This window comes from Sus scrofa, chromosome 3 (assembly GCF_054392235.1).
Source record: "Sus scrofa isolate SSC_HxYL_T2T_F1_AM1 chromosome 3, Sscrofa_HxYL_maternal_Yorkshire_Landrace_v2.0, whole genome shotgun sequence".
NCBI classification, from domain to species: Eukaryota; Metazoa; Chordata; class Mammalia; order Artiodactyla; family Suidae; genus Sus; species Sus scrofa.
This window is the reverse complement of record NC_139385.1, coordinates 71,076,517-71,146,678: the sequence shown is the minus strand read 5'-3', so window position 1 is coordinate 71,146,678 and position 70,162 is coordinate 71,076,517. Positions and strand designations below refer to the sequence as shown.

The following is a 70,162-nucleotide window of genomic DNA, read 5'->3' as shown; positions in this document are numbered from 1 at the left end:
TCCTGCTATCGTCTTCTGGAGGACACTGAACCTATTGGCACGAGTGACTTCCTGCTCCAGCAGCCCTGGACTGCTGCGACTAAGCACTTAAACAGCCTCTGCAAAGCTCACCAGGCCCCTCACCCTGGGACCTCATCACTACCGCTGGGTCCCTTTAAGACTCCAGGCCCTTCCCTGTGTGGGCAAGCTGGCACCATGGAGAAGGGACCTGGCCCCTTGGGTCGCAGCATGAGCTGCCTGCCTTTTCTCCCTCTCACAGCTTCCCTAACTGTCCCCACATGCCTAGCTTCTCCTGTGACAGCCCGCTCACTTGTCGAGGATGCTTGACAACCCTTCTTGGGCTCTGCTGGGCTTGGGACCCTACATCCCAGCCCTGGCCCTGAGGTGCCCTGGGTCCTGGATCCCTCTTTCCTCCCAGGTGCCCTCACGGGATCCTCATCCCGATCGGGAGGTTCTCTGCAGCCCCGCTGATCAGCTCGATAGCTCTGCCAGCTTTGTGGTCGGTCGGCCCGCAGTTTGGGGCCCGCTAAGCATCCTCGCTGTCCCCTTTCCCACCCTCTCACTCCACCTGCCTTTCCCTCTGGCCTCACCCATCCCTCCCTTCCTGCTTCACGGTCCTCTCCTGCTGAGATGAGCATCCATATTCCAGGACCGAGTCCATCCTTCCTAGTAACGACCCTCAGTCTCCCCTCTTACCCGGGGACTGACCGCCCAGTTTGGGGTTGACTTTCCAAGTCTGGTCCCCACATGCCCGGCCCTGACTAATGGGTCCTGGCTGAGCGTCCCTGTCCTGACACCTGGCCTTTGCCTGACCCCACGGGTAGGCTTGGGCGCCAGCCTGGGTCCTCCCCCGGCTGGCCTGTCCCCCACTGCCCGAACCTGGGTTATGACATCTTTCCACTGAGCGGCTCTTATTTTAAGAAGGCGAACACGCCGGCACTTGCGCACACACAGCCCTCCTCGCCCTGACGCCTCACGCGCTGGCGTGAAAATCCGGCTGGCCGTGTTTATTTTTTCTTCCTTTAATTTCCCCTTTAGAACAAACACCAGTCCTGTAACACCGACCACCCTCTCCTCTCAGATCCACAGTCTCGCCCCCTCCCCCCGCCACCCCCCTCCCTGCCCTCCCCTCCCAGCTGTGAATGAGAACAGGGTAAGTCTTTTAGCAGGAGGCAGAGGCCTGAATGAATTGATCCTGGCCTCCAAGCCAGCAGGGAAGGAGGGCTTGTGAGCATGTGTGTTTGCTTCTGAGAAACCCTTTGCACACCCGAAGCTCCTCTTTCTCCCCCCGCCGCCGCCCCCACCCCGTGCCTTGGAGCAAACGCCTCCCCCCACCACCCCGGCTCCTTTCACATTTGATTTGAATTCATTTTTGGTCCCATGCATTTTGTTTTCTGTTTTCTACCAGGGAGCCCGAATTGGGGCCTCAGAAAAACAAGGCCGAGCTGCCAACTGGAAATGTTTGCTCTGGGGGCGAGTTCGGAGGCTGGCGTCAGGCGGGGCAAGATCCGTGCCAGTGGAATGTGATTTGGGGGGAAGCTGCAGGTCACTCAATTGCTGGCAGCCTGCCTGGGAGCAACTGAATGCTTTCTGGGCTCTGAGTATGTGTGTGTGTGTGTGCGCGCGCGTGCGTGTGTGGAGACTTTTTCCCCTCATGCAAACAGAGCCCTGGAGACATGGAGACAGAAGCATTAGGAAGAAACTAGACAGGGGTTTGAAAATTAGGGGAACTGGGGGGATTAGGCAGGTGGGGGTGGGAACAGAGTGCTGGGGTCTGTGCGGCCCCTTTATCCAGCAACCGCTGTGTTCTCTGCCTAGAGTCAGGGGGCCCCACAGGAGCACGGGGAGATGAAGGCCAGCCCGGCCCCTGGTAACTCATGGGCTCTTTGGAGAAGCAAGGCTGCCAGGACAGAACACAGTTGGGCCAGGCTGGAAGTTTCCCAGAGTCCGTTGCAGGAATGGCCAAGGGTGTTCAGGGAAGGGTAGTGTCTGAGCCCCGAAGCAGCAAGTTTCCCTGCTTATGATGAGGTTACTTCCTAATAAGTCCATCATAAGTTGAAAATACTGTTAAGTCGAAAATGCATTTAAGGAGTTCCCATTGTGGCCCAGTGGGTTAAGAAACTGACTAGTATTCATGAGGATGCAGCAGGTTCAATCCCTGGCCTCACTCAGTGGGTTAAGGATCCAGCGTTGCCATGAGCTGTGGTGTAGGTTGCAGACACGTCTCAGATCTGGCATTGCTGTAGCTGTGGCATAGGCCGGTAGCTGCAGCTCTGATTTGACCCCTAGCCTGGGAACTTCCATATACTGCAGGTGCGGCCCTAAAAAGGTAAATAAATAAATAAATAAATGCATTTAAAACAGCTCACCTCCTGGCTATCATAGACTAGCCTAGCTGACCTTGAATGTGCTCAGGACACTTAGGTTAGCCTCTAGTTCTGTGATCATCTAAGATACAGTTTATAATAAGATGTGACGCTCTCATGTAATTGATGGAATACTGGATGGAAAGTGAAAAAGAGAAGTTGTCAGAATACAGAATGGTTGTGAGGTGGTGTGGCTGCCTCAGCCACTGCCGCCCACCCTCTCCAGAGCGTACCTGCCGTGTGTATAGGAAAAGAACGAAATTCGAAACTCCAGGTACAGTTGCTGCTCAGTGTGTATCACTTTTGCACCATCATCAAGTCGAAAAATCTTAAGTTGAACCATTGACAGTCAGGAACCCTCTGTGCCGCACTGAAAGGAAAGAAGAGGTATTCAGGACACTGTTAGTAGCTACCACGTGTCAAGCCTGTGCTGGGCCCTTTACGTGGACGATCCCTTAATCCTCTCAACAACCCACAAGAGCCAGGCATCTTTCCATCCGACACTGCAAACCAGGAAACTGAGGCCCAGAGCAATTAGGGAAGTTGGCTAAGCTCTCAGCTTGTGTGTGGTAAGCTGGGTTCAGCTCAGAGCTGTCCCACGTTCAAGCCTGACTTCTTCCCACCACTGAGGGTCCTTTTCTGCTTTACCAAGTTCCCTGGATAAGGGGCTTTTTTTTTTTTATTAATATAACTTTTTTTATGGACACACCCATAGTATATGGAAGTTCCCAGGCTAGGTATTATATCCAAGCCACAGCGTGGTTTAAGCAGCCTCAGCAATGCCAGATCCTTTAATCCACTGCCCTGGGCTAGGAATCAAATCCACACCTCCGCAGGGACAAGAGCCGCTGCAGTTGGATTCTTAGTCCTCTATGCCACAGTGGGAACTCCCTGTTTGTTTGTTTGTTTTATTTTTTTGTCCCTGGAAAGAGAACTGTTACATTCAAGTTGGAGATCTAAGATGCTAAGATGCCCAGAGGGCAGGATGACAAGTGCTTGGAGATCAGAGAGGAACATGCCTTGTCCTACCTTTGCCAGGAGATGGTAGCTGGGCCCCTTGACAGTCCTGCCAGGGTTCCAACCAAGTCAGGACTCTCAGACAGCCTGGCTCACCTGTGTCCCCTCCCACTCTCCTCAGCCTTCCTCCTTCACACGCCAAGTTCTTTCCCACGCCCAACATCCACTGTGGGCCTGCTCGCTTCAGAGGTCCTCAGAAGCTATCTGCTTCTCTGCGTAGGGCAGGAAACCCAGCAGAATCAGCAAGCAGGGCAATCAGCATGACCTGAAAGGTGGATTTGGGGGGACCCAGAGGTGCCAGGATTTTCCAGTGATGTCAAGCGAGTACCTTCCCTTGAGGAGTGGTCTGGATGGCGTCTCGGCTGTCGCAGATGGAAGGAGAGAATCTGGGATGGCAGAGTAGATCGATGAGCAGGTGTTGGGTGTGGGGTGGCCCATCCACTGCAGAAGGATTCTGGGTCAGAGGAAGCAGAACCTAATGCAGGGTTTCTCCCAACTTAGGACAAGAGGAGGAAATAAGCCAGGTTTGGCAGGGAGGTGAGGACAGGGGCAAGGGAGTGGGGTCATGGTCAGTATGGTTAGACTCAAGCTTGTTGGATGGAGATCAGATGGACAGGCCATCTAATGATTGGCCCCTTGGGATTTGTACTGTCCTGAAGCCAAGCAGTTGGTTCGTCTTACTCATAGATTCAATTTGACCATCTAGCCACTACTGTTAGGTAAACTCTGGCGTAGGGGTCACCTGGGTCTGCCTGATTGCCTGCATTGGTTGAAGAGATCTGTCAGTTCCATCAGACAACTGATTTTGCCAATCATTTCCAGGAATCAGGCAACTGGCTGAATTAACCAAACCCAATAACTTGTTTTTGGATCTGAGATAATTTTTGGTCCTCAGAGACATTTAGGCCTTCTGCTACTTACCAACAACAACCAGACCCCCCAAGAAGGCTGGGAGAGACCCTACAAACAATAGGCTTTGGGACTCAGTCTCCCCATCAATAAAATGGGAAGGCTGGACTAGAGCAGGCATGGCCAGCACATGCCATGAATACTGCCCTCTTCCTCCTCATCCACGGCAGACATTGCTAATCAATTAGAGCACTCGTTCCCATGGGAGCCAAACGCAGTCTCAGAATCCTTTTCAACACAGGACAGGCCCTACCAATCAATTAGATTTGGCATCCATGATAAAAAGCATTTGTCCTCCAGGCACTAGATGATCTCCGAGCCCCCACCTCCAGCTGTGCTGATCTCAGATTGCAGCTAATTAGGCATCTGAGGCCTCAGCCTGGAGACCACCAGATTGACAGCTGTCCCTGGGGCTTCCCAAGTCTGTGGAGCCGCCCTCGCGCCGGGCCATGGCAGGGCCGGTACCTTTTTCATTTTCCTCACTGCTAATAAATGTGCATTGCGTCAGCTCCTTTCTGCCCCCTCATGTTCTCCGGCTGCCGCCATCAGCGGGGACTTTTTCAGAGAGCTGTAAAAATAGTTGTTTAAGGAGCCTGTACAGAAGAAGCAGCCAAGCCTTTTTTGCTTCCTTTCCTTTCTGAGGGACTGGGGGAGATGGGTAGGGAATACTTCACAGTGAAAGAATGTGCTCCTTGGGGAATTTAAAGTTGTTTTCCTTAAAAAAAAAGAAGTTATCACACACTGGTTTCACAGCTAGCCACAGAGCACGCCTGTGGGGATTGGTAACAGCTCCCAAGAGATCGTGGGCTTAAGCCAGGTCTTGTTAGGCTGTTGACAACTAGGTCCTGGTGAGCAAAGCACTAATGGGCCCCCTGGCTCGCGCCCTGCCCGCCCCCTGGCTGAGCCATCTTCGGTGTTCCAGGGGGCTTGATGGCGCCGTGACAGAGCTTTTCTTGCCTGCAGCAGGGGTTAAGCCTGCAGGAGATCTTTCTTTCCAGCCAGTGAATGCTTCGCTTTCCCCCACTGTGTTCTGAGTGTTGAAGAGGCTTAAGACAAATGCTGAGAACACAGGGTTGGGAGAATCTCAGGGTAGGTAGATGTCAGTTCCTTCCCATTCCTCCCATTTTATAGTTGAAGAAATGGAGGCTTGGAAGGGGTGGGGGACACGGGAGGCAGGTGCTGAAGCACAAGGTACTTCGCTTGTCCTGGGAAGAGAATGCATCTTCGGACTCACAGACCAGGGAGTCAAAGCTGCTGGACAACTTCAACGGTGTCTAAACTTGGATCATGTGGGCTCCTGTCTCGAAAGGCACAGGGACCCTAGGACATGATTATACTCTGATGCTTTATGCATTTAATTATTATATAACCATAAATGGAAACATGTTAATTTTTTTTTTTTTTTTTTTTGGGTCGCACATGCAGCATGTGGAAGTTCCCAGGTTAGAGGTTGAATTGGAGCTGCAACTGCAGGCCTACACCACAGACATAGCAACTCAGGATCTGAGCCATGTCTTTGACCTACACCACAGCTCACAGCAATGCTTGATCCTTAACCCACTGAGCAAGGCCAGGAATTGAACCCGCTTCCTCATGGATACTAGTCAGGTTCGTTTTCCACTGAGCCACAATGGGAACTCCCAGAAACATGCTAATAAATTAATAAAACCATGAAGGTGATAAAAATTCACTTTAACAGTGTGAAATTAACATGATGGATAACGTTTTGCTGAAACGGTGCCCATAGAGCAGAGGAGAAGACATGGAAGATTCTGGGCCTTCCTCATCAGAGGCCACTGGAATGAAGGCATCTGGGGGACAGTGTGATGCTGGGGAGCTGGGGGGAGAGAAGAGGACCAAAGAGGGCAGGGACAAGTCAGATACTGGTCAGAGGAGGCACAGATCCTGGAGATTCTGCTCCTTCAAGCAGTCCTCCCTCGTGTCCTCTTGTGGGTGTGCTTACCTGGCACAGCGTAGCTTATAGCATTGCTTCCTTGGGTGAGTGTCGTTGAGGCTTAGAGGTCCTGTCTCTTCTTTTTTGTCTTTTGTCTTTTTAGGGCTGCACCTGTGGTATATGGAAGTTCACAGGCTAAGGGTCCCATCAGAGCTACTGTTGCCAGCCACAGTCACAGCCACAGCCATAGCCACGCCAGATCTGAGCCCTGTCTGTGACCTACACCACAGCTCATGGCAACACCAGATCCTAAACCCACTGAGCGAGGCCAGGGATTGATCCTGAGTTCTCATGAATATGAGTTGGGTTCATTAACCACTGAGCAATGATAGGAACTCCCATCACCTCTCTTCTTAGGGCGGTGCCATGCGACCATCCCCTCTCTCCTCTGCTCCCTCACCTGCCGCTGGGAAGAACCCATGCTAGGCTTCCTAAGGGAGCAGGTGCCATTCCTCCCTGCCATTTCCTGTTTCCTTCGGGTGAGAATATAGACCGTAACAATGATTCATAACTGGATCACATCGTGTGTGACAAGGAGAAAAGGGCTGGCGGTCCTAGCTGTAAGTGGGGTGGTGAGAGGATGCCTTAGAGAGGAGGGGACATCCCAGGAGGCTTGGAGGAGGCAAAGGAGAAAGCCACGGGCATTTGTCAGGGAGGTGGTCTGCCTGGCCTGATCCCACTGTCCTTCCAGCCTGGTCCAAAGGCCTCTTCTTCCAGGAAGCCTCCCAGAGCCGTTCTGCCACCCTCAGAATGCCCACAGCTTCTCCTGCAGTGAGCATCACTTTGTACTGTGACTTACAGCTCTTAGCTGATGTGTATCACCTTCCTACTGGAGCTCCTTGAGGTTGACACCACTGGAATTCATGTTCTCGCCAGAATGTCAGCTTCCCAAGGCAGGGTTTTTGCTCTGCTATTGCTGTATTCCCAGCCTCACTGGGTGTCTGCAAATGCATATTGGACTGTCACAGGTGGACCAAGTTGGAGATGGGAATCTTGTGAGCTCCTACGCAGACAGCTCATTGCTCTGTCCCAGTGCCATTATGAGGCCTGGCTCAGCCCAAGGTTTGTCAAATGAATGAATGACTGTTAATTTGCACCCATCATCCCCCCACTTTGCTTATTGGGCCAGCAAAGCCAGGGAAAAGACAGTGAAACTGACACAACCGCTGGCTCTGGGTGGTCAGAACACTGTTCCAGGGAGATGAGCAACTCTGGATCCACCAGTTTCTTCTGTTAAAGCAGCAGATTGCATAGCAGAGTCAGACCTGGTCCAAATTGAGCACTGGGATTTTGTTCACTCAGTAAATATTTACTGAGTGCCTACTGTGTACCAGGATTGTTCTAGACAGTGGGACACAACAGTTAACAAAGCAGGCAAAAATCCTGGTCCTCGAGGAGCTGACATTCTAGTAAGGGAGATAAAGAAACAAAAAACCCATTTTGTTCTATATATATATAATGTTGGATGATGGTAAGTGCTTGAAAGATTAAAGCAGGGGAGAGGTAGAAGATACTGGAGGAGTACAAACTTTTTTTTTTTGTCTTTTTGCCTTTTCTAGGGCTGCTCCCATGGCATATGGAGGTTCCCAGGCTAGGGGTCTAATCGGAGGTGTAGCCGCCAGCCTACGCCAGAGCCACAGCAACACCAGATCCGAGCCGCATCTGCAACCTACAGCACAGTTCACGGCAACGCCAGATCCTTAACCCACTGAGCAAGGCCAGGGATCGAACCCTCAACCTCATGGTTCCTAGTTGGATTCATTAACCCCTGCGCCACAATGGGAACTCCTGGAGGAGTAAAAACTTTAAAGGGGTATCCCAGGGACAGCCTCACTGAGAAGGTGACAGAAGGGGGTTAGGGAGTGAGTCCTGAGGCTACTTCAGGGGAGAGCATTCCAGGCAAGGGAACAGCCCGTGCAAAGGCCCTGAGGTGGGAAGGAGCTGCCTGGTAAGTTCAAGGAGTAACAAGAAGCCCTGAGTGGTGGGAGCAGAGGGATGGGGTGGGTGGTGGGGGAGGATGGAGGGGATGCATTTGGAAAGGACATTGGGGACCAAATATTACCCTTGCTTCATGCTTTCCCATTCCCATTCTAGTTCGCTATTGCTGCATAACAAACCACCCCCAAATGGAGTGGCTTAACACAACAATTCAGGATTTGTTCCCATGGTGCTGGAAGTTGACTGGGCTCAGCAAGGCGGTTCTTCATGGGTTTTTCCACGTGGTTGCATCTAGAGAGAGGCTGGAGCTGGAGGCGTGTGAAGGCTCCCCTGGGCCAGATGCTCAGCTGTCTTCCTTACTCACAGGTCTGGCACCACGATGCTCCCCGCGAGGTCTCTCACCCCAGCAGAGTAAGCTGGGCCCTTCACACAGTGACTCAGGGCCCCCACTGGCAGGGCACTGAAACTGCCGTCCCCTTAAAGCAGTGTCACTCCCACTCCTGTAGGCCTCCCTTAGCCGAGGCAGCCACAGGCCAGCCCAGGTTTATGGCAGAGAGAGGAACAAATCCCCCGTCTCCATGCTTGCAGTCCTAACATAGCTGAGAAAAGTAGGAAGTCATTGGGAGGTTTTGAGTAGAGGAATGACATGATGTGTCGTGTGTTTCACAGGGACATCTGCACGGAGTTCCCATTGTGGCTCAATGGTAATGAACCCAATGAGTATCCATGAGGACGTGGGATTGATCCCTGGCCCTCTCAGTGGATTAAGAATCCAGTGTTGCCGTGAGCTGTGGCGTAGATTGCAGATGTGGCTCAGATCTTGTGTTGTTGTGACTGTGGTTGTGGCTGTGGCTGGCAGCTGCAGCTCTGATTTGACCCCTGGACTAGGAACTTCCATATGTAATGGCTGCAGCCACAAAAAAAAAAAAAAAAAAAAAAAAAGAAAGAAAGAAAGAAAAGGGACATCTGGTCAACCATGTGAAACGCTGGCTCCCACCTGCCTCTTACACCATGCTCCTCCTGGTATTTTCTGAACACCTTCTCTCATGACCCAATCCTCCCACTTCTTCTCTGAACACAGGAGTCAGGGCTAAGGGCGCCCCATGGGCTTTGGCCTCTGCAGGGGAATCTGTGTTATTAACCACAGAGCATGTGCCCAGCTCCTGTCCCAGTTCCAAAGACACCCTCAATTTCCTGAAGTTGGGATGGTCACGTGGCTAGAGGGAGCTTGGAGGAAGACTGGAGCATGGGTCCAGAAGAGCTTCTTGCCCCATGTCACGTTGCAGTCCTCTGGATCCAGTGTCCTGCTGGTTACTGGTGGCAGTGCTGACATTGTGACTGAAAGAGAGGGAGGGGCTCTGGGGGCCACCAGGCTGACTGTGTTCACTCTCTTGGGTGGCCCACCCCAGGGTGGCTACAAGCACAACTCCGGAAGGAACCAATCACACACATTCTGTTTCCTTCTGGCAGCCTAATTTCGGTTCTTCCTCCCTTTCTCCAATGGATGCCACACCCGCTTTGGAACAGTCTAGACAGCCAGAAAGAGGGACTCCAGATTCAGGAATATAGACTTTCATGTGGCCAAGTAGCCAAGGTTCCATTCCATTTGGCCAAGACGATGCCAATCACTGGACGTCACCCTGCAGAGCCACCCTGACCTCACCCATGGGTGGTGCATATACACCAAAGAATTTCTGGGCAGGTTCCACTCAGAAATGCCAGGAGGGCACCCATGCCTGGATAAGGTCTGGGGTCCCCATGCCTGAAACCATCCAATGTCCAGAGGCAGTGCCCCTGCCATCTGACCCTGACCTGGAAGGAGCTGAAGGGGCTGGTCCATGGGAATCCTGTGGTTTAAGTTGAGAAGAAGACAGTAGGAAGCTCCCCCAGAGCAACAACACATGCAGGGACAGCCAGGCTGCCAGGGAGGACAGCCCTATAGGTGGCCCAGCTGCTCACCTCCCCAGATGCTAGTCACCAAGTTCTTGGGAGGCAGCAAAACACAATGCTTCAATCAAAGCTTGTGTTTTTGGGTCAGTTGTCCTGGGATCAAGTCCCACTTCCGTTATTTCCTTTCTGTTGTCAAAGTTCTTTTTTTGTCTAGGAGCCTCAGTTTCCTTATCTGTGGAATGGGTTTACTTCCTTGGGTCATTATAAGGATTCAGTGGAACGGTCTGTATTTGCTCCCTGTGTGGTGGTGATGGTTGCTGCCTGGCATCCAATCATTTGTTCCCACTAGCTTAAGCCCTAAGCTCTTACCTTCACTTCCTTTCTAGTTTCATTCCTGTTCCCTGGACTGGCCATTCAGGGCATGTGGAATCTCCCAGTGGCACCACCACGCTAACCCAGAATAACTTCAAACACTTGATTTAGTGGAGGATGTTATAAGGCAGAGCGTAGGTTTCCTTGGGGGAGTCTCTGAGTCCCATATCAAGCAGGGGGTGGGACCACCTGCAGTCTCCAGAGCCGTTTTATCTCAGCAATTCTACGAATTCACAAAATCATAGTAATGACATTACTGTCATTGCAGGGCCACCACTTCTGGCTCTAAGTTCTTGCTGGAGTCGGCTGTGTTGTGTGTAGCCCAGGCAGTATTATGCCACCAGGGGGCACTGGCAGGCTGGCCCCTCTCTCCACTTCTCCAGCAGGCTGAGGGAAGGGAGCCCTGAGTGGCAGGTTTGCCCTCAAGCTGGGGGACCTTGGACAGTTAGCCTGGACTTTGAAGGTCTGCCACCTGGTGGGCTGAGAATCCCAATAACAGGGACCCTCACATCACTTGGGCATTCCATCTTATGTTTAAGGAGATAATGTCCCGACAACAAACTGCAGCTCAGAGAGGTAAAGGGGCTGCTCAAGGCCACACAGCTGGTAAATGGCAAAGCAGATCCCTCCTAGGCTAGCCTGATGCCAACCCCTGGGAGGCAGCAAGGGGAGGGGGAAGGAGGGTGTCCTGGGAGACTGGTTGGGTCTGAGTCCTGCTCTTCGGCCACCTAGCGAAGCTGACCACTCCTGTCCCCTTCCTTCTCTTCCTCCTCCCACCCCATGGGATCTCAGTGACCTTCTCTTCTGTTTTAGGAGAGTTAGTGACAGGCTCAGGATTAGTGGAGCCTTCGATACTCAACCAAGACACGTGATTTTCCTGGAGCACAGCCTGGTCTCTTTAGGGACAATGTTCAGTCCTGCCAAGAGATTTCCACATGCCCCGACTAGCCATGGACACCCCAGCCTGCAAGTGCATCTTGAGCCTGGGGGAAGATGCTGGGATGCAAGGAGCCTGGGCAGCTGCGCTAATCCAGGGTGCATAGGGCCACCGTGGCTCCACTTTATGTACCAAGCTCAATGCTTTACCTGCAGCATCACTTAACCCTCAGGCCAGCCCTGTGGGGCACATTCTTCCATTCTACAGAAGAGGAAACAGGCTCAGAGAGAAACCTAGTGGCTCTGGAAAGGGGGGCTTGGCTTTCCCCGCGTCTCTGCCACTGACTGGCTAGGTGCATGAGGAGTGGACGAGCTGGGGTCTTAGCCTCTGCTTGGGATCTGGAGAATGCAAAGGGTGTGAGGGCTTCAGCAAAGGTTTCCTGGAGACAGGAAGGAAGGAAAGGGCGGCTTTTCAGGAGCTCAGAAACCCAGGGGTTCAGACAGGACCGCAGTGGAGAACAAGGTGCAGTAACTCTTGTTAGCAAGCATGTGCAGAGACCAGCAAGAGCGACAGGGGCTGTGGTGATCAGGCAAGTCTCAGTGAAGGAGGGGATGGGAGCCAGTCACCAAAGTGTGAGAAGAATGTTCTCTATAGAGGGTCCCGGGCAGATGGGGGAAAGAGCAGGAGAGTGAGGGCTCCTCTCCAGGGGCACACGCTCGGTCTTCAGGTGACAGATAAGGTATGGGAAGAAGCCGGGTGCCCAGGGAAAGGGGTGCCTCAGGAGCATACACTGCATAATGCTAGGACCCATGTCAGTGGGAAAAAACGAGGTTTTGCATTTACTAGACTCAGAAAACTGCATGCCTCTGTGTGTGCGTTTCCCTGTGGGAGTGAGAACGTGTGAAGATGTCTGAAGTCGTATGTCAAAGTCCTTCTATGCCTGTGATCTTGTTTTACTTCCCCAACCACCTTGAGAGGTTGGCTAGACAGAAATATCACCTTCAAGGACAGATTCAGAACCCTGGTGGGATGAATTGTCTTGTCCATGGTCCTGGGGCTTGAAAGTTGAAAAGTCAAGCACATTCTATGCTCTTGCCCCTGAACCTTCTGCCAGGAGCCCCATCCTACCTCCCAGGACCCTGTGTGGTACAGGCCATGGTGCCATCTGCCTCCTCCCACCCCCGGGACATTCTTCCCTGGAGGAGAGAGGGCATTTGGACCAGTTCAGGAGTGAGCCCTGCATTTTCTTTCTTTCTTTTTTCTTTCTTTTTCTTCTTCTTTTTTTAGGGCCACACGCACCGCATACGGAAGCTCCCAGGCTAGGGGTCAAATCAGAACTATAGCTGCTGGCCTACGCTACAGCAAACACAGCATCTGAGTCGCGTCTATGAACTACACTGCAGCTCATGGCAATGCAGGATCCTTAACCCGCTGAGCAGGGGCAGGGATGGAACCCACATCCTCATGGATACTAGTCAGATTCGTTTCCACTGTGCCACAATGGTAACTCCTGGGCACTGCATTTTCACAGGAAAACCACCACTGGATCTGATGGGTTTAGGGGCAGGAGTGAGGACTAAAACCAGAAAGATGAAGATCCCAGTGGCTGCAGGGGCCAGAGCCCAAGGCCAGGCTCAAGAGTCCACCTTCTCCCAAACTGCTTTTAATCACCCACCACCACCCTAAAGAGGAACAGCCACAGAGAAGGGATTAGAGAGGAGTGAAGCCCCGTGCCAATCCTCAGGGCAGCCCCTGGGAGGTAGGCTCGGATGAGGGCCGAATGCTTTGACCTTTTTTTTCCGGAATCTCCAGTGGAATGGCACTGGGGAATTAAGGGCTCTGTCCCCTGCCAATGACAGCAGGCACTTGCAAAGCTTTCGCTTTGTGCTAGGCTGCTCCAAACGTTTTGCACATCAATGCTCAATTAATCTTCACAACATCTCAGGAGGAAGGTACACTTATTACGCCCCTTTTACAAACGAGGAGAGGGAGGCACAGAGAGGTTCACTGATTTGCCTAACGTCACTCAGTTTGTAATGTGGCAGAGCTGGTATTTGAACCCAGGAAATCTGCCTCTAGGAGCTATTCTGCCTCTGTTATTAATAGTAATAATAACCAGAGCTACCCTTTAATGGGTACTTCCTACATGCCCAGGGCTTACTTCCTCACAACAGCTCTGTGATTTAGGGGTTGATGTTCTCCAAATTTCTCATTTCATAGATGAGTAAATCCGGGCTTAGAGGGCAGCCTAGGGTGAGGCGACTTCAGATTTTCACAGATGCTCTGTCTAAATCTGAAGCTGCCACCCGGCTCACCTCTTTAACTCGCTCTGTGACAGTGGGAACACACATTTCTTTTCAGAGCTTCAGTGTCCCAGTCGCTTGCCTTCTGCTCCTGCCTCCCTGCTCCAGCAAGTGACAGAGTGGATGGGGCTCTAGCAAGTGACAGAGCAGGGGGAGTGAGAGTATCGGGCAATTCCATGGCCCTTCCCTTATTCCACCGACCCCGGCCCCAGGAGAAGACGCCCTACGGTTTCTTTCTGGATTGGCAAGCTGGGGTGGAAGGGTGGACCGGAGGTGCTGGGTGCGGAAGGTCAACGCTGCGTCACCTAGAGGTCAGCAAGGCTGGGGAGCGAAGGCCCAGCTCTGGTTTGGGGAAGAGCTGAAGGGCCCAGAAGCCACGTGCTCGGGAGCAGACTGTCCTCTGGGCAAAGAGACGCCCCCGGACTTGAGGAGGGGGCAGGGAGGGGGAGCCAGAGGAGGCAGGTTCTGGGCAGAAGGGATGGGGGTGGGGGGAGGTAGAGAGGACGCGGACAAAGGAGGCGGCCGGCAGCCCAGCTGTTTTGAAAAATGCTTCCTGTTTCTTTAAAGGCGCTCGCTGCTCGGGCGGCCCGGGCTGGGGAGGCGGCGGCGGCGGGAGCTGCCTCCTCTCCGGGCGGCGGCGCTGACTGATCTCGCGAACTGGGCTTCTGTGTAAACTGAGGCTAAACAAACACAGATGGAGCGCAGCGGGCGTTCTCCAGAAATGCTGGCAAGGCGGCAGCGACTTCAGATGACACTCTGAGCGCTCCGGGAACGGACAGCCCGGCGGCTTCGCGGAGCCGGCGGCGCAGCTGCCCCGGGCGAGGGGGAGAAAGGGAGGGAGGGAGGAGGGAGGGAGCGTGCAGGGGGAGAGCTGGAGACTCGGAGGCGCTGAGCGCTGCGGCCGCCCGGGCAGAGCCGGCGCGCGGCGTGCAGAGCGAGCGCGGCAGGCGCGCGTCCAGGGCAGCCCCACGCCCCTGCCTCGCGCGCTGCCCGCGCCATGAAGCACATCCCGGTTCTCGAGGACGGGCCGTGGAAGACCGTGTGCGTGAAGGAGCTGAACGGCCTCAAAAAGCTCAAGCGGAAAGGCAAGGAGCCGGCGCGGCGCGCGAACGGCTATAAAACTTTCCGATTGGACTTGGAAGCGCCCGAGCACGGCGCCACCGCCACCAACGGGCTGCGGGACAGGACCCAGCGGCTGCAGCCGGTCCCGACCCCGGTGCCAGTCCGAGTGGCGCCGGCCGTTCCCTCAGGTGGGGGCGCGGACACGGCTGTGGAGCGCGGGGGCGCCCGGGCGCCAGAGGTCTTGGACGCGCGGAAACGCGGCTTCCCTCTGGGCGCAGTGGGGCCGGGACTCCCCACGCCGCCGCCGCCGCCTCCTACGCCCCAGGGCCAGGTACCTGGGGGTCCCGAAGCACAGCCTTTTCGGGAGCCGGGCCTGCGTCCCCGCATCTTGCTGTGCGCACCGCCAGCACGCCCCACACCGTCGGCGCCCCCTGCGCCCCCAGAGTCCTCTGTGCGCCCCGCGCCCCCTACACGCCCTGGGGAAAGTTCTTACTCGTCAATTTCACACGTAATTTACAATAACCACCCGGATTCCTCCGCGTCGCCTAGGAAACGGCCAGGAGAAGCTACCGCCGCCACTTCGGAGATCAAAGCCCTGCAGCAGACCCGGAGGCTCCTGGCGAACGCCAGGGAGCGGACGCGGGTACACACCATCAGCGCAGCCTTTGAGGCGCTCAGGAAGCAGGTACCAGCTCCCAGTCTCACACCCTCATTGAGCCTGGGAATGATTGCTGGAGGATGGATGAGTGAATGAGTGACGGGGGAAATTTAGGAAGGATGAGGCTGTGGGTAAGGGGCAAGTTGCCCCCTCCTGCTCGGCTCCAGGGCCCAGACAGGTGTGGGTCCTCCTGGGGCACTGACCTCTGCCACAGTGTTGGTACAGATCTTAGTTTGCAAAGCGGGGGTTAAGATTCGAGATTTCTGGTCCAGGCACGCCCTGCTTATAGCCACCCCATCCCCCCTGGGGTGACCCTGTCTGCGCGCGCGTCTGACTTCAGCCCTCATAGTTCACTTTTATGGCAGCGAATATTTGTCTCCCGGAGTCCCTAGGGCGCAGTGGGGAGTGGAGAGGGGGAATGTGGGAATCTTTCTCCAGCGAGGAAGGGGGTGGGAGAGACCCTTCACTTTTCAGCGATTTGGCGTGGTCTTGGAGGCCCGGAATGCAGCGGAGGGGCGGTCCTGGTTTTGCCAAAATATAAGGGTTCGGCATTCTGGGGGAGCCTGTCAGCCCCACTTCTGGCCCCACCTCCCAGCAAGGATGCCCCTACACATAGGTTGCTTCTACGCTCGCTCGCTCCTCACCCCTGGTCCCTGGTGTCCGGAAGGACCGGGGCCTCAAGCCTGTCCTCCCTCGGGGGGGGGGGGGGCAGTCTCAGGGCTTGGCTGGAGAGAGCCTTCCCAGGAGATCCCCTGCACTGCTGCCCTTTGCCGCCCGGTGCTGAAGAAAGGCAGGTCTGCTGAGCGGACTGGTGGTTGGGGGAACTTCAGAAGTTAGTTCTAGGGTGGACTAGGGGCTTCTTAGTTCTCTCAGAGTAAAGAGAAATCTAGGAAGAGAGCAGAGAGTTCCCGTTGTGGCTCAGTGGGTTAAGAACCTGACTAGTATCCATGAGGATGCAGGTTCAATCCCTGGCCTCGCTCAGTGGATTGAGGATCCAGTGGCTTTTTCCATGAGCTGTGGTCTAGGTTGTAGATATGGCTCGGATCCTGCGTTGCTGTGGCTGTGGTTAGGCTGGCAGCTGCAGCTCTGATTTGACCCCTAGCCTGGGAACTTTCATATGCTCTGGGTGCTGCCCCCAAAAGTCAAATAAATTTAAAAAAAAATGAGAGCGCGAGAGAGTAGTAAGTGCACCCTACTTCCACCCCACACAGGGCATAGGGAAGGGCTAGGGTGTGACTGGCTTGAATGGTGAGGATCTTTGCCTGCCCTGCAGCTGACTTCCTGTGTGACTTCAGGAAAGTTATTCAACTTCTCTGGGCTTTAGCCAGCAACATAGGAGTTCAGAAAATGTGATCTTCTTTTTGGACCCCATTCTTTCCTCTTCTTCCTAGGGTGGGGTGGGCAAGGTGCCTGCATCCATCCATGGGAAGAGAATCGAACTCTATGACTTTTGAGCCAGAGTGTCTCACTGGGTTTGGGTGAGACAGTTGGTTGTTGCGGTAGAATGGACTGAAGTTGTCAGATAGCTGTCGCAGACAGTTGCGACTCTGGGCAGTGGGCCCAGAGGAGAATTCAGGCTCACCCTCAAGCAGCAGGTTCAGAACGCCTGGGGTGGCAGCCTGCAGGGCTTCTTGCTACTCGCCCCCTCAGGATGGAAGGATGAAATGGCAGAGAGATGCCTGCCCACCTGCTCACCTTTGCAGCGAGGGAAACCCCTCTCAGATTGGGGAGTGCCCAGAGCACCACAGTTGGTGTGCAGCAGGGCAGGGCTGGCGCCTAGGTTCTTTGACTGCCAGTTCAAGGTCCTTTTACTTCTTCGGCTGCCTCTTTCAATTCTGAGAAACTATTCGTGGTCTCTGTGTGCTCAGCGACATCTCATTTGTTCAGTGGCTTCAAATTCTATCAGTAAGAAATTCCATCTTATTTGACCTTATCATCCCTGTTGGTTGAATTAGTGCATTTAGTGGAATGGAAAACTGGAGAAAGAAGGAAGGAGACTTCCAAGATCACCTAGTAGGTTAGGAAAGATGACAGAGGTTTTTGGAACACCTGCCTGCCAAATGCTATTCACAGTATCACCCATATGAGTGTTATGGGCCCACCCTGACCTGCGGTGTTATTAACAGTCAGAAGGGGCTGACTCTGAGATGAGATTGTCAGTCTTGGGTTCCTTTCACTTCTGGCCTTCTTGGGGGGGCAGTTCTGCATAAAAGGCACAGATTCAGGGAGAGAGTGTGCACACACACCCAGGTACACACAGCTATGCTTACACACACGGACAGTACATTACACGTGCCTAAGAGCACATACACATGTACGGACAGAAGCACCTGCTCCTGTTTGTTCCCTGCCCCTCCCACCCAAACCATCTGTCCTTTCCCCAGGAAGGCTACTGGTGGGCACCTGTCTGTTGTCTGGGAAGGAAAGAAATAGAGCCAGGGCACTTCTGATCCCAGAGCCCGGGGGCCGAGGCCACTCTCACCATATTCCCATCCCACAGCCCCTGTCCCATGGGGAAGGTCTTGTGTCTCAGAGGCCCTCCGACCTCCTCTGGAACTCAGTCTCTCACGTCTAGAAGATGCAGGCGTGTACACACACACACACACACACACACACACAAAATTCTTCCCTATCAGACTGTGACTCTGGATCTAGGCTCAGGCTCGACTGTCTGAAATGGGCCCTGAGAAAAGAGGGAAAAAAAGGAGCATGGTTCATCCCAAAATGAGACCTTGGTTATTGCCACAGTGAGGTCACTTCTGGGACTGTAGGTCTGGTCTAGGGCTTCGTTGCCCCAAGCAGCTTAATGCTACGGTGAAAAGAGCACTGGGCAGGGAGTCCTGAGGCTGGAGGTTGCGTTGTGCCTCTGCTGTATGTTTTCTGTGTGACCATGGACAAGTCACTCTCCCTCTCTGAGCTTCAGTTGCTAAAGCTGGAAAATGGTGATAACGCTGCTCATACACAGCTTCTTTGCAGAGACCGAATGAAGAAAGGAATGGGGCCTAGGAGGAATGAATGTTTCTTGTGCATCTACACTAGCCTCAGTGATGGGTAAAGGCCTTGATAGATATAGAAATAAGAATTCTGTAATCATTTTATCTTTTTTCCTTTTGGCCACACCCAAGGCACGTGGAAGTTCTTGGGCCAAGGGTTGAACCTGAGCCGCAGCAGTGACAATGCCAAATCCTTAACTGCTAGGTCACCAGGGAACTCCTACAATCATTTTAATAACAATCAGAGAACCCACCATTTATCAGATGCTTCCTCTGTACTGGGTCCTGTGCTAAGTGTGTTAAGCGTAATTGTTCATTTAATGAAATAGGTATTAATCCCACCCCTGTTCCCATCTCATAGATGGTGAGACTGAGGTCCAGAGAGCTTCTGTAAGTTGGTGGAGATCTCGCAGTCTTTTGCCACCTCAGTGGCCTCCCTGGTGGGCCATTCACCAGGTCCCAGGGTGCTCGTGCCTCCCAGGTGCGGAGCAGTCACAGCCCACGTGGCTGTGCGCCACTGTCATCGCAGAGCCTGGATTCAAATCGGTGTCAGTGAGTCGCTCCCGGGCGCAGGCTCCTAACAGCCCCGCCCCTATTCAGCCAGCTGGATGCCCTGGAGTTGTCCGCCTCTGGGAAGGTGACAGCCTCCTGTGCTGTCTAACCCATCATGCTCTCAACGTGGAAGGAAATGGGGGTGGGGCTGCTTGGCCTTGGGAGTGCAGGTGGGGGAGGGAGAGGCCCTGTGGGCTAGGGTGCATGGCAGTGGGGCCAGGGGGTGGTGTGTGGGGCAGATGGTCAGGCCATGGCACATGCCACCGGCCCAGCTGCAAGGGGCCTGCCTCGCCGCCTCATGTGAAGGCCATGTGTGCACAGCTGGGCCCGGCCCAGGTGCAGGGCTGCTCTGGGCCAGGTGGGAGGGGGTCCAAGGGAAAGCCTGGCTTTGCTGGGGGGTGAGGGGCGAGGCCAGAGCCTTCTGGCTCCCAGGCTGTATGGACTTGGGACATCCGGTGTGTGTGCAGATTTCCTTTCACCCTTTGGAGCGTGACTCCCCTCAGCGTTGATGGAGGAATGGCAGCCTAGCAGGGCAGAGGCCGGGGGTGGCAGGGAGGATCCCTCAGGATCCGCTGAGGTGCCTTTTCCTAAAGAAGGTGCCAAGCCAGTGGGTCCTCCTCTGCTGCTCCCCTGCAGTGGCCCCTGAAATTCTGAACTCAGGGTGGCCCAGGAGGATGGCACCCCCTAGCCCAGCAGCTTGGCCAATCTCAGACCCTATAGGATGCCAGGGGGCCGTGGCTCTGCTGCAGCCTGGGTACCCCTCCTCAGGGAAGGGGGGGAACAGTCCTGCTTTCATCCAGATGAGGGGTGACAGAGGTCTCTCTCCTGCCCCCTTACATCCACAGTCACCAGGGCAGCCGCTTGTTCATTGCCCGGGATGAGGTGCCTTCCCTGGCCCTGTTGTCGCCTCTCTGTAGTGTTGCCTTCTCCTGTTGCTGGTGAGGACGCTTATAGAGAGGTGGAATGAGTGACCAGGATTTGTCCTGTCTGACCCTGCAACTCGGCTCTTAACTACTCAGACCCAGGTTCTCAGGGTCCAGCCTCGTTGCTGCGCAGCCGTTGGGATTCTGTTGAAACGGAACTTGGCAGGGACCTTGACCAGCTCTGGTAGAGCAGAGCAGCTTTGCCCCCAAGGAGTCAGCACGCACTGGCACAAGATGATTGGAGAATAATTTCAGGAGGAATCGCGGGTTGGGCTGTGTGCCGAGGATGCAGTGATGGTGGAGCTCGGTGGGTCCAGGAGTCTCGGTGGGCTGGCAGAGGGCATCTTGGGCTGGGTCTGAAGTGTGGATAGGGGTTGGCACAGAGGCAAGATGGCATAGGGCTTTCAGGCCACCCCTGCATTGGCTGGTCCGGTCTTGGCTTGGCTTCCCTACATCTGTCCACAGTGACTCCATGCTGAGGTAGCAGGTATCCTGACACCCCTTTTATTGGTGAGGAAACTGAGGTCCCCTGAGGTTGTGGCCCTGCCTAAGGTCATGAGCATGGCCCAGAGTGGAGCTTGGTCCTCAGCATCTCAGGCCAGTACCCTTCTTGCTTTTTCCTGCTTGCTGGAGCTGGAGAGGGTCTGGCGGGGTAGGTGGGATGGAATCTTTTAGGGGTGTATGGGACCTTGGGAAAATCTCCATACCTGCTCCTCTGAGGCTTAACCGTTCATGTGGGGTGAACACGAGGCAGGTCCTTTTGCTTTCCTGGAAACTGGGCTGCCTGTCAGGAGTTGGAGCCAAGTGGTCCTGCTGCTTTCTTTGGCCTCTGACCTTTGACCAGGCTGAGCTGATGATTGCTGTGGGGTCTTCTGCAGGCAGTGGGGTGGCTGGGCCCTGGGCCTCGCTGTGGATGCCCAGAGAGGTAATGCACAAAGGCTGGCGCCCCATGGGGTCTAGAATTCCCCACCCCTAGTTCAGAAGGGTGGGTTGCCCACCTCCCCACCATCGGCTATAGACACTCATCCACTTCCTCAAGCACTTGCTTTGGTTGATTGGAAAGAGCCCAGCTAAGGTGTGAATTCAAAACCCAGCTCATCACTCATCGGCTGCAAGACATAGGAAGGGAGTTCCCACTGTGGCACAGTGGGTTAAGTATCTGGTATTGCCGAAGCTGTGGCATAGGTCACAGCTACAGCTCAGATTCGGCCCCTAGCCTGGAAATTTCCATGTGTCGTATGGGAGGCCAAACAAAAAAGAGGAGGGGGGGGAAGGCAGGAATACCCCTTCTGGGCATCAAATGGTTCTCTGTAAAGTGGCAGTTATCATTTTCGCCTCCTGGGGCTTTTAGTTTTTTGTCTTTTTAGGGCCGCACCCTCGGCATATGGAGGCTCCCAGGCTAAGGGTCTAATCAGAGCTGTAGCCACCAGCCTATACCAGAGCCACAGCAATGCCAGATCCGAGCCGTGTCTGGGACCTACACCACAGGTCACAGCAACGCCGGATCTTTAACCCACTGAGCGAGGCCAGGGATCAAACCTGCAACCTCATGGTTCCTAGTTGGATTTGTTTCGCTGCGCCATGGTGGGAACTCCCTGGGACTGTTTACGGATGAATTATTCTTACAATGCCCAGCCCTCTGCCTGGCCTTCATAGATCATAGGAAACAGCAAGGGGTGACCTGGTTCCAAAAGTCATGGAAGGTACAAGGTGTCACCCCCACTCTCTAGGTGAGAAAACGGAGACTCAGAGAGTTGAAGGTACTTGTCCAAAGTCATTCCACTGGGACATGCTTGGGATTCAGACAAGCTCTTTCTGCCTGACCTTGGCCTCCCAGAATCAGACCCTCATTGGGCCAGGGCACTTCCGAGGGGGCCAGACTGCTGTATCCTGGGGTGTTGCAGAGCAGAGAATCTAGAATTAGAGAATCTCCCTTTCTTGGGGAGCAGGAAGAGGAGGAGTTTGTTGCCAAAAAGTGTCCCTGGTGTGCCATACACGGCCACCTCTAGTGGTGGGAGCTGGGAGAGCACAGTGGCCATGTGCCTTCCTCTGGTGATAGACGAGCTTCTGGCTCCAACCAGACCTTAACTGTGTGATCTGGGGCCCAATATGTCACCTCTCTGCTTCCTTGTGTGCAGATGGAGTAACACTCTTTATTTTAGGGGAGATTTCAATGGGTTAAAACTACCTGAAAATAGTGACCACACTGCCAGGTAGACAGCCAGAGCTTAGTAGATGGTTTTCTTATTAGACTGAACTTTGACAGAAGCAGTGGGACCAAGTGACAAATCTGGGACTGAATTGGTTCAGCGCCTGGCACGGGGGCCCCTGTCTTGGCCTTGACCTCATCTGTTGCTCTGTAGTCCTGCAATGACCCTGGATCCCCATGTGCAGATCCCTGCCCTGCTCCCTGCCCAGCTGCTCCGGCTCAGAGAGCTGGGTCACTCCCAGCACGGCCTCTGGGTGACAGTGCAGCAGGGCCTGTGTCACAGAGCTGTGCCCAGTAGGCACTCCCTCCCCAGGCGCGGAGGAGGCAGAGGTGCTGGGCTGACCCCAGAGAACCTGTCCCCTGCCCCAGGCCTCCAGGGCACCTTGCTGTGCACAGACCTTTGTTATTTGTTTAGGCTGATAAAGCAATTCTCTGGGCTCCAGTTGGGAACCGGCAAAGTACATTGTTCATCAGGCTTTTCTTGGTTGGAGCTGTGACCAGGGCTGGGAGCTTCAGGGGAAATGCACTGTATTTGGCAGTCCCTCTGTCACCTCCCTGCCCTTTTCTGTGTTTCCTGGCCTGGTGAGGGGCGACTCCTTGACTGCTGAAGAATTTTGAAAGGTGACAGCCAACCTTGCTTGGGGCCTGGGCTGTGGTCCCAGGACCCTCACCCGAGTCAGGGGGTGGCGGGGAGCAGACGCTATGTCCTGGCTCCAGATCTCCTGCTTCTCATCCTCTCTGGAGCCCATCTTTGGAGCTTCTCGGTGACACCCACCTTAATGATGTCACTGACTTGTATCAGGTCTCAGTCCGTGCAACGCAGTAGCCGTCTCCTTTAGTCCTCACCACACTTGCGGTCAGTCCTGTTAGCTAGATGACAGGGACACCAAGGCTCAGAAAGGCTGTATCTCTTGCCCAGGGCTGTAGCCCTAGGAAGAGCGGGAGCCAGGAGTTAGCCCAGGCGGCCGGAAGGTATGCAAGCTTCCCCTCTAGGCCCCATTAACTAAATCTTCGTCTTCAGGGAGAAAATGGTTTTTGAACTGAGTTCGAGACATTCTGGAATCACCTGATAAATGCGGAAGGAGGTCATTTATTTGTTCATTCATTCCCTCATTCAACAAGCCCTTCTGAGGCCTGTTGTGGGCAGGACCTGCCCGAGGCTCTGCTTACAGAGGCCTTTCCCTGGCAGCTCACTAGCCATGGTATCAAGAGTTAAGGACAGAGGGGGGCTAGGAGAGCACCATCCAGGGCAGGCCCTCCCAGGGTTGGGTGGGGAGCTCAGGGAAAGCTCCTGGACAAAGTGAGCTTTGAGGTGAGATTCAAGTGTTGATGATTTTAAGGTCCTCGTCTGCCCGCCCTGCCCCCCCATCAACCTTTTTTCCTTTTTAGGGCTGCACCTGGGTCATATAGAGATTCCCAGGCTAGGGGTTGAATCAGAGCTGCAGCTACTGGCCTACACCACAGCCACTGCAGTGCAGGATCTGAGCCACATCTGCGACCTACCCCGCAGCTTGTGGCAACGCTGGATCCTTGACCCACTCGCTGATCGAGGCCAGGGATCGAACTCGCATCCTTGCAGATACTAGTTGGGTTCATTCCTGCTGAGCTACAACAGGAACTCCCTGCAGCAGGCCTCTTGCTGATGCTTTCTTGCCCCCGGCACTGCTGACATTTGGGACCAGGTCCTTCTTGATTGTGGGGGCATCAGTCGCTCCTGCCCAGTGTAGGATGTTTAGCAGCATCCCTGGCCCCCATCCAAGGCCAGTGGCACCTCCCTCACCTCTCCCTCCCCCCATAGTGATGATCAAGAATATATGCAGACTTTGCCACCTGCCCCTGATGGACCACATTGTGCCCAGTTGAGAACTACTGGTCTAGAACCATGCCTGGCATACTTTTTGCTTGGCATACTTGTTGAGTGATGTCGCCACGGGGCCCCACTCTCTGTGGTATGAGGGTTAATCAGCACAGGGTCTCAAGTGGTGGGGATGGATGCTGCATACAGACCCCAGAGGGTGGTTAAGAGGAGAGTGCTCCATTTATTTTTTATTTTATTTTATCTTATTTTTTTCCTTTTTAGGGCCGCTCCTGCGGCATATGGAAGTTCCCAGGCTAGGGGTCTAATCGGAGCCATAGCTGCCAGCCTACACCACAGCCACAGCAACGCCAGATCCAAGCCACATCTGCAACCTACACCACAGCTCACAGCAACTGCAGAGCTTTAACCCACTGAGTGAGGCCAGAGATCGAACTTGCAGCCTCATGGTTCCTAGTCAGACTCATTTCCACTGTGCCACCATGGGAACTCCGTATTTGGGCCATTTAGGTGAACGATGCGTCAGAGCAGCGCTGGGCTCTGTGGGTTAGTACCTGTCAGGTGGTCTTGGTGGTGGCATCTCCGCATTCTGACACAGAACCCTGCTGCCAGCTCCATAGCTTTTTTGGCTCATGCACAGGAACACTGGTGTCAACTCCATCTCTTCACCCCAAACAGATCCCTGTGCCCTGCGTGTCTAATTGGTGATGAGTGTTAAGTGTGTCGAGCCTGGTTGGGTCTGTACTTATTAGGCACCTGTTGCATGCCCAGCAGCACTCCAGATCCAGAGGGCAGAAAGGAAAAGAGAAAAGTAAAAGAAAGCCCACCACGTGGCTTTGGGTCAGCCACAGTTGTGGGTCCCCCAGCTGAGCGCTGGCACTTTCCTTCTGGTCGCTTCCTGCTGTCTCGGGTGCCTAAGGCTGGTATGATGTTACAACATCACTCTCGAGTGTAAGTCCTCTGTTGGCCAAACCGGGTTATTATTCTTTGTCGGATCCCAGATGCTTGGCAAGACAAGGATCACTGAATGAGTGAGTAGACTCTCAGAGCTACAGAACATCTTTCTCTCCCAGGGACCCCTGCTCAGGCAGGGTGGGGGAGATGGTGCTCGATCCTGGGGGAGCTGACCATGCTTTGTGCTCACTGCCACCCGGGCAAGAGCTGAGCCTCGTGAGCCTCCATTTCCTTCCCTACAACGTGCACATGTGCAGGCCTTCCAGGAGCTGTGAGTGGAACCAGCAGGTGCTTAGAAGAGGGAATAACAGCCCGGCTGGGGATTAGACCGGCCACCTTTCCCCCCCACCCCGGCTGTCCCCTCTCTGGCCACACACCTGTCTGCCCAGGGCCATTCTCCGCAGAGAGCCCCGCAGCCCCTCCTGACGCCTTCTCGCCCCCCCAGGTGCCGTGTTACTCATATGGGCAGAAGCTGTCCAAGCTGGCCATCCTGAGGATCGCCTGTAACTACATCCTGTCCCTGGCGCGGCTGGCCGACCTCGACTACAGCGCCGACCACAGCAACCTCAGCTTCTCCGAGTGCGTGCAGCGCTGCACCCGCACCCTGCAGGCCGAGGGCCGTGCCAAGAAGCGCAAGGTACGTTCCGGCCATGCAGGCGGCAGCCTCCAGGGAGGACAAGGATGGGGCGGTGGGGTGCACCCCGGTGTCCAAAGGGACTGGAGAGACCAGCCTCTTGGAGGTTTGCTGCGGTTCGCCCCAGCATTGGGGCTCCTCCCATCCCTGGGATTATGTGTGATTCTGTTCTTGGTAATGGGGCTGCTGGGGACCGGGGACAGTCGCCCCAGAACCATCCCCCCCAGGCTTCCGTTCACATTTGCTCATCCCTGAAATGAAAGGGATGGTTTATCTCTGAAGCTTTTCCTGGCCTCACGTGCCCTGGCGCTCAACTCCCCACGTGGCCCCTGATTGATGTCATATCAGGGCGAGATCCCCTGAGCAGGTGACAGCCCTTGGAGAGCCCTTTGGTATGTTTTGGGGATGTGACTTGGCCAGTGGGTTACCTGGGGGGGCCTCTCATTCAGGCAAATGATCTTCATATATCCGTTCTGGAGAGATTTGCTGAGCTCCTATCTTGTGCCCAGCGTGCTGGGTGGGGGTGTAAAGACGATAAACATGTGGTCCAGACCCTGCCCTCCGCACGCCCCCCCCCCCAGCTCCCAGGATGGTCAGAGACCCTTCTGCCCTGGAGAAGGGCAAGACAGTGTAGTGTGGAGCCTCAGAGACCCGTGCTGGGCGTTGGACCGCCGGGCAGAGGAGAGACAGGTTACCTCTTCTAACCCAGGGAGTTTGAAAGTTCATCTTAGTCTACGGGGTATTTGAGCTGGGACCAGCAGGACAGCCAAGAGGTCACCAGACACATCTGTACAAAGCCAGATGTGTTTGGAGAAGTATGGGCAAGAGGAAAGGTGTAGGGCACCACTGCGCTTCCCAGATGGCCTGTGTGTCCAGCATTTCCAGTTGGAGGTCATTACCAGGAAGTGTGGAGCAAGGCTTATGGCAACCCTCTGGATCTCTGTGCCCATGAGGCTGGGGGAGAGAGACAGAGGGTGGGACCCAGTCTGTGCCCATGAGGAGGGTGGGAGTAGTTAGAGATGCCTGACTCCCCTGGGCATCCAGGGATGGGGAGGGGGCTGGGGAGCCAGGCGACTCTGGCATCCTCTGTCCGTTCCTTTTGTCCCTCCTTCCTGGCCGGCCCCTTTCCCCTCCCCGACATTCCTCCCCCAGCCCCCCTTTCGAGGGGGCCCTTCTCTGGGTTCTCCAGGTTTCCCGGAGGCCCCTTCAAGAGGCCTCAAGTGGGGGAGGCCTTCTGTGGACTGTCCTGCCCACAGCAGGGAGGGCCCTGGCGCATCCCCACCACCAGCCACTGCCACTGCTACGGTGATGGCACGTTGTGATCCTGGGAGATGTTTCACATGGCCCAATAAGAGGAAATCTTCATCAAGTGGGTGAGAGAAGAAGCGCCCTGGCTGCTCGCAGGGCGGCTTTCCTCTAGAAAGTGACACGGGTAAATGAAGGGCCTGATTGATGGCTCCATGCAGTGCTCTGTGACAAAGGAGGGTTGTCAACTCTCGGTGAACTTCCCTTGGCATCCGGCGGTCGGAGGTGTGGACGGGCAGGGTGGGCAGGCCTCAAGTCCCCCACCTCTGCCCCTCGTCCCCCTCTCCCCAAGTCCCCCCCACCCTCTCCACCACAGGCAGGAATGCTGGCCCCGCTCCTTCCCCAGTCTTTGATTGGAGCAGAGTGTCCTGGGCTCAGAGCAGGCTAGACGCTTGGGAGGTGAGAGAAGAGGGTGGGGTGATGATGACCAGCAGAGACGAGCGCTCAGCTTCCCCTGAAAGCACTTTAAATCTAGGACCTCTTAGAGACCATCTGGTCCAGCCTCTCCATTGTCCAGGTTGGAAAACTGAGGCATTGTGTGTAAGAGGGTCGTACGGCCCCGAGTTCAAGGCCTGGTTCACCACCTACCAGCTGTGTCTTTGGGGACCCATGAATTTTTATTTTTTTGTGTCTTTTTAGGGCCGCACCTGCGGCATATGGACATTCCCAGGCTAGGGGTTCAAATTAGAGCTGTAGCCACCACAAGTCTACGCCACAGCCACGGCAACACCAGATCCGAGCCACGTTTGTGACCTACACCACAGCTCATGGCAACGCTGGATCCTTAACCCACTGGGCGAGGCCAGGGATCAAACCCACATCCTCATGGATACTACTTGGATTCGTAACCCCTGAGCCTCAACGGAAACTCCCTGGGATTCATTTCCTGACCTCTTCTTGCCTCAGTTTCTGGGCAGTGACGGGAATGCAGAAACATCAGTGATGTCCAAGGCCCTTCCCAGTCTTGACTCTCCAGGCAGAGGTCTGGCCTCATCTCGGGAGGGCAAGGGCCCCCTGGCATCCTGCCGAGCAGCCTGTCCTGAGGCCACCGTCTCCCCAGCATTGTGCCTAGACAACTGCCACTGCCACGAGGACTTAGAGGGAGGGGCAGGACAGGGTCCTGGAGCGGCTAGGATGTCTGATGCCTTCTTCAGGCCCTGCAACTGCCCTGGTAGCTTGGCGGATCACAGGATCACCTGACTCCTGCTGTGTGTGCCTTCCTGCATCTCGTCACCATGCAGATGGCTGAGTTTCAAGGTGTCCTGGGGGATGGTCTTCCGTAACCTGTATAGTAGGCCTGAGTGGCTAGGGTAGGCTACCATGGTTAACCAGAACCAAGGGAGCTGGTGTCCCTGCAGATGCACTCCTTCATTCATTCGCTCATTCATTCATTCATGCAATGTTTATTGAGCACCTGCAGCGAGTTCCACACTGGAGAATCCCATCCTGAGCACGTGGGCACCCTGATGGGTGTTTGCGGTAGGGTGGGCTTGGCCCTCTGTAGCCCCTCAGACAAAGCCTGCGGATGCGGGTTTCAGATCAAGCTCTGTTACCCCTCCCCTGCAGCCACCCAGGACAGCCTGGGGATGGGAGTGAGCCAGGCTTACATTCTAATAAGTCATAAAGAACGCAAAGAATGGAAGAAACTAGCAAACGTGCCGACATCAGTGACCAGCTGGAAGGAAGTCCTTCATAAATGATCATCGCCAGGGCCATTGATAGCACTCTGAGCTGCCCACCCCAGGGTGGCTCCCTCTCAGTTCACAGGCCCCCAGAGGCTGGGCCACCTCCTTCCCCAGGACGCCTCCTTGAGAGATCTTGCTCAGTGTCCTCTGGCCAGCTGCCTGGTCCCTCCAGACCTGTGTTAAGAATGGGATTTAAAGTGACCCTGGAGTTTCCGCCATGGCGCAGCAGAAACGGATCTGACTAGGAACCATGAGATTGTGGGTTCGATCCCTGGCCTTGCTCAGTGGGTTAAGGATCCAGCGTTGCCATGAGCTGTGGTGTAGGTTGGAGACGCGGCTCAGATCCCGCGTTGCTGTGGCTGTGGCAGAGGCCAGCAGCTAAAAAAAAAAAGTGACCTTGACTTACCCTCTGGGATCCAGGCACATCCTTTTGTTCATCTCAGCCCATCCTGGCCGGGGGTGGGGACCCACATCCCTTGAGGGGTGAGTCCTCCTTCTCTGGGCCTCACGGGACATGACTTTGGGGGTTCAGGGCCCCCCCTGGAAGCCCTGGTGGTGCCGAGAGGCCAGTCAGAGTCCACCCAGCAGAGAGACAGGTGGGAGGAGTGGAAGGGCTCTGGAGAGCTCGGCTCAACTCCCCGCTGCAGCCAGAGATAATGCACATTAAGCACCTGGCTCTGGGCCATGTTTCCGCAGCTCCTGTTTTTAAAGCAGCAACTCCTGGGAGCTTCTGAGGAGGAGGAGGAGGAGGAGGAGGAAGGGCAGCAGAACTGTTCCACACCTGGGCCGGTGGGCATCGCCAGATCTGTGGCACCGCCTCCCAGTGATTTTAAGCCATTGAATAACACTGATAATAATAATAACAGCAGCAGCAGCAGGAGTTAGTAACATTGATGGCATAATTTAAGCCCTGGTGATAAATGATCAGTAAGTTCCTGCCCTAAGTTGACCACAGGCCCCGGCTGAAGGTGGGGAGAGAGAAGCGAATCATGGTTCGTCGAGCTAAGGGCTGTATCAGAGGCCTGGGCAGCGGTTGGTGACCCTGGGGGTTGTGACTGTAGCCATACTGCCAGCTGGGGAAGGTTGGCTCTGCAAGGCCAGAGGCTGCCCCTCACCTGTGAGTGGTCCGGAGCTGGAGGAGGCCCAGAGGCTGGGGTAGCTGCAGCAGATCCGTGTCTTCCCTCCTTTCCTGCAGCTTTCTGGGCAGGGGAGGTTTTTCGTGGTGATGGCAGGTCCAGGGATAGCCAGACTCCTCTTTGGAAGAGCGTCTTGGGGAGTTCTCACCATAGCTTAGCAGGTTAAGATCCCAACTCGTATCCATGAGGATGTGAGTTCGATCCCTGGCCTCGCTCAGTGGGTTAAGGATCTGGTGTTGCCGTGAGCTGTGGTGTAGGTCGCAGATGAGGCTCAGATCCTGTGTTGCTGTGCCTGTGGTGTAAGCGGGCAGCTGCAGCTCCAATTCGATCCCTAGCCTGGGAACTTCCATGTGCCACAGCTGTGGCCCTAGAAAGCAAAAAAAGCAAACAAAACAAAACAAAACAAAAACAAAAAAAAAAAAAAGGAAGAAAGAAAAAGGAAACATCGTCTTGGTGCAGACTTCTGTAGCTTTGGTGCTGGGGGCAAGCTGAGGTGGTACAATTGGTTTGGGGTTGCACGGGTCAGTGGGAGCTGAGAGTGTTCTGTCTGGGTGGCTGAGCCTAAGCTTCAGACAGGACCCTCAGACAGGCCTGTTCCTGAGCCTCAGAGTGTGTGAGGTGGAGTCTCCAATGTTCCTGCTCTGGCTGGAGCCAGCAGCCCCACCCCCACCCCATGTGCAGGGCCTCCGAAGTCCCCAGGGTGCCCACCGAGGGGCACTGTCCCCACCTGCCACGTACGTAGTCATCCCCACTGAGGCTTCGGTCTCCACTTCTGTAAGGTGAGTTGACTCCGGAAGTGATTTCCAAGACCCTATCTGATTAGACTTTTCAAGCTGAGGTCACCTCAGCCCTTTTTTTGTCTAAATGACTTAATGTGTTATCATCCCTGCCCCTCTGCTATCACAGGCATATCACATGGATTTGAAAGTCACAGAAACTATTTGGACCCCAGTGCGATGCACCTAGAGAATGCTGATAATACCTGGCTTTCTGAGAACATGGGTCATGTGCCAGGCATGGTGCTCGTTGCTTAGTACTTCTAATGGCATGGTGGTTGATGCTTAGTACTTCTGACATAGCACCCTGTTCATTGACTCTTCCTGCCATCCTTCAGAGGGAGTCATTACACAAACAATAAAATCAGGGCTCAGGGGCCTGAGGAACTGGCCAGTAAGAGAGGTGCTTGGGTCTCCTGCCACTTCCCTGTCCGACCATCCACATGGAAGTGGGGTGGTGAGAGGAGGCCCTGTTTCCACATCTTTCGGACCATGTTACTGAATTAAAGATCATTTGCTTTCAAGGCCCAAGGAGTTTGTCTATGCTGGGAAAGAAGGGGGGTGGGTGGGAAACCACCATCAGATTCCCTTCTCGTCATAGAAATGGATGCAATTTATTTTTTCTGGCATTCCAATTACATAGACGTTTGTCGCCAGCTGTTTGTTCTAACACGGAGTGTTCTCTCAGCTGCCGTGTCTCCTCTCCCGTTTGACACTGTTAGTCCGCAAGTCTGGCAGAGGCTGAACTGGAGGGGTCGTGGGCCAGGGAGCCTCCTAGGTTAACTGGGAGCTGGCTTTCCCGGAACGTGGAACTCGGCACTCTGAAGTTCCCTGGTGGTCCCCAGGTGGGGTAGAGGCTGGGAGGCCACTTTCCCCTCTCCTTTCACGCTCTTATCACTTCCTCCTCTCCCTTCTGGACAGGCACACACAAAGCCCACCCTTCTCTCCACCATGCTGGGTATGAAGGAAAACTTGGGGTCTGGGTCAGTGAGAAAGAAGCAGCCTCTCATGCTTGGAAGGTCACAGAGATGTGAAAAGTCCCCTCTGGTGCTTTAACCCACCGCCCCTCAGAGAACCCCCCAGAACATCTCTTTGACCCAAGGTACCCCCCCCCAAACTCCTGTATCCACTCAGTGGCCCTTCGTCCAGGATGCTGTAGGCAGGGGTTAAGTTGAGAGAACCTTACGGTTCTTTTCAGTTCTCTGAGGTGCTGTCATTTAAGGCACATAAAAGCACAACAGGGAGACTTGGCAAGATCATGAAGTAGGCGAAGGGTACAGGTTTTGGCTCCGGAGACCTGGGTTTGAGTCCTGGTACTGACACTTCCTAGCTGTGTGACCTTGGGTGTGTTATCTAACTTCTCTGATCCTCTAGCTCTCTCGTGTAAAGTGAGAGCTTACCTACCTTTCTTGCCACTGCGCTGGGAGGATGAAACAAGATCCCATTCAAGGAAGGGCTGGCATTTTCTCAGTGAGAAAGGAAATCTCATGAATTTATAGCTGCAAGGTAACAACTTCATATGGAACCCCAGGAAGGAATGTCTCAGCAAAGGGCAGTGTCCAGAATGAATGAATGGTCCACCAGCCAAAAGGCAGATAAGGGCAAATAATTCTGAATGGGGACTCTTATTTCTCCAGCAATCAGGGCAAACCCCTGGTCCTACATCCAGCCAGCCCAGAAAATCCCTGGGCTTTCAAAGTTCACGGACTCATATCAAAGAACATGCGAAAGTGCACTAATAATGCTAACAGACAGACTGTCACCAACAGCCGCACCAACTGAGACTGAATGCCCACTTCGTGCCACCCGGACGTTATCCCTACTCCTTGTGCAAAGCCCACAAGCTAGTACCACTTCTCCCATTGCATGTAGGGGAAACTGAGGCCAAGAGCAGAGCATAGCTTGGCCTGAGGCCACACAGCTGGGACGTGGTGGAGCTGGGCTCTGAAGCTCACACACACCGCCGGGCAGGGTGGCCTGCACTCAGGGGACCCCCAGCAAACTCGGGTGCCGGGCCTTGTTCAGAGCAACAGCTCTTATGTAAGCAGCTGGGCAGCAGCGCGTGGAGGCTCCATTTAGCTGCAGGGAGCCAATAGCCCTGGGGGTGGCATGGGGCGGGGGCTGGCCTGGGGTGGGGGGTGTCAGCAGCCCGGACTGCCCCCCCCCCCGTGCTGCCGCCAGCAAGGCCTGACACCGGGTTAAGTCGCCTGGCGGCCTCTGGCTGCAGCTGGGAGTGCGCCTGGTTCCCATTCGGGCGCTGTGGTTTTGATTAGCTGTTCTGCGAGGCGGGCCTGGTGGCGAGGCCCTGGGAGCTCCGCTGGAACAGAGGGTCCCCCGCCCGGCCGCCGTGGCCCCCCCCTCCTGGCAGCCCCAGACTCCAGATGTTCCGAGCGCTCGCTGGGAAGGCCTGCTGGCGCCACGGAGGGCAGAGGGCAGGGAAAGCACGCGAGCTGGAAGCCCAAGCACTCAGTCACCGCAGGCCTTGGCAGCCCGCCCAGCCCTCTGCTGGCACATTCCCCAGCTCTCCCCTGGCCATCTGTTCCCAAAAAACCCTTTCAGAGCCTCATCATCACTCAGGATACAACAGCGCGAGCAGCTGGTTTGGAGGCAGCAGGGAAAACCGTGCAAAAGGTCCTTTGTGAGAGAGGAAACTCGCTTATGAATAACAGGGCTGGACGCCGTTAAAGTTGGCGGCTGGGATCCCTGTTTCTCAGGCGCCGCTGTTTTCTCTTGACTCTTTATCTCTGCTTTTTATTTTGTTTCCTCTTGTTTTTCTTTTAATGTTGTTTCTTCCTCTTCTTGCACCAGTTGTGGCTTTTCTTCCTCCTCGAAGGTGCCTGAAGGCCACCTAATTAGTTCTGGATGCTGCCGAACTGTTTTTTTCCTTCTCAAAGCTGTTAAAATTGGGGATGGTTAAAGGGGACTGTTTTCTTTTTTTTTTCTTTTTCTTATTTTGTTTTTAGGGCCACACCCATGGCATATGAAGCTTCCCAGGCTAAGGGTCAAATTGGAGCTGTAGCTGCCGGCCTACACCACAGCCACAGCAACGCCAGATCCGAGCCGCGTCTGCAACCCATACCACCACTCATGGCAATGCCAGATTCTTAACCCACTGAGCGAGGCCAGGGATCAAACCCGCATCCTCATGGGTACTGGTTGGGTTCATTCCTGCTGAGCCACAGCGGGAACTCCCGAAAGTGACCGTTTTCATAAAACCTTAGCTGGAGGAGACAGGGCAGAAAGAAGGGGTGGGGGTGGGGTGGGGCACGCTGTGGGCAGGGCCGCAGAAGGTCATAAACCCAAGGAAGAAGCAGGGAGGGGGCAGAGACAGGGCAGAGACCCCCATCAGTTCATCAGAAAGCAGCACCAAGACACTTTGGGAGGATGCTGGCATTAATGAAACTGGCCCCCCCTCGGCTGACTGCATTATGTATGACACGAAGTCTTTTTTAAGAACTGCTGCCACAGCCGCCAGAAACTTCTGGGAGATGTCCGCCTGGAATCTGGGCACCTCCTGGGAGCAGTCACCAGGTGGCCTGTCCGGGGCCCGTAGGGTGCAGGGCCTGGCTGCCTTCCTCACTCCCCGGACCTCTGAGGAGGAGCTGAGAGCCAGGCCCAGGGCTGCAGGTGGAGGTGGGGAGAGGGACATCCTTCAGTGTCAGAGTGCGGTGACTGGGGGTCAGCAGGTCAGGGACAGGGGACTGGAGACTTCCCCTTTCCATTCTCAATTCTTGCACCCCCTTTTCACTGCCTGCCCTCCCACTCAAGGAGCTCCATCACCCCTCACCCCAAAAAAGCCTGTGGTCCACACTGCTGGGGGTTTCCGGTTCTTTACAAGCTGAGGATGGGGCTTTGGAGGGCGTTTCATCTGCACTTTGCTCAGGCCCCCTGCTACACTCTTGGTGCTTCTGCTCCCAGTTTCAGTTTATGGCAACTCAGGGCCATTAATCTCATCTGGAGGGCTGGGTTCAGACCTAGATCCCTCTTTGATGCTAAGCCTTGTGGGCAGGTGTCTGGTCTGGCCTCTGAGGCTGGTCTCAGCTCTGCCCTGGGGGGCTGCATGGCTGGGTGGCCTTGTTTAAGTGTCCTATCTGGGAGATGCCAGCCTGCCACCTCCCCCCTCCCTGCCCCAATCTACCCAGGGATCAGTGGCACAAAGGATGGGGAATTGTCTGTGAACTCTGCCCCTCCTCCTGTGTCTCCTGCCTGAGAAATTGGTCTTTGCGGGGCAAAGGTGAGGAGGGCCTGGGGAAGGAGTGGCTGCTGGCCCCAGACCCCTGCTGATGATGTGGGGTCTTCCCAGTGACCAGAACATGCTTTCTAGCACAGGGGCTTCCAGAGGACAAGGGAGAGGTGTGGGGGCTGGGTGCACAGGGCTGCCTTCCTACTGAGCCACCAGGCCCATCCTTCCCCCTGCCCAGCCTTGAGCTTGTACCCCCGGCACAGTGGACAGCCTGGCACAGGAGGCGCCAGCAGGCCCTGGTTCTCCATCTGACTTTGAGCCGGTCATCCTCTTTCTACCTGTCTCTGCAGACTGGAAGGCTGGTCTAAGGGGAAAGTATAGATCCCTGCCTTCCTCAAACTCCGGTTTAAATGTTTCTAGAGCAGTTCCTGTTGTGGCTCAGCAGGTTAAGAACCAGATATACTGTCCATGAGGATGTGGGTTCAATCCCTGGCCTTGCTCAGTGGGTTAAGGATCTAGCATTGCCACAGCTGCCGTGTAGGTCACAGATTTGGCTTGGATCCTGCGTTGCTGTGGCTGTGGCATGGGCCAGTAGCTGCAGCTCCGGTTTGACCTCTAGCCTGGGAACTTCCATATGCTGCAGGTGCAACCCTAAAAAGAAAACAAACAAAAAATTGTTTCTAGAGGGTGAAGTAGGGAGGCTTTCCCACTTTCAAGGTGCTCCATTCTCCGCCCAGACTCCATGGCCACCGGGAACCTGGCCCAGCTGCCCAGATGCTCCCTGGCTCAGCTTATCCCCACCTGAGCCCCTCCCAGCAGCGCTACCGAAAGCCAAGTCTGTCTGCCTCATTCCCCTGCTCAGGACCCCTCAGGGTTCCCCGCAGGCCAAGGGTAGAGGCCAGACTCCCTTACATGGCACCTGACTATCCCCCTAAGTGACCTGGCTCCGACCGGTCACTCCTTGTGTCCCAATTTACACTCTAGCAACATGGAACTCCTCACTCTCCCAGAGGGGCTATTTTTGGCCACTGTGCTCATGCTGTCCCTTCTGCCTGGAATGCCCTTCTCTCCTGTCTGGCTGGCTAACTCCTGCTCATTCTGGAAGGCTCAGCTCCTCCTGGAAGCCCTCCCTGACCCCTACCCCAGCCTCCTCTCAGGGCCCTGTGGCACAGACACCTCACTGCCCTTACCACAGAGGTGTGTAGACACTAACTCAGAAGAGCATCCTGTGACATAATGATATAACATTATGTGATAGTGATATTTTATTTATTTATTTATTTATTTTTTGTCTTTTTGCTATTTCTTGGGCCGCTCCCACAGCATATGGAGGTTCCCAGGCTAGGGGTCGAATCGGAGCTGTAGCCTCCGGTCTACGCCAGAGGCACAGCAATACCAGATCTGAGCTGCATCTGCAATCTACACCACAGCTCACGGCAACGCTGGATCGTTAACCCACTGAGCAAGGGCAGGGACCGAACCCGCAACCTCATGGTTCCTAGTCGGATTCGTTAACCACTGCGCCACGACGGGAACTCCAGATAGTGATATTTTAGAGCTCATCTTATGTCTTTATTTATTTGCAGGTGATATGTTACCTGATATATTATATGATATTAAAACTCTATACTACATCACATTATGTTACACAGTGTGTGTTTAGGGCATCTCTCTAACTAGACTGGGAGCTCTTTCATCTTTTTATCCCAGCTCCTGGCATACAGGAAGTCCCCAGATAATAACACAGCATTTCTTCCACTAAAATCCACACTGCTGAAGCTGAATATTTCTGGGCTGAAGGCAAAGACTCTAGGGAAGGGTGAACTAGCGGCTTCAGGGCACAGCCAGGGAACTGCGCCTGGGCTCCCCCAGGCTCTTGTTTGGGGAGTTGAGGCCCTTGTTCTTTTGGATGAGTGAGGAAAGCTTTGCATTTCAGATCACGGAAACCCTTCAAGCAGCAGCTTAAGCTAATGGGGCTCTTGTTTCTCACAGTTAGGAAAGGTGAAGGGAGGCCGCTGTTCCCTGGCTCCAAGGCTCCGGTGAGGCTAAGGCTTTGGGCTCCTTTTTTTTTGGTCTTCACTTCATGGCTACAAAGTGGCTGCCGTGGCACTGAGCACTTCATCCACACACTACATCCAAGGCAGGGCGGGGCCTTGCCAGGAAGAGTGTTTCTCTTCACCAGTTCAATAAGTCTTGCCCCAATGTCTCCTTCCTGCCCTGAAGGAAGGGATGTTCTCCCTAAAACTGAGGAAGACACTGGGCCCTCTCAGCTGGGAAAACATTCCTGGAAGGTTGACCCTGACTTGTGACAGGGTGGTTCTCTTCCCGGTGGAGCTAACTAGTGTCATAACCTTAACCACAGCACCAGACCCCCATCTCCACAAGCTTGCCCACTACAGCCCTGCCAAGTGAGGGCCATTTTCAGTTGATAGCACTGAGGTTCAGAGGATCTCAGCACTGGTGACCTGGTCCCTCTGCACAGTGCTTTTCTGTCTGCAGAGCCATCTCATGCCCATTATTCTCTTGAGTCTTCAGTGACCTTCTAGATGCACAGTATGAACCTCAGGAGCTAGATCGGGGGCATGAAGTCACCATGTGCCGCACGGCTGGGTAGGGCCGGGCAGACCTGCAGGCTCATTCGGCCCCATGAAACAAGTGCTTCTGGGCTTTCCACTGTGGTGCAGTGCGATTGGTGCTGTCTATACAGCTCTGAGATGAAGGTTCAATCCCTGGCCTGGCACAGTGGGTTAAGGATCTGACATTGCTGCAGCTGCAGTGTAGATCCCCACTGCAGCTTGGATCTGATCCCTGGCCCAGGAACTCCATATGCTTTGGGGCAACCAAAAAAGGAAGAAGAAGAAGAAAAAAAAAAAAAACCTAGGTGCTCCTGAATCTAGATTCCCACTGCCCTCTACTCTTCCAAGGTGAGGGGGTGTCTGGCAGCGCAGGACCCCAGGCTGGGAGTCGGGGGGGTCTGAGTCTCAGCCCAGCCACTCAGGAGCTCTGTAACCTCAGGCACTTGCCTCCTCCAAGCTTCACTTTTCGCATGAGACAAGGTTACTCCACGGGTGAGGAGCGTTCAGGGAAATGATGGCCACGTAAGGACCTCATCAACTGGGTGCGCTGTGTGCCCATCTCCAGGGGTCCTGGAGGACACCGCGGGTCCATCAGAAAGGTGGGCAGAGGGGACCCGAGTGTCCCCGCCCCACCCAGTGACTTAGACTGGGCTGCCCATGGAGGACTTGGTTCTGTTGCCAGGCGGCAGACACTGGGTCTGTCCCTCTGTGTGTGTGTGTGTGTGTGTGTGTGTGTACTTGCACATGTATGCTCGGGCATCTGTAGGCACTCCCTGCCAGGATCAGATGGGGGGCATCCCGTGTGGTGGGCTGAGTTCCTGTCCAGGTGATACACACTCTGGGGAGGTGCCTAGAGGTCATCGAGGGTTCCAGAACTTCCCTGCTCCCCCAGGGGTCAGGAGCTCTTAGAGATGGTCCCGAGGTTGCAGGCAGGACAGAGCCAGGCAGCTGGGTACATGGGGACAGCCCAGTGGGCCCACCCAGAACCTGAAGAACAGTGACAAGTCATTGCTGAGAACCTCCTGCCCCCTCCATGACAATGATGCCCTCCTTCCACGCCATTCCCATCACACACACACACACACATACAAACACATCCAGGAGCTGAGTGGGCAGCCAGCATGGTTATTTGCAAAGGTTGGTCCCCTTTGGCCCATCCACCCCCTCCACATACACACGGAGTGGATCTTATTCAATCTCTTGTTATAAGAGCAAAAATAAATAAATAAAAGATGGAGGAAGCTTGAAGGACCCTGAACGTTTATTTAAGAATAGTTTTGAGTGTTTACTGTGTGCCAGGCATTGTTCTAGGTGCTGGGTCACTCTGGAGAGCAAAACAAACAAGGGCCCCACCCTTTGGAATTCAGACTAAATGACACAAAGGCCACGCAGGAAAGTTCGCAGGAGAGCCCCTCGAGGACTGTCCTTGGAACCTGCTGTACTTAATCCCCGCACAGTTCTTCCACGCCTGACTCCCTAGTGTCTTAGGTCAGAGCAGCGGAGCAGAAGCCCCTGGAAGGCTGGCTGCTGGAACAGGTGCAGTGATAGCCCCCAGAACCACAACCAGTGGCCCAATGGCGTGGAAAGGAACGGAAGGACAAAAAGATCAACGCCAGAAGCTCAGGAGAGTCAAGAGGCACCGGGCCATTTCGTGTCAGGGTAGAGGGCCCCAGAAGCCTCAGGGACTTGGGGCGTCTTCTGTAGACGGATGTTCCTGTATTTGACCTTGAGTTGTCAAGAGGAAGCTGAAGTACATCCAGTAGCGGCTGACAGAGAATGCAGGGAAGTGCATCAATTATTGGGAACTGGGACCCGTCCAAGCTGTTTGGGCCCAGAAAGCACACGGCTTCCTTTCTCCAGGGAAGCTCACTTCTGCACAGGGGCTCGTTCTCTCCAGGGGTCCACACTTGGGGCGGGGAGAACTTGTCTGTTCCGATCACCGCAAGATCCCCGGGGCTCCGAATGGAGCCTGGCACAGTCTGAATACACAGTACGTGTTTGCTGGATGAATGGAAGCATGGAAACCCAAGCAAGTGAGATGTTTCCAGCTGTTTCCACAGTATCTCATGGGCAGCTCCTCTGTGCCAGTCCCAAGGGGGGGCCATGGTCACCTAATGGGGAGGCACAGTTCCTGCCTTGGGGAGCTGACAGGCAAATCAGGGGAGACCCTCGCACACACATACATACACACGTGTATGCGCACGGCTGCCTAACCCTGAGGGCTTGGCTTCCCAGCTGTGGTGTTTAATCCTCCTTACAGCCTCATCCAGTAGATTACCATCATTACCATTTTACAGGTGGAGAAACTGAGGCACAAAGAGGTTAAGCAACTTGCTCAAAGTCACACAGCTGGTAGACTGGGGAAGTCAGGATTCAAACAGAAGCTGTCTGATGCTGTAGCTGGCACATTAACCACCACAGCGCTTTGCCTATCAGCAGGGTGCATGTGCATGCACTTCAGTGCCTGTGTGTGCGTGGGTGGGGGTGAAAGATGCGTTTCTTTTCCCACTACTTTTGTGGTGTCGCTGATGTGTTCGGGTGGCTGTGAGTAAAGAGCCCTGATCAGAGAGGTCGGCCCCACCCCGCCTGGATCCCATGGCAGCTCCAGAATCTGGCAATGAGGGGCTTAGGGATGATGGGGGGGGGGGCAGGGGAGGCAATCGCACAGTTTGGGCAGAAGTTATTTGGTTATTTGGGATGCCCAGGGACTTTGTGGTTTCTCCCAGCCACCCCATTATTGCCCCCACTGGTCCTGAAATACCTACAGCCAGACCCTTGCTGGGGGCGGGGGGGTCAGAGAGGGAGAGGAGCAGCAAAGTGGGGAGGGAGGCACTGAGAGCTGCAGTGATGGGGAGTGAGCCCCAGCCCTGGGGACCCCCGACATTGTGGCTGGGGGTGTGTGTATGTGTGTGGTATGTATGTGTGTGTTGTGTGTGGTGGGGGTTGTGCGAGGGTCACTTGATTAAGGGCCTGCCAGGAAGTTACGAGAGAGCAGGGCCTTCCTCACCTGGCTGGGCCACCTGTCTGCCCAGCTGTCCACTCCCGTCCAGCCTGGGCGCCTTCTCTGTCAGTGGGGCAAGGTCAGGGGCTCCTTGTGCTTCTGGGGTCTGGAAGAGCAGCGTGGAGCCAAGTGGAATTGGCTGGACCACCCTACAGGATGGGAAGCAGATGGGAGGCCACAGCAGCTGGGCCTCAGGCCTCCCCCAGGCCAGCTAGCAGTGCCCCGTACCATGAGGGAAGGGAAGGGGCCAAAAAGGACAAATAGGCTGACGGACATGGAGAGAGAAACAGAGGAGAGGCCGGAGGAGAGCTGGCACGGAGACCCATGCGGAGCATGGAAAGGGAAGCAGAGATTGGCAGCCAGAGGGAGTGGCCTACAGTCCGAGAGAGAAGCCAGTGGAGCCTGGGTCTGCCTGCCTGTCCCCTGCAGGCCCCGGGGAGCACTGTCTGAGCTTCAGCCTGGCTCTGGGAGTGCCAGGCCTCCCACCGTTAGCCACCTTCCCTTAGGCCCCAAGGAAGAAAGACTGACATTTTCTTAGAACCAAGGGAGGTGCAGCTGGATGGATAGCTTGGGAGCTTTCTAGTCTCATTTGCCAGTGAAGAAGCTGCAGCCTCTAGGGGCTTGGGGCGGGGGGTCTGCCTTGCTCTGTGGCGTCCCAGCTGCGTGACCTTGGCCTTCCATGTGCACATCTGCAAAATGGAAGTAGTAAGAGCGGCCTTCCCGGGACTGTGTAAGACAGCTTGGCGCCGGACCAGGCCACCTCAGTGGATGGCAGCTGGGAGCGCTGACTCGCTAACTTCTGTCCCCAGGCCTGGGAGGACAGAGGGCCGAGAACCACCTGGTCCCCTGTCTCTGGCGCTCATGGTGGAGCTATTTGGGGTGAGCAAGTGGGTTCTGGCGGTTGCACCAACCATAATTCATGGTGCAGAGGAGTTGGTATGAAGTGTTTGAAGACCCTGAGGAGGAACACATTTCCCCCAGCCTGCAATGAGGTGGGTCTGGGGGGCAAGTGGTCGGGCTGGAGCTGGCCCTCCTTGTCCTGGCCTGGGGACATAGCAGGGACACAAGCAGCAGAACCCTGGCCTCCTGGACCCTCCATTCCCAGGGTGGGAATGACCCCCAGCAAGGCTCTTCAGGGACAGAGGGTACATGGCGGGAGAGGGTACACGGGGTGGGGGAAGGTGTGTGTGGATGGTGCCCTCTCAGCGCCAGCCTGGGGTGTCTGGACCCCAGCTCCACCTCCAGTATCTTAGCACAGGAGGGGTCCCCAGGGTTACTCGGTGGCTGTTTCTTACCGCTAGAAAGTTCTGAGTTCCCATTGTGGCTCAGTGTATTACAAATCCGACTAGCATCCATGAGGATGTGGGTTCGATCCCTGGCCTTGCTCACTGGGTTAAGGGTCCAGCGTTGCCTTGAGTTGTGGTTGTAGATCACAGATGTAGCTCTGATTCGACCGCTAGCCTGGGAACTTCCATACGCCACAGGTGCAGTCCTAAAATGCTTTAAAAAGAAAAAGAAAAAGAAAAGCAAAAAAAGAAAAAAGAAAGTTCTTCTGTGTGTCCTCAACTGACCCTGAGGTTTGAACGTATCCACTGGCTTCAGTCAGCGAGGGGTTTAGATTGCTGGACTTGCCCGTGCTTCCGACTTGGGGCCGGCGAGGCAGGGAGGCCTCTTAGCATCACAGGCAGCTGTCTGCACACTGCAGCCGGGAGCCCCTGCGGTCTTACTCACGCCACTGGTGAGCAGCCTTGAGGAACACGACATTGGGGAAGAGGCACAATGAACAGCATTTTCCAGCAAGGGTGGTTTCAGCTTTGCCCCTGGGGTTAGACGATGGGCTGCCCCAGGGTAGGGCCTCTAACCCCGGTGCCTGTCACGGAGCTGACACTCAGTAGGAACTCAATAAATCTTTGGTGACTACATGAATTTTTCTCCCAGTGCATGGTCCCCAGGTGGATGCTTCCGGCTCACAAGGGGCTGTGGTCATAACTTTGCAACTCTTAGACACCCCGGTACCTCGAGGGCCCTCCCAGCCCGGACACAGTGTGATCCTTGATTCATGCCGTGTCCCCGCCCTCGGCAAACAGCAGCCAGCTCCAACTGCTCATAAATTTCCCGCCTGTCACCCATGGCGCCCAGGCCAGGCCAGGCGGGAGGCGCTGGGGGTGGGCTGGTCCATACCTACTTCCAGTTCCCTGGGAAGTTTGGAGGCCCGAAGCCCAGGCCTGTGCTTGTGCCCAGAATAACCCCAGCAGAGCCTGGCCCTTAGAGATGTGGAAGCAGATCTGCCAAATGCAAAGATGCATGGGCTGGAGTGTTCAAGAAAACACAAACACCAGCTTGCAGCGCAGTTTGTGCAAGCTGATTCCACTCCCGTGACATCCAACAAGGGTCTGCCTAAGCGTGGAAAAGTGTGTGGATGGAGAGACCTAGAGGTGATCCTAGGAAGTGAGGGAGGTCAGACAGAGAAACGCGAATACCGTATGATTTCACTTCTATGTGGACTCTTAAAAAAAAAAAAAATGACACAAACGAACGGATTTATGAAATAAGAACAGGCTCGCAGACATAGAGAACAAACTTATGGTTACCAAGGGGGAAAGAAATGGGAAGGGATACATGAGGAGTTTGGGATGAACAGATACATGCTACTACATGTAAAATCAGTAAATCATATTGGAATTACTGTATAACACGGGAAAGGAAAGTTAATATCTTGTAATAACCTATGAGAGAGAAAAATCTGAAAAGTATGTATATATATGTTCACTTGAATATATATACAAATTGAATCGCTTTGCTGTACACCTGAAACTAACACAACATTATGAATCAGCTATAGCTGAAGAAAAAAAAAAAAAGGAAAAAATGTGGAATAGCAGACACCCGGCATAATCCTAGTTTCTCTCAGTGGGAGAATGGAGGTGATTTAATTGTTTTTCTTCTGTTCACCCTTCTGTGTTTTCTCATTTTTCTATAATTAACATGTACTACCTATGCATTTACAACATTTTTAAGTTTTGTTGAGATTATAGATTTCTTATTTCAAGTGTACAATTCAATGGTTTTTAGTATTTTCACTAAAACATGGCCCTCACCACAGCCAATTTTAGAGCATTTTCATCAGCCCCCAAAGACACTCCATGTACTTTAGCATTCTCTCTCCCTCCCAGCCCTTGGCAACCATTAATCTCTATATTTTCCCTGTTCTGGACATTTTATGTGGATGGAATTGTGTACTGTGTGGCTTTTGTGTCTGGTTCCTTTTACCCAGCATACTGTTTTCAAGGTTCATCCAAGTTCTGTCATGCATCTTTTTTTGTGGCTGAGTACTATTCCATTGCATGATTATACCACACTTTGGATATTCATTCATCATGGACATGACAAATAATTTAAAAATAGTGCTTTTTTAATTAATTAATTTATTTTTTACAGCCACAGCTGCAGCATTTGGAAGTTCCTGGGCTAGGGGTCGAATCTGAGCTGTAGCTGCTGGCCTACACCACACCCACAGCAACGCCAGATTCAAGCTGCAGCTTTCAACACCAGATCTTTAACCCACGGAGTGAGACCAGGGATTGAACCTGCATCCTCTTGGATACCAGTCAGGTGCTTAACCCTCTGAGCCACAACAGGAACTCCCTGTACTTATTCCTTAAAAGGAATTTTCAAGGAGTTCCTGTTGTGGCAATGTGGGCTAATGATGTGGCTTGTCTCCATGGAGGCTCTGGTTCTATCCCCAGCCATTTAAGGATCCAGTGTTGCTGAAGCTGTGTAGGTTGCAGCTCCTGCATGTATTCAACCCCTGGACTAGGAAGTTCCATCTGCCCAGGGTGTGGCTGAAAAAGGAAAAACAAAACAATGACAACAACAACAAATGTGTCAAAAGCAGATTGGTCAGGACTACTGTTGGTTCATTATGGCTATTTCTGGTTACTTGTTTTGAGATTTTTCAGCCTATTACGCCATTTAAAAAATTTTTTAAATTAATTTATCTATTTATTTTTGGTCTTTTTTGTCTTTTAGGGCCTCACCCCCAGCATATGGAGGTTCCCAGGCCAGGGGTCCAATTGGAACTGTAGCTGATGGCCTATGCCAGAGCTACAGCAATGCGGGATCTGAGCCGCGTCTGCAAGCTACACCACAGCTCATGGCAACGCCGGATCCTTAACCCGCTGAGCGAGGCCAGGGATCGAACCCGTGTCCTCATGGATGCTGGTCATGTTCCCTAACCACTGAGCCACTACAGGAACACCTATGATGCCATTTTATGTTTTTAAACACCAGTGAGTCACACCAAAGGCCCAGCTCTTTGCAGAAATGTGTGCCAAGCCCTGCTGGGGGCATGGCTCTCTTGTCCCATTGGTTCTTTGCCGCCGACCTAGAAGGTGGGTACTGTTACTGCGCTCATTTTATTTATTTATTTATTTATTTATTTTTGTCTTTTTGTCTTTTTAAGGCCTCACCTGCAGCAAACGGAGGTTCCTAGGCCAGGGGTCTAATCGGAGCTGTAGCTGCCAGCTTACGCCAGAGCCACAGCAACGCCAGATCCGAGCCGTGTCTGCAACCTACACCACAGCTCACGGCAACACTGGATCCTCAACCCACTGAGTGAGGCCAGGGATTGAACCCGCAACCTCATGGTTCCCAGTCAGATTCGTTCCCACTGTGCCACGACGGGAACTCCTGTGCTCCTTTTAAAAATGAGCAAACTAAGGCTTTGAGAGATCATCCAGCCTTCCCAGGGCCCCTCAGCCCCAGTCGACTCTGGGGCCAAGGTACACCCTAGTGTTCAGCATTTATAACCAAACACGAAACCCCCTTTCTAGTCCACATATTGGTGTACGTAAGAGTGAAAAGTAAAATAATGCCTGATAGTGTAGGCCTTAAAAAATACTCCCATGCCCTCCCTGCTTGTCTTTTATATTTAAGTTTTAAAATAACATTTGCAGGAGTTCCTCTTGTGGCTCAGTGGATTAAGAACCAGAATAGTACCCATGTGGAGGCAGGTTCGATCCTTGGTCTCGCTCAGTGGGTTAAAGAATTTGGTGTTGCCGTGAGCTGTAGTATAGGTTGCAGATGTGGCTCAGATCTGTCATTGCTGTGGCTGTGACGTAGGCAAGCAGCTGCAGCTTCATTTAAACCCCTAGCCTGGGAATGTCCATATGCTGCAGGTTGCAGCCATAATAATAATAATATAATAATATAAAAACATTTGCAATCCGACTGCTCCTTTTAGGAAAAGCCACTAAAAAGAACCTCAGGATTTCAACCCCATTTGGTGTCTTTTTCTTTTTCTTTTCTTTTCTTTCATAATGACTGCATATGGAAGCTGCTGGGCCAGGGATTGAATCGAGGCTGCAGCCGTTACCTACCCCATAGCTGCAGCAACACCAGATCCTTAACCCACTGCACCTCCTCAGTGACCTGAGCTGTCGCAGTGGTATTCTTAACCCACTGCACCACAGTGGGAACTCTGCCATCTTTTTCTGCGCATAGGAGGCTGTATCCAAATTGCTTAAATTAAAAAAAAAAAAGTATAGTTTGAAAACAGTGAGAAATGGTTAAGAATATAAAATGAAACTGCACTTAAAAGGTGAAATAATTTATGGACAGAAATAATTTTTTTTGATCTTTTGTCTTTTCTAGGGCCACACCCATGGCATATGGAGGTTCCCAGGCCAGGGGTCGAATCGGAGCTGTAGCCGCTGGCCTATGCCAGAACCACAGAAACGCGGGATCCGAGCCGCATCTGCAACCTACACCACAGCTTACGGCAACGCTGGATCCTTAACCCACTGAGCAAGGCCAGGGATCGAACCCACAACCTCATGGTTCCTAGTCAGATTTGTTAACCACTGCGCCATGATGGGAACTCCAGAAATAATTTTTTAAATGCCCCCAAAGTGATATACTGACCCTGCAGCACATAGAAGTAATCAAGAGAGGAAACGGGTTTACTTAAAGCCACAGACAAACTTAGTAAGCAGAGGAGGTATAATTAGACATTTAAAAACTGGAAGTGAACAAAAGCAAAAAGATGCAACATTGTTCCAGAGTTCCCAACAATGACCGAAAATTCCCCTGAAGCATTTGTATGGTTACAAAAATGTTCAATGTTCCTTTAGAAATAAGAAACATCTCCCATGGTACCTAAACTTTCTAGTAAATAAAATGCCCATGACTGGAAATAGTTATTCACTCATTCCACACATACTTAATGAGATGCTACTGTGTGTCTGGACGAATCTAGGCTCTGGGGCTATAACAGCGAACAAAACAGACCACGTCCTTGCCCTCGAGGAGTTTATGTTCTGACCACAGACAACGCAACAGAGAAAAAGATGATTTTGGAATGTGATCAACTCAGCCACTTTGTCCTACTGACCATGTCACCTCCATCGGATGTAGAATGTCAGGCCTGCTGAAAGGGCCCTGAGATGCATTTTGAAAGTTTATGTTAGTGAGCAGCAGGACCCGTGTTTAAAGGGCATCTTCTGTGTTGAGGGCCCGCGCTGCAGAGGGCTTCACAGGACAGAGAGAGCCTTAGCCAGTGGTACCCACAGCCTTGGCCACAGTGGAAACACTGCCCACAAAAGGCCAGAGCCGGAGGGGATGCAAGAGGCCCTCAAGTTGTGCTTCTCACATGACGCCATGTAGGATGTGGCCAGGGGTTGCAGGAGACAGGTCTGTGGTGTGATTGTTACAGTGGGGAGTATGTGTCACCCTCTCCCCCTTATTTGCAAGTATGCGTGCATGTGCACATGCGTGCACACACACAATCTCATCACCTCTTCTGAAGGGATGGCATCTATAGGCTTGTCTCCTGCCTCAGCCATAGTTGATTGGTTTAGGGGAAGAAATCTCACTGAGGCGGGACCAACTGGTGCCTTCACTGGGTGATTAGGGTTGAGATACTGAGATACTGGGCCAGTGGGCAGATAGGCAGGAAAGAAGCAGAGCCTGGAAGTGGCTGAGTGATGTTGTTGGCAGGCGCCTAGAAAGAAGGGCCCTGGATTGTCCCTGCTTAGGTTTGCAAGCTTTCTTGAGACCTTCCCCTGGCCTCTCTGAAACTCCCTGGTGTAGCCTTAAATAAGCTTCTTTTCACAGGAAGGTTGGAGTGAGTTTCCACTTCTCACCATCACACAATCAAACGTGTTGGGAAAACACTGGGTTAATAAAGCCACAGGAATGTCTTTACTGTAGGACTTTTCAGAGCCTTTGATATATTAATATATGGAGTGACTTTCCAAGATGGGGCCAAGGTCTGTGATGTTTTGCAAACTCATGGGATATATCTCACCCGGCTACTATTCTGCAGAGCACCCTTTGGGGACTGCTGATCCAGATACCTGTCCCTGCTGTACAAGTGAAGGAATTAAAGCACAGAGAGGGAGAGGGAGTTCCCCCAGGTCACACAGCCAGTTAATGCAGAAAAGGTCCTAGCACCTAAGGCCTCCCGGTGTTCTTCCCACGGTGCCCCAGTGGACATAAGCCTTCCTTGGATGGACAGAGACTGTGCTGGGGTTCCTGGACCAAGGTGGGTGGTGGGGACGCAGGCCCAGGGTAGACACTAGGGAAAGGGTGGGGTTGAGAATCGAAGGGCAGGCCTTAGAGACAGAAACCCCTGACTCCTTTGCTCTTGGCTGGCAGCCAAGGCTTCAGCGGAGTCTGGGACCGAGGTGTTGGGGCTGGGCCCAGCCGGGCGGCCGCCTTTACAGGACAGCCAGCAGGATGGCTCCAGCTGCCCCAGCCGTCCACTCCTTCCCCTGACCACAGGCAGACCGAGCCAGGGAGGAACTCTAGGCCCGTCCTCGGCAGGGCCCGCCCAGGCAGCCAGCGCCGGGATGACGCGGGCTGTAAATCACCCTGTGGACCACAGACCCAGTGCCATCCCCATGGGTTTCCTTTCCGCTTCTTAATCCTCCTCCTCAGACTCGGTAACAAAAAGCAGATTCCTGCAGGGGCCGGCCCCGCACCATGGGCTCCGGGAATGTGGGCCTGAACTCACCACATAAGACGCTTCCTCTTCTCACTTTTCCTTTTCCCCTCCTTAGCCTCTATTAGCTGGAGGCCGCACCCTCCTCCTGGCTGGGCTCCCTGGCCCTCCCTGTACCCCACTTCCAGCCTTGCCCCAGCCTCACACCTTGGCGGCCTGCCGAGCCCTGGGCCTGAGGCTCACCAGGGTCTGCGGTTAGCAGCCCCTCCAGCCTCGTGGTTTGGCTCCAGCCTGGCTCCCTAAGCCTCCCTTTCTTCAGCGGGAGCCACCTCTGTGTGGTAGAATAAACACTGCTGATCTGGATTCAAATCTGGGTGCCGCCAGCTTGTAGCACTTACCTCTGAGCTGGGGATGTGGGAAAGCTCCCTAGCACGTCGGAGGTGCCTGACAGATGTTTCGCTTCAAAAAATAAGTACTTAGCTGTTGGTTCAGGGTTGTTGCAAGAATCCAAAGAGAAGTGTTTGGAACTGCTTTCTTAGGAGTGTGCCGGCTGGGTTGAGGCTGCTGTTCTCCTGTGTGTTCTGGGTGGGCTTGGAGCCCCGCTCCGCCCCCTGCCCCCAAAAGCCCCCATGACTTCCCTCATCTCTTGTGTCTCCCTAGTAGCAAAGCACACCCCCTGGTTGGTTATCTCATGAGCAACCCCAAGTTCAGCTGCCAGAGTGAAGTTTCTGAAAGTTGAGATGGCAAGGAACAGAAAGAGGCTAGAGGTTTTCAAGTTTGCCTCGAAGCCACTGGCTTCTCAGAGCCCCATGTCACAGGGAATGTTGTAGACTCTGGGTCTCTGTCTCTGAACTCTCCTGACCCACATAGACCAGAGCCAAGTTCATCTATTTTCTGGGTTAGAATTCCAAGGTCAGGAGCTCCCCTTGTGGCTCAGCAGTCATGAACCCCACTAGTACCTGTGAGGGTGCAGGTTTGATCTCTGGCCTCGCTCAGTGGGTTAAGGATCCGGCGTTGCCATGAGCTGTGATGTAGGTTGCAGATGTAGCTTGGATCTGGTGTTGCTGTGGCTGTGGTGTAGGCTGGCAGCTATAGCTCTGATTCAGTCCCTAGTCTGGGAACTTCCATATGCTACACTTGTGGCCCTAGAAGGTAAAAAAAAAAAAAAAAAAAGAAGAAGAAGAAGAAGAATTCCAAGGTCAGACTTCATTTCTACTACAGATGAGGACACTGGCATTTTGCAGATAGGGACACTGAAGCCCAGCTGGCAGGGGGATGGGCTGCACCTAAGTTAGCCTCTCGGTAACTGGGGTAGTATTTTGTCTGAAGGTCTAGGGAGAAGGAGGGGTGGGTGCCATCCCCGTGGGGGGCACGGCCGACTCTGACATCTCTCAGAGGTGTGACCTGGGGGACTACGGTATCAGGAAAAGGTGGCCCTAAGTTTCCTCTGCTCCCTGAAACCACGAGCCTTCCCCCAAACCAACAAAATCAGCAGTGGCTCTGAAACGCAGCGGTTGGGGGAAGGGGACCATGTGGGCTGTGGAGGCCGCCAGTCCTGGGTCCAGATGCTGGCTCCATCCTTCCTGATCTTTAACGTGCCGTCCCTGCCTGGGGAGGCTATGAGGTTAAGTGAGAGAAAGTGCTGTGATGCCAGCGCCGGGTACCGGGTGTCTGGAATTGGGATCAGTAAGGGCCGCTTCTGACCATCGGTTGTTTCTTTCAGGAGTGACCAGCCGTGGGCTGGTCCAGGGACGCTGCCAAGGGCCCTCTTTCCCTCAAGACAAGCTTGAGACAAGGTGAGCTCGCCAGGTCCAGTTTCGTCTTCCTCTCTAAGGTGCCACCGGATGCTCAGACCACCGGCTGTCAGGACAGGAGCTTTCCTGCCTCCCTCTCCCCCCACCCCGCCCCCCAGCCACTCCACAATGACTTTGCACTTTGCTCTCTGCCTGGTGGGGCGGGAAGAGCAAAGCCTTCCCCTTGCCAGGGCCTGAGGCCCATCGTCCGGCTGCAGAAATTCATTGCCAAAGATTCAACAGAGACACTGAACAAAACGGGGTGAGAAGGCCCCCACAGTGAAAAGCTACACTGCTGCCCTCTGACCACTGCTCCTCCTGTTACCTGGGTCCCATCTCACACCAAAGATGAGTCAGCGATTGAACTCACCAAAGGGAGAGGCACTTGGTGACCATTGCAAGTGCTTGACCCTCTGACCTGGAACTCTTTCTGCCCTGGGCCCTGGCTGGCTGGTTTCCTGGACGCAAGATACGCCTTCTGGGGGCTGTGAGAGGGAGGCTGGGGGTGCCTGTGGGGCGTGAGACCTGCGATCCTGGCCCTTCTCTCCCTCCTACTGGCTGCCCAGGGCTCTGAAGCAGATTTTCCACAGTCCCTGGGCCTAGGCTCCTTCTTGGGCCCCAAGCTTTACGGGAAGGGGATGGGGGACGGAGGGAAGAAGCAGCAGTGACCACCTGTACCCGACTCTAGGGATTTGCCCCAAGGTGACCTGCCTTTGCTCCCCCGACCAGCCCAGCCCACCAGTCTGTGCCAGGGGCCTGCCCTGCTGACTGGGCACACAGGATGGCGCCCCATTTGGAGGCCAGTGGTTGGGACGGGTTGTTTGAGGGGGCAGAGGGGAGGAAGGGACCAGGGGAATGGGCCAGTATGCGGGGAGGAGGGCATGTTTGAAGCCAAGGCCTGTTCCTTTCTTGGGCTCAAAAGGCCAAAGCTGTTCACATCTCTGCTCAACCACCTGCTTCAAATTGAAGTAAAAGCCCCAACATGTAAAGAAAACAGTTGCTCATGTTGACTGGACTCTGTGGGTGACCAGGACTTTGGCCGATCAGTTGGGGAGGGTTGTGGGGGAGGGGAGAGGTTGAGGAGCCCTTCAGGAAGCAGGCAGTCTGTGAATGAGAGAGAGAGAGAGAGAGAGAGAGTGTGTGTGTGTGTGTGTGTGTGTGTGTGTGTGTATGTGTGTAAGGGGTGGGGGGCCCTCGCCATGGCCTCAGCCTAAACTAGTGACCAGGAGACCAGGTCGGGAACACTCGAGGAGATTTGAACCTCACTTACTCCATACCATGAGTTTATAAGGTGGGGACTGAATTTTTATGATTGATTGATTGGATAATTGATTGCTTTTTAGGGCCACACCCATGGCATATAGAGGTTCCCAGGCTAGGAGTCGAATCGGAGCTACAGCTGCCGGCCTACACCACAGCCACAGCAACGTTGGATCTGAGCTGCATCTTTGACCTACACCACAGCTCACAGCACTGCCAGATCCTTAACCCACTGAGCGAGGCCAGGGATCGAACCCGCAACCTCATGGTTCCTAGTTGGATTTTTTTTCTGCTGCGCCATGAGAGGAACTCCAGGGACTGAATTTTTAATCCCACTGTACAGATGAGGAACCAAGGTCCAAGGAGATAGGACCCGTCAGTGACTTGTTCTCACATCAGGGTGGCCTCACGCCAAAGACTGTGCCCTTACCCTCTTTCCAGCCCCTTAATCCAGTGCCTGCCCAAAGTCCTTGTGTGGCCTTGTCCTGTCACTGCACCTCAGTGGGCCTGGGATGGGATAATAACGACCCAAGGGGGATGGGGAGGGGTAATAAGATGCAAACTAGGAAAGGGCTGTCAGGGCTGAGGGCTGGGTAGGAGGGCTGGGGCTGCCCAAGGAGAGGGGAGGCCACGAGGGAAGGAGGCTGGGTCCTTGCAGGATGCACACCTGTCCCGAGGTTCCGCCCAGTGTCGCCCTCCCTTGTCTGCTCCTCGGGCTCCTAGGCTGGGGCTATAGGGAGCCTCCTCCTCTTGTACCAGTGTTTCCCAGGCGTGGCTTTTGCCAAGGACTGAGCTGTGTGGGCTGGTCCTCGATCTAGGACAGAAGTAGGGGACACAGGCTGCTCACTCACGGCACTTCTCAGAGCAATGGTGGAAGCAGGCCAGGCAGAATGGGCTGGAAATGGGGAGTGGAGAGGCGACGGTTAGAAAGGGATGGTCACCCCCAGCCCCTAGGCACAGATGACAGCCTCACTCAGGTGTCCCTCTGAACCTCTGAATAACGCTGGTCGCACTTCCAAGGGAAGCAGGAAGTGTGGGCCAACCAGCATCAAGCTTGTTGACATAAGGGGACCCTTAAAGGGTTGGGGGGATACTCCATCCTGCTACCAGGAGGACAGACCCATGGCCTTTCTACCCAGAAACAGCCCATGGTCTCTACTCCCCACTCCTCTCCTGGCCATGACCTTCATGACATACCTCCCTTCCATTCTGAAGCATCTATGGATCACCAGCTGCATGGCAGATGCTAAGGTGGGTATCAGGAATAGAGAGAGGGATCCCACACAGTGTTTTTACAGAGTTCAGAGTTCTGAGCAGAAAGTGGGAAGGACAGATAGATAAGCAAATAATCATGATACAGTCAGACGACTAAGATGTTGGTGGAAGTTTCAGGAAAGAAAAAACTAACTCCCTGGGGAGGTATCATGAGGGGCCATGTGAGTTGGGTCTTGAAGGATAAATAGAAGTTTTCTGAGAAGAGAAATGGAAGAAGGACTTTCTGCGGAGAAATGTATTCAGCCCTCGCAAGATATTGGATCACCTGATGAGATTATGAAATAGTGATATAAAGTATTAACTCCAAAGTTCCATATCCAGAAACTCTGCTCTCTTGGGAGTGTAGTTTAGGCACTGGGATTTTAAAAAACTCCCCAAGTCATTCTAATGTGCAGGCAATGTGGAGAGCTATTGATTTAAGTGGGCTCAGATTTCTGACAAAAAAAGTGATTTAGGATCACTGATATGGCATAAAGGCTGTGCAGGGATGTGTGTGTGTGTGTGTGTGTGTGTGTGTGCGCGTAGAGATAGACAAGCAAATAATTGTGACATCATCAGATGGCTGTATGGATGGATACGCACACAGATACGTGTGTCTGAGTGACTAAAAGTCCATGCTTTTCTTTCCTTTTCTAGCTTCTCTCCTAGCAGCTTGTGTTCCTGTGCGCGTGCACGTGTGCACACAAACACACACACTCTTTTTGTGTGTATAAGCCCACCCCGATTCCCACTATATACATTCCCAGGTAAAGGAAATCCATTTCACATGGATTCAAGTTCATCAGCTGTCTTCTCATCAGTTTAGGTAAGTAAGAAACCATGCAAGAAGTCCCTCACCAGGAGTTCCCATTGTGGCTCATTGGGTTAAGAAGATAACATAGTCTCCATGAGGTTGCGGGTTTGATCCCTGGCCTAGCCGGTTAAGGATCCAGCATTGCCATAAGCTGTGGTGTAGATCGCAGAAGCAGCTTGGATCCCGCATTGCTGTGGCTATGGTGTAGGCTGGCGGCTGCAGCTCCAATGTGACCCCTAGCCTGGAAACTTCTGTATGCTGCGGGTGCGGCCCTAAAAAGACAAAAAAAAAAAGCAAGTCTCGGACATCTCCAGCTCCTCCTACAGCAGATTCATGTTGCTCTTCTCCCTCAGACCCTCTGCTACCTGCCCAGCTGCTTTCCGTTTCCAGGTTCCAGGAGGACAGCGGGGGCGCAGGGGAGACCCTGCCTGGGCAGTGGGGAGGGGCGGCTAGCTACACCTTTTGCCCCGGGGGTCTCGCCTTCCCATGGGTCTCCTCCAGTCCCGGACCCCAGACGAGTTATGTCTGCCTCCCCAAAGCCAGGCACCCCAAGGAACTTGGATTTATAAATAACGACTTTGTTTTGCAGCTATTTGGGCACGTGTGTAATCGCCAGATGGCGCCATGAATTCCTAGAGGGCAAAGATTAGGTCAAATATATCCCCAAATCCTCAAAAAGGCCTTGCAAAATGTATATATTGGTTTCTTTGTTGAATGAATGAATACAAAATGAAGAATATGGTAATTCGTGCATTTATTTTCTTCCTTCCACAAATAACTACCAAGCAGCTAATTTATTCAAGACCCTGAGAGAATAGGACACAGGCCTTTTCTAAGACCTCAAAGAAGCTCAAAGGGAGAAGGTCCAGAACAGAGCGGAGCCCAGGCTTGGGGCTTTTTGCTTTCTGTGGCCGAGCCTTTGAGAACCTCACTCTTACAAAGAGGACAGCTTCCTAGCATGTGGGCCTGGCACACAGTAGGAGTTAAATAAGCATTTGTTGGAGTTCCTGTCGTGGCTCAGTGGTTAACGAATCCGACTAGGAACCATGAGGTTGCAGGTTCGATCCCTGGCCTTGCTCAGTGGGTTAAGGAGCCCGCGTTGCTGTGAGCTGTGGTGAAGGTTGCAGACGCGGTTCAGATCCCGCATTGCTGTGGCTGTGGTATAGGCTGGTGGCTGCAGCTCCAATGTGACCCTTAGCCTGGAAGCTTCTGTATGCCGTGGGTGCAGCCCTAAAAAGACCAAAAAAAAAAAAATAAAAGCAAGACTCGGACATCTCCAGCTCCTCCTATAGCAGATTCATGTTGCTCTTCTCCCTCAGACCCTCTGCCACCTGCCCAGCTGCTTTCCGTTTCCAGGTTCGATCCCCCTGGCCTCGCTCAGAGGGTTAAGGATCCCGCGTTGCTGTGAGCTGTGGTGCAGGTTGCAGACGCGGCTCAGATCCTGCATTGCTGTGGCTCTGGTGTAGGCCAGCAGCTACAGCTCCGATTGGACCCCTAGCCTGGGAACCTCCATATGCCTCAGGAGCAGCCCTAGAAAAGACAAAAATAAATAAATAAATAAATAAATAAATAAGCATTTGTTGAAGGTGTGGGAATGCATGAATGAATGCATGCAGCCCCACCCCCACCGCCTCCACAGACATCACTAATCAAATATGGCTCTTTTCCTCCTGGGGCCCTGATGCTGCCTGAGTTCAGGACTGGGCTCCAGGCAGTCACTGTTAATCAACTGAAGAGATGAGCTCTCTTGGCCATCCTGGTCTCCAGGCCTTCCAGGAGTAAGTTATAGGTGGGAACATCCTCAGGCCCGCCTCCTGGGGCACCAGCAGGAGGAGGTGACTGAGGATATATTAGTAGGTGGCCTTTGTTATGCTCACGGTGTTAGGGAACCTTCTACTGAAACCACCCACCACCCACCTTGGCCAGGCACCATAGAAACTGCTTGCAGGAGGCTCCCTTAAGGAACATGATGCTGCCCTGAAAACTAATTGGGAGAATTTGGGAGGGGCCAACAGGAGGGAGGAGACAACCAACCTCCCAGGATCCTCGGCACTGGAATCCATCTTTGACTGAATGCTGTGGCAGGGTGGTGCTACCAGGAACCACCCTGAGCCAGACCAAGCTCGGGCCGAGCAAGACGATTGGCCAGAGACAACCCAGAAACAAACCCCATTCCCATAAAACCTGAGTCTGTGAGCCACGTGGCAGAAGCAGTTCTCCTGGCTCCCCTTACCCTGCTGCTCTCCACCCGGGCGTCCCTTCCCAATAAAGTCTTGCTTTGTCAGCATGTGCATCTCCTCAGACAATTCATTTCCAGGTGTTAGACAAGAGTCCACTCTCGGGTCCTGGAAAGGGTCCCCCTTCCTGCAACAGTGGGGCTGCGCAGCTGCTGCCTGGCTGGCTTCCCAGTCTCTGATCTGTTTCCTACTGATCCCTCCTCCTTCACTGCTGATGGAGGTGTATTCCTGAAGTTCCTGCCCTGGGCCCGCCGTCACCCGGCAAGGTCCAGTTACCCTTGCTGTCCACAGGACTTGTCACAGATGGTCCCATCCCTCCTCCAGTGGTTCTGATGTCTTCCCAGACTCAGTGGCCCCCAGTTTGGCCATCTAGGGATGCTGGTTGAATCCCATCCCCAGGTGTTAACGGCCCCTCTTTCTTTTTTCTCTCTTTTTTGGGCCACATCCGAGGCATGTGGAAGTTTCCAGGCCAGGGATTTAACCCTCGCCACAGCAGTGACCCAAGCTTCTGCAGTGACAATGCTGGATCCTCAATCCACTTCACCAAAAGAGAACCCCAACAGGCCCTCTTAATTATGTCCCAATGTCCTTTCCTCTGGCTGCCAATGAAACAAGATTCTTTCTGGACCCTCACTTTTGCTGCAATGGAAGCTGTTCCTTTTTTTTTTTTTTTTTTTCTTTTTAGGGCTGCACCTGCGGCATGTGCAAGTTCCCAGGCTAGGGTTGGAATTGGAGCTGAAGCTGTTGACCTACACCACAGCCACAGCAACGCTAGATTTTAACCCACTGCACAAGGCCAGGAATTGAACCCATATCCTCATGGATACTAGTCAAATTCTTAACCTCCTGAGCCACAGCTTCTGAAACAGTTCCTTTTTAATCTCACTTTCCTCTATAGCGCATCCATCCAGGCCCTCTGTTCCCCAGGGCGGAGTCTCATTCTCTCAAGCCCAGAACCTGGGCAGGCAGAGGTCCTGCTTAACCCACCAACGATGGTCTAGGTACATGTCCTCCCATCTGAAGGGCTGGGCTTTCCTGTTCATATAAAAATCAGAGCACCATTCAGTGGGAAGCCTGCATTGCCCCAGATGTTGGAGGATTCTTATCGCATCCCCGTGGCTTCCTCTGCTTTGGTCTAATTCTCCCTCTCTCTCTAAGCCTCTCAGTCACCTCCCATGACTGGTCCCTTCTCTCTACTCTGCTTCAGCTCAAAGGAACACGTCACCTTCTCCCGATTTCCCCAAAATATCACTCACACGAGACAGTCGTGTAAGAGGAACTATTTCCCTCTTTCTTGATGATTTTTTAAAATGTTTACACTCGCAGAAAACCAAATAAGACCTTGCCTTTTCCTTCCCAATTTATTTAGCTGATTTCATGTATTTTTGACAGGTTCATCATGTTTCCGGCAGTTATAAATATTTTCCCCTCTGGCTTCACTCCCTGATACTACATTTCTGGGCTGTGACTCACCAAAGTTGTCCCCACAGCTGGGGCCTTGAATTCAGTCTTTTTTTCTTCAATTTAACATTTCCCTCCCCGACCCCAGGTCACCACCAAATCCTGGCCTGAGAACAGGAGACTATAAAATATGACACCCAGTGGAAAGGTCACAGGCAAATACGACAGCTGGCAGGGCCTCTCACCCACCCTCAGCCATGAGGCATTCAGGGTCTTCTTGCCTCTGGGAGGAGGGATGCATGGCCTGGACCAGCAGCTTTCCTCCCGCCAGACTGTCCTATAACCAAGGCTTGTCCAAAGGTAACACCACCAGGAGGAGGGGACAGGACAGAGCCCACCCCTCCCCCAGAAGGCAGGCGGAGCCCTGAATTCAGCCAAGCTCCTGCCCCAAACCACCTTCAAAGCCATCTGGCCCACAGACAATATGCGTTCCTCCTCCAGAGTTTCATTTCCATCCCCACAACCAGAAGTTTCTAAAGAGTCTTCCTCTCGCAAGCACACATATGCATGCAACACACACACTTTGTTTTTTTAATTAATTAAGAACTCAAAATCCTTCCAAGTTCCAGGAAATAAATCTCCATTTTTGGAGAAGAAAATAGAACCCAAAAAGCAAGCTTTTGGTATGCTTCGGGATAGCTATGCTGACCTTTATTTTCTAAATAAAAATCAGGGCAAGGAGTTTGACCAAGATTTTTGCGCCTCTTCTTGGTTGTCTGAGGCGGCCTAGGAAGCAAGATTGGAAGTGGGATATGGAGGTTCCCAGGCTAGGGGTCAAATCGGAGCTACAGCTGCTGGCCTACACCACAGCCACAGCAACGATGGATCCGAGCCGAATCTGTGACCTACATCACAGCTCAAGGCAACGTGGGATCCTTAACCCACTGAGGGAGGCCAGGGATCAAACCCGCATCCTCATGGATACTAGTTGGGATTGTAATCCCACTGAGCCACAAGGGGAACTCCCTAGCCAGGATTTTCTTACACACACGGTTGTCCCAGGTACTGCCAGAGGGTCTGATCAGCTCAGTTTCCAAACTGAAGTCAGAGGCCAGAACCCCGAAGTGAAGCTGTGTGGGATGGACTGGGGAGAGCAGTCAGTGGTCAGTGCTGGGGGAAAGGGGGAGAGCCTTGTCCACGCATCCTCACAGGACAGTGGCTGTGCTGCACGGACCTCTTAGGATGACAGACAGCTCTGTGCTGGGGACATCTGTCAGGGCTGCCTCCTTTGGCCGTGATGACAGGACTGGATCGGAGCCAAGCCTGAGGGGAGCAGTTGCCTGAGAGGCCGCAGCCCCCTTTTAGCACCCTGTCCTGCTCCTCCCCGGGGGCTGGACGGACTGTCCCCAGCCACCGCCCCTCCCTGCCCTTCGCCATCCGCGGAACCGCTGGGGACCAGTGGGTGGAGATGCGTACCCTCCACCCCTCCCCCTGGCTTATTCTCCTTCCAGAAGACCTCCAATGCACTCCTTCCTCCCAAGCAGCGGGAGTCTGGGAAAGGCAGGTGAGGAAATGCCCAGAGCTGAGCCCCCTGTGACTGAGGGGGAACATAGCTCCCTGGGGACCAGGGACTCCGGGGCCCTAGCTTGGCCTGAGCTTCACCTCCCCATGTGACCCATCTTGAGTACAAGTAGACAGTGGCTCTGTGACCTCCGAGGTCCCTCGCTGCCAGCCTGGGCCCCAAACAGCCTTGTCCTGCTGGCCTGCCTGAGTTCAGGGCTCAGATTACAGCTTCCCACATGGGCTCTCCCACCACCCAGAGCCTGAGGGCCTGACTCCTTCTTGCTAGAACAGCTCTGCTTCTCCTCCTGAGGGATTCTCTTTTAAACCAGAGAGGTATTTGAAGGAGCAAGGACCTTCCAGAGCTGTTAATCAAAACAAAACAAAACAAAACAAAAACAGAGCATCTTTAGAGAAACTACAAATAAGTGAGTGGAGGAGTTCCCGTTGTGGCTCAGTGGTTTAAGAACCCAAGTAGTATCCATGAGGATGTGGCTTAGATCCCTGGCCCTGCTCAGGATCCAGTGTTGCCATGAGCTGTGGAATAGGTCTCAAATGTGGCTGGGATCTGCCATTGCTCTGGCTGTGGTGTAGACCGGCGTCAGCTATGACTCCTATTCGACCCCTGGCCTGGGAACCTCCACATGCCAAAGGTGTGGCCCTAAAGAAAAGAGTGGTTATCCTTATAATCTAGGTATAGGTCACCTCCAGAGACCTCAGGCTCCAGACCTGCTCCCTTAACTAAATGTCCTTGAACCTTTGTCCAAACTCCCAGACCTCGGACCTCCCGGGATCCCTTGTATCTCCCTCGTGGCACTATCGCTTGCCTTCTCCATCCATCTTCCTGGCCTGGTGGTGGGCTCCTGGAAGGCAGTGAGTGTGTCTGGCTGTGTCCCCAGTGCAGGGCAGTCCTGGGACCCGAGGCCTCCATGTATAGTGGTGCTGGCCTGGGTTGGTGGGGGCAGGGGTCGTCTGGGACTTCTTTGCAGGGTGAGCCCTGAGGGCCCTGCCAGTCCCACTATAGCCCAGGTCATCCTGCAGAGCCCAGCAGAGAGCCAGGCAGGGGAGAAAGTAGTAAGTAACTAAGCAGGATGAGTGTTGTCAGCATGAAATGAATAAGGGGCGGGGAGAGAACCCTGTGAGTAAGGGGGCTTCTCCAGCCCACAGTGTCCTGAGGATGGAAGTGGAATTGCCCTGCCCACAGGTCGAGGGGGGTGGGTATATGACCCTCCCAGGGTCTGTGTGCCCCTCCCTCCACATCCTGAGCCCATCAAGACCACCTTCCCACAGACCTCCAGCTGTCCCCTCCCACTGGGCTGGGCTGATCTCAGGGTTCCCTCTGCTCACAGAGCCTGCTCGGCCCGGGGACCAGGCCTCTCTCTGCTCTGCTCCCGTCTATGTGGGAGCCCATCTGGCTTTTGCTGTCTCCTGCTGTCTCCTCCCCAGCCTGGTATCCTCACCACGTGGATGCAGGTGGCAGCACTGTTTCCCAGCTCCCCCTCTGGTGTGCAGGTTGTCACAGTGGAGGGGCCCTGCTGCTGGTTCTCAGCCCTGCTGCTCCCTGGCTGTGTGACCCAGGGCAAATCCGATCCCTCTCTGAGCCTCAGTTTCTCCATGAATAAAATATGGGTCCAGAAGACATGAGGATCAAAGCTTCGTCCAGCGACATAATTCTCTCTCTCTAGAAAATACCACTCAACACCAGGCTGAGTTAAGAATCGGTTTCAGATACTGCAGTATACCACAGGGAACTATATCTAAACATTTGTGATGGAACATGATGGAGGATAATATGAGAAAAAGAATATATATATGTATAACTGGGTCGCCTTGCTATACTGCAGAAATTGACAGACCACTGTAAATCAACTATAATAGAAAAAATAAAAATCTTTAAAAAACAATCGATTTCATTTCTGTTCTAAATTCACCATGGTGAGCCTGCCCTGCCACCACGAGGCATCACCCACCCAGGCAGGCAGGAAGAGGCATGTCACTCTATCGGCTTTTCTCACTCAGGTCTGGCCTCTGCGAGCCTGGCCTCTCCCCAGGCCCCCCAGGCTCCTCCCAGGGCTGTGGCCTTCCTCTGGCTGGGCCCTCGGTCAGGGGCTCATTTCCTCCTCCCAGCCTGAGCACTTTCCACGGGAGCCAGTGCCTGTCTTGGCGGCCCGGATGCTTCCTCAGAGGCAGGACCCGGATCAGGCCCCACCCGACAGCTTGGCAAGCGCAGACCTGCCCTTGATGAGACTTAATGAACACAGACGGGTGGGGGGCGCTCTGTTTTCCCCACTGCCCTGGGTGAGAGGCGCCCTCCGTGGATCTCAAGGACACAGGGCTCTCCATTGTTCTCTGGAGACGGCCAGCTGCCCCTGCAACTGGTTCCTCAGCTGCTGCCCTCCGGATCCAACTCGCTCTGGCGGTTCTTTCCATTTCCTTTCCCAAGGGGCTCGTACAATTGTCCGCCGTCGATGACAGAAATCCTCTGTCAGGGCTGCCATCTTCCAGCCCGTCTCCTTCAGGATGCTGGTCCTTGGTCCTCATCAGACTTGACCTGGCAGCCAGCCCATCTGATGCAGCCCCTCGGCCCTCCCTGAAACAGAACCCCGTCCCCCTGGGGTGTCCCCTCCTCCCTCTCTGGCTGCTCCTTCTCAGCCTCCTTGGCTTGTGGGATGGCTTGGGGCCCGAGTCCCTGCTGCCTCTCCCTCCCTCAGCGCTGCATGTCCTTTGCAAGCTGTTGGCTTCCAAATTCCTGTCTGTTTCCCGGTGATGGCGGCTAGATCCCACTTAGAGGAAAGCCAGGTCGTTGCTGTGACTCCAAGGCCAGCACCACTTGTCTCTGTTACCTCCCTGATGAGGTCATTGCCAACTACGTCTGCTCTCTGGTTCTCTCTCTCTCTCTCTCTCTTTTTTTTTTTTTTTTTTTGACTGTACTAGCAGCATGTATAAGTTCCCCAGCCAGGGACTGAACCCAAGTCACAGCAGTGACAAAGCTGGATTCTTAACCACTAGGCCACCAGGGAACTCCCTTTCTCTGGTTATTTGACCCAGCAGACCCAGCCTGCTTTATCAGCTGTTCCCCCACCTGGAATGTCCCCCTCCAGCATATACCCATGACTGGCTCCTTCCCCTTTTTAGTTCTTTGATCAAATGCCACCTTCTCAGTGAGGCCTTTCTTGATTACTCCATTTCTAAGTGTAACACTCCACCCCACACCCACTCCATTTCCCCTGGCATTCTCTCCATTTTTCTCCATCCTATGTCTTTTAAATTTATTTATTTTTTCTTTGTTATTTTTTGCCTCCTTGCAGCATGTGGAGTTCCTGGGCCAGGAATCAGATCCTATCTGCACTTGCTGCAGTTGTGACAGCTGCAGCTGGGTCATTTTTTTTTTTTTTTTTTTTTTTTTTTGCTTTTTTTTTTTTTGCTTTTTAGGGCTGCACTTTCAGCGTATGGAAGTGTCCAGGCTAGGGGTCAAATCAGAGCTGTCCCTGCCTGCCTAAACCACGGTATAGCAACATTGGATAGAAGCCATGTCTGTGACCCACACCACAGCTCACGGCAAGGCTGGATCCTTAACCCATTGAGCAAGGCCAAGGATAGAACCCATATCCTCATGGATACTAGTGGCGTAACCTCTGAGCCACATCGGAAGTCTCGCTGGAAACTTTTTAGCCCACTGTGCCGGCTTGGGGATTGAACCTGTGTCCTGGTGCTGCAGAGACAACACCAATCCCATTGTGCCACAGTGGGAACTGCATAAATTTATCTGTTTTTTAAATTGATTATCTCTCCCCCCTGGAAGGTAAACTCCATAGGACCAGGGATACATGTTTGTTTTTTAATTTTTTTGTTTTTTTGGCTGCACCTGGGGCATGTGGCAATTCCCAGGCTAGGAACTGAACCTGAGACACATGAGTACCCTAGTTGCTGCAGTGACAACGCCCAATCCTTAACCTGCTGAGGCACCTGGGAACATCCTATGTGTTTGTTTTATTCACTGTATTCCTAGAGTCTAGAACAGTGCCTGGCACATAGCAGTTAATCAAAAAATGTTCTTTGAACAAATGAATGGGTGTTTCAGTAGAGGTCCTTGTACCTAAATCTTTGTGTTCTGGGCTTTTTACTTCTGTAGCGGTGACCCTGGAAGTGAGGTTGTTCTGTCAAAAGAAGATATAGAGTATTGTTAATTTTCATAAACAACGCTAGATTACTTTCCCCAGAGGCTATAGCATTTATGTCCATTACTCTGCCTGGACTGGAGGGTCTCAAACTTGAATTCTTGCCAATGTGCTGGGGAAGGGGCAAGGTATCTCTTTGTTTTCATTTTCATTTTCCTGATTAGAGAAGGCATTGCTTCTTGTTTATGGACCACTGGAATTTTTATTTTTGTAAATTCTCTCATTTCTAGCCTTTGATCATGTGTGTGTGTGTGTGTGTGTGTGTGTGTGTGTGTGTGTGTATTTTTTTTTTTTTTTTGGTCAAGGAGAGGTTTACCTTTTCTAATGAGTTTGCAGAGGGAATCTTCATTTCCTAAAAGACAATCTCAGGTAATTCTAATACTTATGGTAGTTCTGGAGTGACTGTTCCAGAGCAGACATCCTCCTAGTTTGTCCCTGCCTGACATTCTCTGGGGTCCCCCATGCATTTTGGAATTAAAGGGTTTTTTTTTGTGTTTTTTTTTTGTGTTTTTTTTTTTTCCTTATTGGTTCTCTGTCTTTTCTGCAATGAACTTGTGTTAATTTAAAAAAAAAGTATTAAAAGAGAATCACAGGAAAATCCTTGTGTTGTAAGGCCAAGTGGAAAAGACGTTTACAGTTAGGATGTACTTTTGGATGACAGCTGCTTAAAAAGGCTCTCTGTCTTTAGAAACTCTAGGGTGAATCAGGCAACGTAAAAAGGGGGGATTATGGATAATTTTCCTCTTCTATGGGTGAAAGACAATAGAGGGAAGAGGAGGAGCAGGTGAATCCCTAGGAAAGGATAAACTGTTGGAACCATGGCACTTAGCCCTCAGCCCTCTCCTCTGGGCCTTGGTGGACATCACTAATCAATCGCTTCAGTGGTTCTTCCTAAGCCCAGACTCAGCCTCAGAACCTTTCTCCATGCAGGAGTCCAGGGGGCTACTAGTCATAGGTCAGAGCTGGCAGGCAAGCTTAAACCCTCCTCAGCCATCCTTGCCCAGGCAGGAGACAGCACGGTCAACTCCAGCCCTGCAGAGGCTTCTCATGCTGAGGCAGTAACATGCTCCCCCCAGATTGCATGGGGCGCTGTGCCTCCCCAGAAGTGCCCTAGGTGAGGTTTCTGGGGTTTTTTCAATCTGCACTGGCTCCCATCACTGACACCAAGCATCAGTTTCTGGAGCCTCTTTTCCTCCTGTCCCCTAGGGCTCATTGGAACTGGGAACACTGTCCTCAGCCTGGACACTTACACTGTGACTTTGCCCAGACCCTGGCACATCCCCTCGGACACCACACCTTGGCTGCTCCCACTTTTGGGCTGACTCTCTGTTCTGATTTTTGTCCTCGTGGTGCACTCCCCCGCCCCCCACCCCATCCCGCCCCCGCAACAACCCTCTGCGGCCTGGTCTCAGCTTTGATTTCATGCCCAGGCACATCCTGACCATCTAACCAGACCCCAGGCCTGCCCCTTCTGCCTGCCCTCTGCTTGGCTTGCCCCAGAGCTGCCAAATTCCCCATCAAGACTCACGGCAGGAGCCCCAGGAATTACTCGCCAATATCCCTCTTCTAGACCAGCTTGGGGAGATGGGTTGATTAGAAAGGTTAAGAAGAAATACTGTTTATATCTTTTTCTGTTTAGGAAAAAACAGTAAATGATACAGAAAAGTGACAGAAATGTATGGGGAAAAAAAAGGCCAGCAATTCAGCCACCCGGCGATAACCACAATTATTGTGCTGGCAGACATGCTTCCCACCCCCTCAGCCTCCGCACCCATTGAGAGCTGCGTCTATAAATTGTCTTAAATGGCATCGTGCTGTTATTCAACCTGTGTTTTTCACTCATCCATATGTCATGAGCATTTTAAAGGATGGCAATGATAAGAAATGTTTTCCTTTTCCAGGAAAGTAAATTATATTCCACAGGATTCTTTTTTTTTTTCCTTTCCTCCTAGCATATCTGTATTCTTGCTTTTTTGGAGGCGTAAACTTTACTCATGTCCCATTTCCCTCCCTTCATACTAGGACACTGATTTTTAGATGGGTGTTCAGCCACTGCAGCAAGGATACCATATCCCAGCTCCCTTTGGACTGTGTGCGGTCATGTGACGGAGTTCCAGCCAATGGGGAGTGAGCAGAAGAGGCATATGGACAAGTATTTGAATGTGTCCTGCTATGATTTTACATGTGTTCACAGATTCTTTGACAATCCTTTCATTAAGATGCAGCCTAATTCTCCTCCCCTTAAGTGAATGCTATACTGACTTGCTTTTTTTTTTAATTTTGAAAAAATTGAAAGATTCCTTAAATTCTGCAGTGCTTTACAATTTTCAAAAGGTTCACACACATGATTTCATATAATCCCATAATAACCCTTTCCCCCCTCCCCCTACATTGCCCCTCTCCCTTCCCTCTCTTCACTGGTAACCACTAGTTTGTTCTCTGTATCTGTCTGCTTCTTTTTTGTTATATGCACTATATATTTTTTGGCCACTCCTCGATATATGGAGTTCCCAGGCCAGGTATCAGATCCGAGTGCTAGTTACGACTTACCCTGCAGCTGTGGTGACACTAGATTCTTAACCCACTGTGCCAGGTCGGAGATCGAATCTGCATCCCAGCACTCCAGAGATGCCGCCGATCCCGTTGTGCCACAGCAGGAACTCTTTGTTGTATTTTTTAGATTCCACGGATAAGTGACACCATACAGTGTTTATCTTTCTGTGTCTGACTTATTCCACTTAGCACTCCAAATCCATCCACGTTGCTGCAAATGGCAAAATTTCATTCTTTTTATGGCTAAGTAGTATTCCATTTCATGTATTTTATATTGATATACACACATACGTATGGAATCTTTTTTATCCATTCATCTGTTGATAGACACTTGGGTTACTTCCATATCTTGGCAATTGTAAATAATGCTTCTATGAACATCAGGGTCCGCACATCTTTTCGAATTAGTGACTTGCTTCTAGTGAATAGAATTTGGCAGAAGTCATCGTGTGTGGTGTGTAAGATTAGGACAGAGGAGGCAATTGACTTCCTCCTTGCTCTCTCTGGCAATAAGTACATTAGAGAAGCCTATTGCCATGTCACAAGAACAATCAAGAAGCCCTATGGAGTGGCCCATGTCGCAGGACCTGAGGCTTCCAGCTAACAGCCCTGTAAGAGACATTTTGGAAGCTAGTCCCCAAGCCTCCTTTTAGCACTCAGACGACCATGGTCCTGGCTGACATACTGACTGCAATCCCTGAATTCCTGACTCACCAAAACTGAGCTAATAAGTGTTTGTTTTTAGTAACTCAGTTCTGGGGTAATTTGTTATGCAGCAACATATAACTAATGCATCCACTTAAGAGGATGGGCAGGCTTTGTTTTCCCTTTACCTTTTCTCTGGATGGAAGGGGGTGTGGGGTGGGTCATCCTGGACCTTTCAGATGAGGGTGACATACCAGGGATGGAGGAGCAACAACACAGATGGGGCCTGGGCCCTTGCTGGCTTCACAGACAGCATAACAACTCTCTCTTCGACCTGACATGGAAATAAGCAGCTGTATTAATAGAGCCAGAGCTTCCCACCAGTGTTGAGCCTCCCTGGTGGTAAACGGGTTATGAGGGTGTGAAGCTACAGATTGCCTTCATCCCTGGGCCAGTGGTCTCTGCACACAAGCAACTGTATTCCTCTACCCCACTGAGCTATATAAGTGTTCTCATTTTCTCTGTGCACCAGAGTGGGAACACAATTTGGGTAACTTTGGATCTCTGTCACAACAGCCCAATTTTACCAGAGCCAAGACTCTCTGCAAAGTGAATTGTTGTATGACACACACTTCTCTCCTGGATGAAGTTCCCGGGGTGATCATGCCTGAAGGGGTCAGTTAGACCTTGGCAGGCAAAACTGGCAGGTGCTACAAGGGGCCCAGCTTTCCCTAGGTCCAAGAGGCCCAGCGTGTTGCTTACTCACACTGCCTGTGCAGAGGGCCTACTTAAGCAAGCATCTTGCCCCTGAGCTGCCCAAACTGCCTTCTCTTCCAGCTCTGTCCACCTCTGCCTCCATCTTCTTCTTCTTCATCTTCTTTTTTTGGGGGGGAGGGGGGGCTACGCTTGTGGCACGTTCCTGGGCCAAGGTTGAACCCTCGCTGAAGTAGCAACCCAAGCCTCTGTGATGACAAAACTGTATTCCCAACCCATTGTGCCACAAGAAAACTCTGTGTTCTACCTTCTCATAGGCTGTTTAATAATATCATTTCTCGCAATGAAGGACATGGGTCACACAGCCAGACAGAAGTAAGCCTCACGTGGACAGAATTCTGTTAAGAGGGTTGGGACTGGGGCTTTCCTGATTTCACCCACGCAGAACAGCAGAATCTCAATTTTAGTAGCTTGGTAAGATTCACCTACGGGGTTCCTTGGTGGCCTAGTTGTTAAGGATCTGTTGTGGTTCGGGTTACTGCTGTGGTGTGGGTTTGATCCCAGGCCTGGGAAATTCTGCATATTGCTAAAAAAAAAAAAAAAAAATTTACCTGACCTAGGCATGAACTAAAGGGTCCTCCCTTTGTTTAAACTCGGGACTATAGGAAGTCAACAAAAGGATTCGTTTTAGCATGAATGCCCTCATATTGTGACATGAGAACCATATACAGTTTACAACATTGCTTCTGCAAACACAGACTTGAGTCTATGTGGTGACAAATACTCCACAGTGGCATCCTGCTGTCATTGCTCAGAGATTTCTCACTAATAACCAGTGGGAAGCCTGAGCGGTATGGCCAGGAGAGGATGCCGGCTTGGACAAGGTGCGCTCCGATGCTGCCACGTCCCACCCCTCCCTCCCCCTGTCCACACCCTCCTCATCTGGCCATCCTACAGGGCTGGTCTTCCGACCAGATGTTTTCTTGTTTCAGGACCCTTATTTTCAAATTAGTTTTATTATCTGCTAAGGTGATTGCACAAAGTTCTTTTTGAGCATTAACAGATTCCTTTCCTTTCCTTTTTTTTTTTTTTTCCTTTTTAAGGCTGTACTTGCGGCATATGGAGGTTCCCAGTCTAGGAGCTGAATCAGAGCTGCAGCCGCCGGCCTACGCCACTGCCACAGCAACGCCAGATCTGAGCCACATCTTCAACCTACACTGCAGCTCACGGCAGCACCAGATCTTTAATCCAGTGAGCAAGGGCAGGGATAGAACCCACATCCTCACAGACACTATGTCGGGTTCTTCAGAAACTGAGCCACAATGGGAACGCCTTTCCTTCTTTTTGGGGGAGATTTTTCATTGTGGCAAAACGTATACTAGAAACCTTATAATTTTGACCATTTTCAGGTATACACTTCAGTGGCGTTAAGTATATTCATCATTTACCATCACCACTATCCATCTCTAGAAGTTCTTTATCACCCCAGGTGGACACTTGGGACCCCTTCAACAGTAACATTCCATTTCCCCTACCCCAGCCTCTGGTAACCCTATTCTGCTATCTGTCTCCATGACTTTGACTGCTCCGGGTACCTAATATATCTGGGCCCAGATCTTATTTTTCCTTTGTGTTTGACTTATTTCACTTAGCCTAATGTCTTCAAGGTTCATCCACGTTGTAGTAGGAGTCAGAGTTTCATTCCTTTTTCTGCCTAAGGATTCAGTGTTTTTTTTTTTTGGTTTTTTTCTTTTCTTTTTAGCGTCGCACCCACCGCATATGGAAGTTCCCAAGCTAGAGGTTGAATCAGAGCTGCAGCAGTCAACCTACACTACAGCTCATGGCAACACCGGATCCCAAGCCCACTGAGAAAGGCCAGGGATCAAACCTGCCTCCTCTTGGATAATAGTCAGGTTCTTAACCTGCTGAGCCTCAACGAGAACTCCTGAGAGTTCAGTTTTTAATCCATAGAGTTTCATCGGGGATTGAGATTTCCAATGCATTCTGCCAAATTCCCATCAACATTTACTAGACCTGGAATCAGCTGTTCTCTTTCCAGCATCTTTGTTCTCTTCATCCTCCCCATGGTGTCTGACACCTGGTCCTGCCTGGGTAAGGTGTTGCATTCTGTTCTCTTGGGTGAGGAGAGGGGCTCTGGGGCGGAACCTATGCTGGGAACAGATGCCGGTGGAGCAGCCCCAGGGGAAGCTCATCTCTTTACTGATGGTTCAGGCACTCGTCTGTAACCCTTCTCCACTCCCACGTTCTCTAAGCCTAGTTAACATCATGCTTTGGTCTTTGTCAAAGTGGCTTCACATTTCTTATTTGATTTCTTCCAAACTCCATGGTGTGGGCCAGAGGAAACTCAGGCCCAGGGAGGTGATAGGTCTTGCCTGCCCGGGAGGTCAGTGGCATTGTTGGGAAAATGAGGGCACCCAAGTCCAATAATTCTTCTATTACCTCAAGGGGCATCTTGAGGACAGCAAAGGCTTCCGGCTCCCTCCTGCATCATCCTTCCTCCTCTGCCTTGACGGGCTTGGGTGGAGCGATAGGGCTTGGAGAGCATGAGACATGAAGATGATTGAACATCAGCCCTTTCCATTCCTCAGCCTGTGGCAAGCCCAAACTTCTTCTGAGCTATCACGAGGGCTGAGTCTGGTGCCCTCAAGAGGCCAGGGTGGGAAGGTGGCGAAATGGACTGTGTCACCTCCTGGGGACGCAGGACTAAAGCCTTGGGGCTGGAAGCCTTCTCCTTACTTGTGTTGCCGGAAGTGCTGGTAACTGTGGCCTTTTTGAGAATAAATGTTTCATGTGCATAATTCAAATTTGATGAGGTACAGAGAGAATGCAGTAAAAAAGAAATCTCTTTTCATGGCTGCTGCCAGCTCCCAGTTCCTTCCTTAGAGGCATCAATATTTTCTACTTTAGTATATCTTTTTTTTTTTGTCTTTTTGCTTTTTCTAGGGCTGCTCCCGTGGCATATGGAGGTTCCCAGGCTAGGAGTCTAATCGGAGCTGTAGCCACCAGCCTATGCCAGAGCCACAGCAACAAGGGATCCAAGCCGCGTCTGCAACCTACACCACAGCTCAGGGCAACGCCGGATCCTTAACTCACTGAGCAAGGCCAAGGAATGAACCCACAACCTCATGGTTCCTAGTCGGATTTGTTAACCACTGCGCCACAATGGGAACTCCTACTTTTGTATATCTTTTCTGAGAAAGCATACATATACATGCAAGTACATATGTACATATACACACACATATATATAAAATATATACTTGTTTTTTTCTCAAATAATAGCATATTATACATGCTGCTCTGTGCCTTGATCTTCCCCCGACCCCCACAACATATATAGTAATAGCGATGAGCATTTATTAAGTGCTAATTATACACTGGGTACTCTTCTAAGAACTTGATATGTATTAATCATCTTAATTCATTTAATCCTCAAAATAACCCCATGGGGTAACATTATTTTTTTCAACCCTACTCGTAATGAAAACCATGCACATGAAAACAACCGTGAGATAGTATTTTTCATTCATCCTGCTGTTAAAGATCAAAACACTCGCTAACACACCATGTGGGAAGGGGTGCGGGGGAATTGACAGTCCAGAGATTGTTGGCAGGCAATTTAGTGACATCATTCAAAATTATAAAGGCACATAACTTGGGCTCAGCAATTCCACTTCTAGAAATTTTCCCTGCAGATAGAC

At 52.8% G+C, this 70,162-nt stretch overlaps 1 protein-coding gene across 5 annotated transcripts; it reads left to right on the top strand.

Annotated features, from left to right (window-relative positions):
* The first annotated feature begins 14,523 nt into the window (after window positions 1–14,523).
* ATOH8 (atonal bHLH transcription factor 8) lies at window positions 14,524–50,818 on the top strand. Of its 5 annotated transcripts, none has more exons than XR_014841550.1 (3): window positions 14,524–15,373; window positions 25,239–25,937; window positions 42,331–42,958. XR_014841550.1 is itself a non-coding variant. In XM_013995991.3 (3 exons), exons 1-3 carry the CDS (start codon window positions 14,624–14,626, stop codon window positions 49,758–49,760), a joined length of 948 nt encoding a protein of 315 aa, XP_013851445.2. In that variant the 5' UTR covers window positions 14,524–14,623; the 3' UTR covers window positions 49,761–50,818. The 5 variants fall into 5 exon arrangements, 1 of the variants encoding a protein (XP_013851445.2); XR_014841547.1 differs by lacking the exon at window positions 42,331–42,958 and adding an exon at window positions 35,943–36,151 and having other exon boundaries at window positions 25,239–27,437; XR_014841549.1 differs by lacking the exon at window positions 42,331–42,958 and adding an exon at window positions 29,800–29,992 and having other exon boundaries at window positions 25,239–27,424.
* Window positions 50,819–70,162: the final 19,344 nt, after the last annotated feature.

Bases quoted from the DNA above. Each gene is read 5' to 3' on its own strand.
- ATOH8 (XM_013995991.3), top strand. From the start codon at position 14,624: ATGAAGCACATCCCGGTTCTCGAGGACGGGCCGTGGAAGACCGTGTGC. The intron at 15,374-25,238 runs GTACCAGCTCCC...TCGCCCCCCCAG, and splicing joins TTGAGGCGCTCAGGAAGCAG to GTGCCGTGTTACTCATATGG.